Source organism: Manis pentadactyla, chromosome 11, assembly GCF_030020395.1.
Source record: "Manis pentadactyla isolate mManPen7 chromosome 11, mManPen7.hap1, whole genome shotgun sequence".
NCBI classification, from domain to species: Eukaryota; Metazoa; Chordata; class Mammalia; order Pholidota; family Manidae; genus Manis; species Manis pentadactyla.
The window spans coordinates 110,527,665-110,599,753 of record NC_080029.1 but is presented as its reverse complement, the minus strand read 5'-3'; the positions used below and the strand labels follow the sequence as shown (position 1 = coordinate 110,599,753).

The 72,089-nt window shown below is 41.2% G+C and overlaps 1 protein-coding gene and 1 long non-coding RNA gene across 2 annotated transcripts; both read left to right on the top strand.

Annotated features, from left to right (window-relative positions):
* Positions 1-6,154: 6,154 nt before the first annotated feature.
* On the top strand, positions 6,155-16,239 carry LOC130679427 (uncharacterized). Its single transcript, XR_008992370.1, has 3 exons — positions 6,155-6,373; positions 13,783-13,881; positions 16,198-16,239. It is a non-coding gene; the product is annotated as an uncharacterized LOC130679427 (long non-coding RNA).
* A 29,575-nt stretch (positions 16,240-45,814) lies between these two features.
* LOC118921343 (C2 calcium-dependent domain-containing protein 4A-like) lies at positions 45,815-47,654 on the top strand. Its single transcript, XM_036903050.2, has 2 exons — positions 45,815-46,225; positions 46,403-47,654. Exon 2 carries the CDS (start codon positions 46,443-46,445, stop codon positions 47,556-47,558), a length of 1,116 nt encoding a protein of 371 aa, XP_036758945.2. The 5' UTR covers positions 45,815-46,225; positions 46,403-46,442; the 3' UTR covers positions 47,559-47,654.
* The last annotated feature ends 24,435 nt before the right edge of the window (positions 47,655-72,089 follow it).

Below are 72,089 nucleotides of genomic sequence, written 5' to 3'. Positions count from 1 at the left end.
CTAGCCCTCTATACCCATTTTGTTAAGAATTTTGATCATCAATGGATGTTGAATTTTGTCGAATGCTTTTTCAGCATCGATGGAGATGAGATGATCATGTGGTTTTTGTTCTTTTTGTTGATGTTGTGGATGACATTGATGGATTTTCAAATGTTGTACCATCCTTGCATCCCTGAGATGAATCCCACTTGATCATTGTGTATGATCCTCTTGATGTATTTTTGAATTCAGTTTGCTAATATTTTCTTGAATATTCTTGCATCTATGTCCATCAGGGATAGTGGTCTGTAATTTTCTTTTTTTGGTGGGGTCTTTGGCTGTGTTTGGTATTAGAGTGATGCTGGCTTCATAGAATGAGTTTGGAAGTATTCCCTCCTCTTCTAATTTTTTTGGAAAACTTGAAGGAGAATGGGTATTATGTCTTCTCTATATGTCTGGTAAAATTCAGCTTTGAATCCATCTGGCTTGGGGGTTTTGTTCTTGGGTAGTTTTTTGATTACTGATTCAATTGCATTGCTGGTAATTCATCTGTTTAGATTTTCTGTTTCTTCCTTGGTCAGTCTTGGAAGGTTGTATTTTTCTAGGAAGTTTTCCATTTCTTCTAGGTTTTCCAGTTTGTTAGCATATAGATTTTCATAGTATTCTCTAAGAATTCTTTGTATTTCTGTGGGGTCCATCGTGATCTTTCCTTTCTCATTTCTGATTCTGTTTCAGTGTGTAGATTCTCTTTTTTCTTAATAAGTCTGGCTAGGGGGTTATCTATTTTGTTTATTCTCTCAAAGAACCAGCTCTTGGTTTCATTGATTTTTTTTCTATTCTTTTATTCTTCTCAATTTTATTTATTTCTTCTCTGATCTTTATTATGTCCCTCCTTCTGCTGACTTTGGGCCTCATTTGTTCTTCTTTCCAAATTTCAATAATTGTGACTTTAGGCTATTCATTTGGGATTGTTCTTCCTTCTTTAAATAGGCCTGGATTGCTATATACTTTCCTCTTAGAACTGCTTTCGCTGTGTCCCACAGAAGTTGGGGCTTTGTGCTGTTGTTGTCATTTGTCTCCACATATTGCTTGATATCTTGATCTCTATTTTAATTTGATCAGTGATCCATTGATTATTTAGGAGCATGTTGTTAAATCTCCATGTGTTTGTGAGCCTTTTTGTTTTCTTTGTACAATTTATTTCTAGTTTTATACCTTTGTGGTCTGAGAAGTTGGTTGGTAGAATTTCAATCTTTTTGAATTTACTGAGGTTCTTTTTGTGGCCTATATGTGGTCTATTCTGGAAAATGCTGCATGTGCACTTGAGAAGAATGTGTTTCCTTCTGCTTTTGGGTGTAGAGTTCTGTAGATGTCTGTTAGGTTCATCTGTTGTAGTGTGTTGTTCAGTGCCTCTGTGTCCTTACTTATTTTCTGTCTGGTGGATCTGTCCCTTGGAGTGAGTGGTGTGTTGAAGTCTCCTAAAATGAATGCATTGCATTCTATTTCCTCCTTTAATTCTGTTAGTATTTGTTTCATATATGTCGGTGCTCATGTGTTGGGTGAATACATATTTATAATGGTTATATCCTCTTGTTGGACTGTCCCCTTTATCATTATGTAATGTCCTTATCTCTTGTTACTTTCTATGTTTTGAAGTCTATTTTGTGTGATATAAGTACTGCAACACCTGTTTTTTCTCCCCATTGTTTGCATGAAATATCTTTTTCCATCCCTTCACTTTTTTTAAAATATTGATATCATTAATGTACAATTACTTGAACATTATGTTTACTAGACTCCCCACATTATCAAGTCCCCCTCACTTACCCCATTACAGTCACTGTCCCATCAGCGTAGTAAGATATAATAGAATCATTACTTGTCTTCTCTGTATATACTGCCTTTCCTGTGTCTCCCCCCTCTACATTATGTGTGCTAATCGTAATGCCCCATTTTCCCCCTTATCCCTCCCTTCCCACCCACCTCCCCAGTCCATTTCCCCTTGGTAATTGTTAGTCCATTCTTGGGTTCTGTGAGTCTGCTGCTGTTTTGTTCTTCAGTTTTTTTCTCTGTTCTTATACTCCACAGACGAGTGAAATCATTTGATACTTGTCTTTCTCTGCATCCCTTCAATTTTAATATGTGTATATCTTTGTGGTTGAGGTGAGTCTCTTGTAAGCAGCACATAGGTGGATATTGCTTTTTTATCCATTCTATTACTCTGTGTCTTTTGATTTGTGTATTCAGTCCATTTACATTTAGGGTTATTATCAATAGATATGTCCTTGTTGCCATTGCAGGCTTTGGATTCGTAGTTACCAAAGACTCAAGGGTAGCTTCTTCACTATCTAACCATCTAACTTAACTCTCTTATTAAGCTATTATAAACACAGTGTGATGATTCTTTATTTCTCTCCCTTCTTATTCTTCCTCCTCCATTCTTTATATGTTAGGTGTTTTTATTCTGTACTCTTTTGTGTTTCCTTTGACTGTTTTTGTGGATAGTTGACTTTATTTTTTACCTTTAGTTAGTATTTGGTTGGTCTTCTTTCTTTGCTGTGATTTTATTTTCTCTGGTGACATCTGTTTAGTCTTAGGAGTGCTCCCATCTAGAGCAGTCCCTCTAAAATACCCTGTAGAGGTGGTTTGTTGGAGGCAAATTCTCTCAACTTTTGCTTGTCTGGAAATTGTTTAATCCCTCCATCAAATTTAAATGATAATCGTGCTGGATATAGTATTCTTGATTCAAGGCCTTCTGTTTCATTGCATTAAATATACCATGCCATTCTCTTCTGGTTGGAAGGATTCTGTTGAGAAGTCTGATGATAGCCTGATGGGTTTTCCTTTGAAGGTGACCTTTTTTCTCTCTCTGGCTGCCTTTAATACTCTGTCCTTGTCCTTGATCTTTGTCATTTTAATTATTATGTGTCTTGGTGTTTTCCTCCTTGGATCCCTTGTGTTGGGAGATCTGTGGGCTTCCATGGTCTGAGAGACTATTTCCTTTCCCAGCTTGGGGAAGTTTTCAGCAATTATTTCTTCAAAGACACTTTCTATCCCTTTTACTCTCTTCTTCTTCTTCTGGTACCCCTATAATGCGAATATTGTCCCGCTTGGATTGGTCACACAGTTCTCTTAGTATTCTTTCATTCCTAGAGATCCTTTTATCTCTCTCAGCCTCAGCTTCTCTGTGTTCCTGTTCTCTGATTTCTATTCCTTTAACAGTCTCTTGCACCGCGTCCAGTCTGCTCTTAAGCCCTTCTATCAATTGTTTCATTTCTGTTATCTCCCTCCTGACTTCATCCCTTAGCTCTTGCATATTTCTCTGCAGGTCCATCAGCATGGTCATGACCTTTATTTTGAATTATTTTTCAGGAAGGTTGGTTATATCTATCTCACCAGGCCCTCTCTCTGGTGTTGTCTGAGTGATTTTTGACTGGACCTGATTCTTCTTCCTTTTCATGGTAATAGAAGTGGTCATAGGAGGTGGCACGTGTTTCAAAGTCCCTTCCTGCTTCTTTGTTGCCTTGCCCTTCTCCACTACCTGTGCCAGTTACCCACACCCAGGAGCAGACTCTGGGACAATCTCCTGAGCTGCCATGGCAGGGCTGCCTTCAGGCTAGCCTAGAGCACTGCGGGGAGTCGCCACGCTGGGTGTGTTCTCCTGCAAGAACGGCACCCCTTCATGCCTTCCAGACCTTGCTCTGGCTCCCACTGCCTGTCCCGGTTAGCTGTGTGCTGGGAGAAGACTCTTTGTGGTTGCTGTGGGCAGGGCCGCTTTCTGGCTGCTCACAGAAAGATGCAATCATAAAAAATTCTTTGGTGCTTTCCATATTTGTATTTAAGTGCAATACTCATCTTAATTTGATAAACAAAAATAACCAAAGTGCTCAAAGAAATCAAAGCACAGCTTAATGTTTGTGTTTTGAGCTGCAGGGTAAAAATTAGAGTAGTACAATATCCTGTGTGTAAATAGCCTTCTGAGTATTGTTAGAAATGGCATAAAACTAAATGTGATTTATTCCCAGAGGAATTAATGTTTAAACAAAAGAGTATTAACAAGAAGCTTACATGTCAGAACATGTACCAGGGAGTCACTCTGGGGGGGAGCCAATGAAATTGAGACATATGTAAAAAAAATGCCTAGTGTAGATATAATTCACTTAGGTGACGTCCAGGAAAGAATGTGAACCCCTGTAGTACTCAGCCAATGAGGAACCAGGGGAGGGACTCGCATGCTAAGGATTAAATTGCTTGTTGTAACTGCCCTGAGTGCACCTGCTCACCAGACACCAATCTTGCAAGACCATCATTAAAGCCTCGCTCCGCTGTTCTCTTTGACTAAGTTTGGACCACGAGTGTGTTTCTCACGAAAATCTGAGCCAGATTCCATTCAGACCTCAGGGACCTTGTAATATTTCTAGGTATAGAACTGAGGTAGAGCAGGGACATGGGACAAGCATCATAATTCATTTTTCCCACCTATGATGAAAAATGCCAAGATATAAACAGTATAGTAAGAACAGGAGGGACTCCCTCTTAGGGTTAAGATTCCATTTAAAAAGCAGGGAGTTAGGAGGTAAGATTACAACACACTTTATGGTAATTAGCCAACAACTGATCCTATCTTAAGGTAGGACAAGCAGTCCTAAATGGTATGTTTCCACTGCTTGAGGATAACCACTGCCTTGGAGAACAGGATCAATAAATTCCCTGTGTTACGTTTATCTTGCAGAATATCTAGAGGACTGACTATGGATGATGACATAATGTCTCTCACCAGACAGACATCATGAGACCACAAGTCAAGCCCACACCCCCTGGCCCTTTGCCCCATTCTTGAAATCCCTAAAAGACACAAACCCTAAGCCTGGAAGCGCACCTCCTCTCTGCGGTTGCCTGCACTACTCCTTCTTCGAGTGTGTGCTTTGCCTTAAATAGAGCCTTCGTGCTCCTCAACTTGCATTTTGTTTCCATTCTTTTCTAATCCTCTTGGGAGATTACCCTTTTCCTAGTAGTAAACATCTTTGTTACTTTGCTATTTCATTCAATTTTCCAGACTTAAGCACTAGTCTTCCAGACTTAAGCACTCGAGAGAAGACTACTTAAGACTACTTCCCTACTTCAGACAAGAAGGGAAGGGCTACCAAGATCTCTGATTTGGGTTCACAAGTTCCCATTACCTGGGTAACCTGGACGGGACTGTTCCTGTATGATCATGCTCTTTAATAGCCTGCTTGAAAATCTCCTTTCTTGGCTTTGGGAAGTTCTCAGAACATAATCTCACTCCATCCAGTTGTTGTGTGGCTCCCCCAGACCCTGGGGCAGTAGGGGCTTACTTCCCATGCTGTGCAGATTCAAGCGGACACTGGGCGCCAGGTGACCCTGGCTTCAGCAGTTGGCAGGGGATGGGGATCTGTCCTATGCAGGCCGGAGTTCAGTGAACTTCCCTTTCCTCTCTCTGTTCTTCCGTGCTCTCTGCTGTGTGTACGGCTGCTGCCATGCACTGCTGCTCTCGCCTTAACGATTATCTTCCTTACCTCCACTCCTCCGACCTGTTTGTGAATTCTTTCTCCTTCAGAGTCAAGAGCCCTTCCCGGTCCAGGCGAGGTTTCACCCAGTGCAGAGGGAGAGACACAGCGGCCTGGCAGCAGAATCACAGCACCATTATGGGAAAGGCGGTTTTCTTCTCTTTTTTTTAACTTTAAAGTTAAATCAGCTGGTGAAAAGAGGATTTTTTAAAATGTGTTTTTGTATAAACAAGCTTTTGCACGTCCTGTAGCTCCAGAAGCATAAACACAACTTGGGATTTGAGTCTGAATGATTCCTAATAGAAGCTGTGGTTTGAATTTGGCTGAAAATTCTCGATCTGATTTTCCAGAACAGCTGGATGACGGCTGCCCGTCAGCACTCGGGCCTGGCTTGGCAGACCCTGCCTCTGTGCCCCTCCTGCTTCCTCCCTTGGCTCAGGCCGCTGAAATGCCCGCGAGCCAACAGCTGTCGGAGGCAGGCAGAAAAGCCTGGCGGAGACAGGTGGCCCCACCTGTGCCTCAGCGGTGCCAGCTTCGACAACTGGGCACCGGCTGGGAGAAGGGCGGTGGGGCAGAGGGGCAAAAACAGGCGAGGGGGTGGCCGGTGGTGGATGGGAGTCAGAGGCAGGGGAGAGGAAGGAGGGGGGCAAAGCCTCTTCAGCTGTTCTCCGTGAGGGGCCTGGCTCCTCCGAAGGGTTTGCTGGAGTCACGCAGCACCGGGGGATCAGGAGGGTTCACACAGAAGTTCAAGTGGACAGCAATTCTCTTTTAAAAATACGGCCACCTAGGGAGTTTTCTCAAGTCCTCTGACCCTGCAGTCCCAAGCAGGGTTTGAAGCCTGATAACCGTGACCGACTGGACCAGAGGTAAACAGACCTCACACACTCTTCAGGCTTGGGGGGAGTTCTCTCTGGGGACTCCGCTCAGGGGGGCCGAACACCCCAGGGAGTTCTGTGTTCAGTCACGCCGAAGGCCTCGGGGGGAAACCACCATGGCCCTGAATTCGCTGTCCCTGGTGGTGAGGATGTCTCCTTTCCTCCTGGTGCAGGGAGGGCACCTTTCACGCGGGAGATTAAAGAAGGGTGCGGTCAGAGCCACCTTCCTTCTGCCCGTTTCTCAAACCCCTTCAGCTCAGGATACTCAATAGGCCAAGGGGCCATATTTTGAGATAGTGTGTTCTGAACCCCGTCACACCTCTCCCTGTCCTGCTTCTCCATCTCCTGACCAGTTTCCCCTGGAAACGCTTCATTGACAAATCATTTACACTGGAATTCTTCTCTGGTGTCTGCTTCTGGGGAGAACAACTTAAAATTGGTGGTTTTTAAAATCCAGGGGTCCCCAAAGGGAGCAGTGCCTTGATGAACAGCATCATCTTCATGCTTGAAGACATGAATGGACTGGCTCTGGTATTTAATTAGAGCAGTCCCATTAAACAGCCCCCCTCGGCAAAACTGAGCTTAATACAGGGGAGCTTCTGTGTTCCTTCACTCTCCTGAGAAAGTCCCACTGGGATGGCGCCCTAGCTCGGGAACAGCCAAAGGCTTCTCTGGACTTAGGGAGTGGAGACTAAAGGAGACCCTGCCGAGGCGGGCCGACACAGTGCAGGGTCCTGGCGCAGGGGGGAGCTCTGTCAGTTCTCAGGGGACCCCCAGGCTGGCTGGTCGGGGTTCTAGGCTATGATTTCAAAGCAAAAGCGCTGCCACATTTCTGGCAACTTTTTACCCTTTCCTCAATTCTCTATATAATGAGAATGCAAACTAGAATTTCGAGGCTGTATTATTTTTAATGATTTTAGCAATGTTTTCCACTATCCTAAAAGCATAGCCTATAGCAGTAATGAAAAAATCCTTTTAATGGTCTTTTTCTCTAGGCACACAGGTGTTTTGTTCTTAACAATATGATATTGCTCCATTATGTATTTTACAGTTATGTGTAAACTGGCACCAATTACTGAATAAAAAGGAAAATTATTTGATTTGAGCAGGGTGGGAAATGTAAACAACTTTTACCTTCAGGCACCAGTGAGAAAGTGTGTTAGAAATGGAAAAGTCTGAATAAATGGAATCAATTAACCTCTATGTTAAATAGTGTGGGATCAAAACACAAAGAATGTGTTATTAATAACTTAAGTAGTTAGGAGTGAATATATAGGGTTTTGTTTTTGAAATGTGAGGAAATGTAGTCTTAAGTCCATTTTAAAATCCTGTATGTACATGATTACTCATAGTTTTCTGCTCACGGAGAGGCTGGGAAAAGGTAAGCTTGTTAATTATACATGAAATCTTTTAAAAAACTATTTTGAAATTGTTGAGAAGTAGAGTACACAGATAATATATGATGCATATATACGGTTTGAAGAATAAAAATGAAACATATCCTTGTGTATCTGCAGTCAGCATTAGAAATAGAATATACTAGCACTTTTGAAAACCCTCTGAATCCTTCCCTTTCCCCATTTCATCCTTTCCTGTCCTTTAAGACATAACAGATATCCTAAAATAGGTATCAATCATGGCTTTTCTTTTCTTTATAGCCTTACACATAGGTACAGAGACATCGATAGTATATTGTTAAGCTTTGTATGTTGTAGACCTTTAAAATACATGGAATCACACTGCATGTGTCTTCCTGTTCCCAGTTTTTTTTTCTTCCAACATTGCTTTTGAGATGTGCTGGCTACAGCTCCCTCACTGTCATTGTGCTACATTATTCCATTGCAATTATACCACCATTTTTAAGCCATTCTAATCTTGAGAGGGTTTGGGTTGTTTCCAACTTTGTGAAATTACAAATTGGGCTTTATGAGTATTTTCCTGGAGCAGAGTTTTGAAGTTCCCTGGGGTAGGTATGTGGATCTTTAACTTTCTAGACAATGTGTGGGTTCCAGCCAGCTTGACTTCCATGGAACCCGGCTTCGCCTTGCCTCAGGCAAGGGGCACCACCTCTTACTTCCTGTCCCGGATGCTCGATTTGGAAATGTGGGAGAGTCAGCATCTTCTGGGGCTAGCCTGCGACTGGTGGTGGCTGAAGCCTGTGGATAAATGCCCTCCCTACCCCTTTCTCTTTACCATATACAGTTGGAGATGCATTTCATACAGCTTCTGAAATGAGGGTCCTGAGCACTTCTACGAGCAACACAGAATGCACCCTTACATCGCTCTCATTCCGCTCCTGCTTCGTTCTCTCTGCCATTCTTGCCCTCGGGGATTACACCCCCCAGTAGAATGGTTGGCTGTACTTTCCGGGAAGCCCAGACTATGATACTTTTATTCTATTAAAAACTGTTATGGCTATACATTTTCTTCTGATTACCCCATGAGTTGTACTTCAGCGTGTTTGATGTGCAAATTTTTTTCCAGGGGACCTGGGGAGTTCTAAGACTTTCCAAGTTTCCTCTGTTATTTTGTCATTGACCTCTGATTTATAAGTCTGTCTTTATAGTTTCAAACACATAGGTTTTAAAAGTTATCTTTTCGTTTTTAATCTCTTAGTTACACTGTGATTAAAGGATGTGTTTTATTAGGCACCGATTCTTGGAAATTTATCGAAGCTTGCTTTATGGCTTACTACATGATCACTTTTTATAAATGTTTTATTTGTGCTTTTAAAAAAGTCTGTATTTTCAAATTTGTTGTTACATGTAGAACATGCAATGTTCTATATTACTGTTCTCTCCAAATCTCCTATATACTTGCTCATTGCTTTTCTCTGTCTAATCTGTCAATTACCGAGAGAAGGACGCTAATATTTCCCACTATGATGGCAACTTTATCAATATCTCTTGGGCAGTCAAGTTTGGCTGTATATATATATTTGCTTTATGTAGTCAGCCAAGGTTAGTCAGGCCTAAAAATGTCGTTGAGGTCAAGAAAATAATTGCTTCAGCATTTCAAATTCTCTTAGGCTGTTTTAAAAGGAAAGAAAGGGGTATGCTTCAACTGAGCTAATTCTTTTTAAAGTAAGTAATGGGTGTCTAGGTAAGGGCAAAAAATGGTCTGTAATAAGTTGTTCTATATGAATATATGGGTTCTCCACATAACTGAGTTTCAGGCCAATTAAATATCTAAACTTTTTAAAGAACTGTTTTCTCTCCCCACTCTTTTATTTTGAAAATGTTCAAATCTATATAACTTTGAAAGAACAGTATAACGAAGGGCCATAAAACACATACACCCTTCTTCTAAGTTCACCAATTGTTAATGTTTTATCATATCTGCCTCCCCTTCACTCCATACATTTTTTTTCAGTTGAACTGTTGGAAAGTAAATTGCAGACATGTAATACTTCACCTCCATTTATTTTAGCATGGTTTCCCAAAAACAAAGATATTCTCTTAAAGAAGCACAATCCCATTATAACATCTAATGTGTAAGAATTTTAGATGCATCACATTTGGGGCAACACTTGGTATTTTTTAAATTTTAGCTTTCTAGTGGATTCTATCTTGTAGAATTTTATAGTAATGGGATGCCAAATTTACTTATGTGGTAAGACAGTGCCCACCACATCTCTCCACTGTAAATATTCATTTTTTCTTTGTCTTGGTAATTTTTAGGTGATACTTTGAGGTCTTTCACTCAACGGTTTTGGGATTTTTTGATGAAATTTTGATGGCATTTTTTTATGAATCAATTTTGACATTAGTGATTGCAAAATAATGAATTAAAGTTTTGTTTTTCCACATTTGTTAACCAATATTCTGTTGTAAAAAATGCTTTCCTTTTCTTCTCTCTCTCCGTCTCTGGTTTCGGTATCTACACAAATGGATTTTTTTTTTTACATAGTCCATTATAATCCATTACTGTCACTATTAATTTTGACGCTCAAATTGTCCTAGATTTGACCACAGGAGCCTTTTCAAGCTGGCTCCTGTGTCCTTCTGACATGTCTCCATCAGTCTTTGAGCACATCCTTGCTTTCCGGAATGATAAGCTTTTCCAGATTCATACTTTACGGAATCTGTGATTTCTCAAAGGAGCCCTGGTTTCCTTTATCAAGGAATAGTATTTAAAACAGAAACTCTGGGTATCCTAGCTACTGGGACGTCATTGTTTCCAAGCCCATTTAGTAGACAAACCCAGAATATATCTTGTATTTTAAAAATATTGAGTTTATATTGATACCTCCAATTCAAACCCAGTAGCATAGGGTCCTGTCTCACCTTTTCATATTTCAAACTCTCCCACAGTGAGAATCTTAGTTCCCAAAAATATCAGGATACTTACTTGTTTTTTTTCTACCCTACAAGTATACACACAATAGTTTCAGAATTATTTCACTGGTGGCTCTATGGACAGCACACCTACTGAGTAAATTCAAGATTTTTGCAGTTTTTTTGGTCCTCAGAATGTTTCACCTCAGTCAGATTATATTTTCAAAAATCACTTAAATTAGTTTTTTCTCTGGTGTGTTATGTCAACAATTTGATATGCAGTTAGATTGATTTGTGTGTTTAATTTTAGGGTTTTATTCATTCTTTTTAACTTTTGAATGTGAAAGTTATTTTCTTGGCTTACTAATGTAGGATTTATTTTGTTTTCCACAAGACACTTAATTTCTCATGATTACTTCAGAGGAACTTTCATCTGATAGAATTATCCCAATGAAACAATGTTGGGGTATGGGTCAGTCTAATTTTGGAGGAAGGTTTCTTGTGACAGCAATAGGACCCTGTGACATTATGAGAAGTTATCCACCCCCTGTCCCCCATTAGATGGCAGCTCCTTTGAAACAGAGACAATGTCTTGAATCCCCAGAACCTAGCAAATGATCAACACGTAAAAATTGTTTAATAAATCTCTATGGAATTTCTGGAAAGATGAACAGAGAGGTGAGTGGAAGAGAAGAATATCTCAGCAAGCTAAAATGATGGGCTAACATCAACTAAATTAATCAGGATTGAATGTTATAAAGGAAAAAACAATACATGTGCAAATGCTAGAATGCAGGTCCTGGCTTAAGAACAAGGTAAACAGAACTTAGAGATTTCATTGCTCAGGACATCAAAATCCTGATAAAATTTTAAACTTAATTAAAATAACATTTTAAAAATATTTATGCAATATCCAAAAAGTTCCACTGCCCATTTCCTTGGTCAGATGACCATCAGACGCTGCATCCAATTACAAGCTACACGCTTTTAAGCAGGACATTGATACAAAGCAAGGGTTTTTAGGAGCATGAGCAGAAGCCTGAGGGCTCTGAAGATGCCGAGGTACATCAAGGTGCCAAGCGGTGGAAGGTACTGGGGAAGCTTCCCTTGGAGAAGATTTTGAGATGAAGTAACAGCTCTTCAAATTTGTGGAAGACATGGAAAAGAGATCAGTCACTCTGTGGAGCTTCAAGCAGCAGAACTAAGACCAATTCATGTAAGGAAATACTTTAGGCCAGTATAAGAATATACAGTTTTATGGAGTCGAACAAGAAGGAAATGAATATATCAAACTGGTGAGCTCCAAAGATAGTGAGGTCCGTGGCGCGGTCAAAAGCGCCGGCGACCACCTCCCAGGAGTGTCAGAAGAGCGTGCCCTGCTTTGAGTTCTTCCAAATGCACTTGAAGGAACCGTCCAGCTGGAAGATCCATATGCCAGTCCTTTGGGCTAGTGTTGTCATTAAAAACCATTGTCGTTCTCTGATAATCAGATTTCTGTAAGACTGGAGGAATGTTTCCACATGTTAATAGGTATGATTGCTGTTATTATGTTGCCATGTGCCTCTAAACTGTTTATCAAATTTAGGTCACAAAATACCAATCCTTGAGATGCTTCATATAAAAAGGGCTTCCCGAGCAAATCAATTTTTTAAGTACTGCCTACTATACAGTGATAGATTCACAATCAATAGAAACATATTAGAGGATCTGAGAAGAAACTTAACTCAGCATTTCCAAAACTTAATTGCCAATGGACCCCCTACGTTTTTTCAACACAGTAAATTTCTTTTCTTTCCAGTTTCCTTGGTAACGCTGCCTGCTTTCCTTGTTTTTCTGTCTCCCCTCTGGGGTCATCCTTAATTAATGCTCTTTCTGCAAGACTGCAACCTCAAACACAATTTTTAAAATCAACCACAAGGTGGCTCTGCCTGTCTTACCAAACAAGGCTGTCGGCACTTCCCAACTTCTGCCACAGGAGGGCATCATACAGGAATAGCTTGACTGCGCTGCAAAGGTGGTCAGGACTGCGTTAACTCAAGTTAGAAATACTGTCACCTGCCTCAGGTGAAGTTCTCAGAGGAATGTTGTAGGAACGAGGGTTTTCTAGTTGTCCCTTCCAAGTTTCAGTTTTGAAGACAAACTTGCGTGGAGTTCATGAATGGGACTCTGTCAATGAAGCGAAACACCAGCAATCTGGGAAGAAACTTTTCCTGCCAAGTCATTGTCTCCAACGAAGCATAATTTCCTTTTAGACCTGTGAGAACAAAGGCATGTTGAAGCAGGAACCCAGAGCTGTTGGCACTGGGCTCTATTGCATCCTAACCTCCGGCTTAACCCTTTAGAAGGCTGATGAACTCGTTTCAATTAGCAGCAGCACGAGCAATTCAGTGGTGCTCCAATCTTGATTGCACCATTTTTGAGAAATTGATGTTTGCACATGTATGCGTTTTTAATGAATGGGAAAAATAATTACTGTCCTCAAGACTAAAAAAGATATATTTCTCACTGAATTGAAAGAGCTTGTATGAGCTGCGCTGGCGGTGGGTAAGAAGGGGTAATGATTTCCAAGCGCTCTCAGTATTCCAAGGTCTCAGTATCCTTGCGGTTTTGCCAGTTCAAAGAAGGCCTGTGTTCACAGGTGATACCTGTCAGATATCTTCAGGAAAATCTATCGCTTTATATCACCTTCCTCTGTGTTACCCACTCTGTTTTTCCTTTATAAGTCCTCTCACCTTTCGGATTTCATCCATTCATTCATTCACTCATTAAAAATATTTAGCACCAACTTTTTAAAAAATACACATGCCAAGTGCTATAGGGGATTCAGAGATGAATCTTTTGACATGGAGGTTGGAGGGGGTGATACAAATATATAACAAGTAGCAACTTCTGAGCCAAAGGTTTCAGAGGCAGAGAAGGTGTATGCTGAATATGGGACTTTCAGCCTAAAGATTCTAAACTGAGCACTGAATCCTAATGTGGACAATATCACTTTAAAATCCTCTCTAGGAGGGTTGTTTTGGTTATATGCTTAATCACCATTCATCCTTTTAAATGGTCTACATGTTCCCAGATACTTAGAAAGGGATGGAGGATCAGTGGTTGTGTTATGTTTATCTCCAGGGTTCCAAGAAGGCTGTTGCTGACAAAAGGGTAATGATGCCTAGAAGAGGAATCAGGGCATGTGACAGAAATGGAGGCAGCTATACTGGTTGACCAAAGGTATTTTCTAGATATTTCTTCCCAGCAGGATATGATATTTGACATACAAATATTTTGTCTTTTTCCAGGTGGCATTTTTTATTTCAATTTTTTTATTAGTAAAATTTTTAAAACTGTAAGAACAGTATAATGAGCATGTATTTCCTTAACATCAATATTCAACAGTTGCTAAATTTTGCCCTGTTTGCTCTACCTCTGTATGCGTTCCCAGAATTTCTTTTAAAGATGCTTCCCCTCAAACTAGGATCCAGTGAAACCTCATGCATTGTATTTTGTTGTTTTGTCTCTTTAGTCTTAGTTAAGAAGTCTCCCTCTTTAAAAAAAAAATACCATTGACCTTTTGAGGGGATCATACCGGTTGCTTTACAGATTGTGGAATGTCCCACATTCTAAATTCATCTGATGGTTTCCTCTTGATGTCTTGAAACTTGCACCACTATCCTCCTGTATTTCCTGGAAACTGCAAAGTTAGGTCTAAAGATGGCCCTGCATGCAATCCATTTGGCCTAAACTCTTTAAGAGTATGTCTTTAGTCCTTCAGTCTTCTTCCTGGTTAGCAGAGGGAATCTGCTATTTTGCCTACACCTTAAACACTTTCAGCCAATAGTGAAAACGCTGAACAAATGTTAGCAAGGATGTGTAGAAATGGGAAGCCTTACACATTGCTTGTGGGAATGCAGAATCATGCAGCCACTTTGGAAAACTGTTTGGCTGCTTCTTAAAAAGTTTAACACAAATTCACCATATAACCCAGAAGTTCCAATCATAAATATCTACCCAAGAGAAATAGAAACATGTGTCCACACAGAGACTTGCACATGAATGTCCATGGCTGCATTACTCATAATGGCCAGAGAGTAGAAGCATTCCAGAAGTTCATGTCCATTTTCTGATGAATGGATAAAAATTTGGTATGTCCAGACAATAAAATACTATTCAGTGACAAAAAAAGTTAATGAACTACTGTAGTTCCTCAAAAAATTAAAAATAGAACTACCATATGATCCAACAACCCCACTTCTGGGTATATTTCCAAAAGAAGGGAAAGCAGTCTTGAAGAAACATTTGTACACCCATGTTCATGCAGTACTATTCACAACAGTCAGAAGGTTGAAGCAACCCAAATGTCAGTTGATCAATTGATGGTATATATATATATATATACACCATCTGCCTAACATATATACATATGTATATATGTATATATGTTAGGCAGAAAAATAGATATGTAGATATGAGTGGGGTGAAAAGAGAATAAGGCCAGGAAAGCCCACTAAAAGACACTCAAAAAGTTAACCAGTTAAAATTAGAGACAGAAAAGACCCAGAGTCAATGAGTTAAAAATAGAAAGCTCAAAGCCCAGAAGTAACTTGGCCCAGAAGTTTGAATACTCCCCAGACAAAGAAAAGTGTCTCAGCATAGCCTATGCGTTATTGTGTCAATTAGATCATGCCATTTTAAGATTTACTTTAGCCTGCTAAAAGGCCCAGCTTATTTTTTTAACTTTACCCACCAAGCCCACTCATAAACAACTAGTAAAAATGGGAAGGATCCCATCTTAAAGAAAAGATTGCATTTTAAAACCCAATCAGTTGGAAAGTAAGTTTCTTAACATACTCGTTAGCAAATAAACAATAACCCAGCCCTTTGTCACATTCCTGAAAAATCCTTAAAAGAGGTGTGGGTAAAACTAATATTTCCAGAATATCTTGCTTGGCTTTAGTGCATCTGCATCCTCAGGTGTGGAGACAGGTGTGGCTTTAGTGCATCTGCATATCAATAGGCATTTCTCAGGGGTGGAGAGAAACTCAGCTCCGTATCAATGGATAATTACCTGTGCAAGGAGGGCTTAGCTGTACTTGAGAGGTGAAATATTTCATTCATATGTATGTATTACATATGGGTATATGTACATGTATACGTTAGCTAGATGTGTATATAGATAGTTCTACATAGACACATTTCATTCATATAAGTGCATATTTATAGACATACAGGATGGGGATGGAAATATGAGTCCTGGATGACAGATGATACTCCAGCTTTTCTGTTTGCATCTGAGAAACTGAGTTTGGGGGCTGGCTTCTGAGAGACCCAATCAGTTCCAAGCACCTTTGAATCTGAGCTGTGAAGTTTATTTATTCTCCTTAAGGAAAATATCTCCTCCAGCAGCTGTGGCCAAAGAAAAATGACATCATTACCTGGCAAAAGTGATTGCTCAGTACCATGCCTGCAGTATCTTTTCATTGAATGAATATTTGAACACTCTCCAGCCCATTCATACCCTTTGTTTCTTTCCATGTTCTCCAACTCTAGAGGAAGAAGATGAGTCACGGTATACTTCAAAGTGTGGCTTCCACACCAACCAGAGCCTCCAGCAGGGCCCACTCTGCCCTGGTCTCCCTCCTTGGTCCCGCATCACTTCTCCAGCAGCTGAGCTCAGGACAGCCCTCTCCACTGGCGCAGCAGGGCCCTGGCCTTCCTGGGCCAAGCCTTTGCCTTTAGTCATTCTCCTGAGAATTTATGCCACATTTCATGAGATAAGATTCCTCAGTAGCCTTTCTTCCTATGACCCTCTTAAGTATTTCAGACATTTACTCTCCCATATGAATTCTAAGATCATCTTATCTAATTTTTGAAATGACAAAAGGATTCATAAGGAGGTATTTTAAATCTCCCACCATAACTGTACTTTAAAAATGAAGTTTTCAAGAAATCCTCCCATTTGCAACTACATGGATGAATCTAGAGGGTATTATGCTCAGTGAAATAAGCCAGGCGGAGAAAGACAAATACCAAATGACTTCACTTATTTGTGGAGTATAAAAACAAAGCAAAACAGAAGGAACAAAATAGCAGTAGACACATGGACACCAAGAAGGGACTAGTGGTTACCAAGGGGGAGGGGTTGGGGTGGTGGGGTTGGAGGAAGGGGATAAAGGAGCACAATAATTTGCAATCACAATATAAGGGACAGTAGTACAGCATGGAGAATACAGTTAATGATTGTGTAACATCTTAACTATGTTGAAAGTGACTGCACTAGAGGGCAAGAGGATTTAATAACATGGATAACTGTTGAACTACTGTGTTGTATAATAGAAACCAACATAAGAGTGTATATCAATGACACTTTAATAAAAAAAAGTTCTCCTTGCCTGTTGAATATTTTTTTGCTTGATGAGCTTAGCTGCTATAATGTTAGGTGTTTATGAATTTTTGATAATTTATTCAACCTAGCTCATATTAATACTATTACTGCTTTCTTGTATATATATTTCATATTTGTATCTATACAATTGCATTTATATATTACTTTCAGGTTTTTTGGAAGCATTTTAAGTGTATTCTTCAACAGTGTATAATACAGTGTTTTTTAAACCAGTCACATGGTTTCTTTTAATAAGAAAGTTCAGCTCATTCACATTTCACAAGAATTGCTATATTGTTGTGGTCCTGTTATTCCTTTCATCCTACTTTATGTTGCCATTTAACTGTATCCCTTTTGTGTTTCCTTATTTTCCATGTATCCTCCCCTTTTCCCTTGTTAATTTAGAAATTGTTTTTTGATGCTTCTTGTCATTACCTCCCAGTTCCTGGCACTCATAATTAAATGCATGTTTCTTTAGTTGTAAATGAAAATTGTTTAAATATATTTTCATTCCCCCACAAATTCCACACAGGTCACAGAGACATGACCATACCCAGCTGCTCAGACACACCTGGCTAGTGGGGTAAGCAAGCAAAGTGGGCTTGGACCGGAGAGTGGGTCTCCAGGGGCCCCTCCCCATCAAGTCCCTGTCCCCACAGACAGTCTAGATCTGAAGGTTCCCAGTTACTGATGCCCCAGGACACTGGGGAGGACATAGAAGTGGGGCAGTGTGCTGACGGGAGGTTGAGCAGGTGCCACGTGCAAGCTGGATTGACTGGTTCCTCTCTTGGAAAAGCACAGTGAATCTCCCAGGCTCCTCTGCCCCCAAGCCATGGTCTGAATCTCCACTAACATTTTCCATACCAGTTCTCCACCCACTGCCCTACGCTGCCCATGCCTTTTCCTTTTTGTTAGAACCACACTTTGGGCAAGGACTGGAAGTATTAGGGGAGGTCCCCCAAAGAGCAGATAGATAGCCCCTGATCAGCGTGTCAAAGAGCTTGGTCTGTTCTTCCACATTCCCAGATTCGTCATGTCTTCTGCTCTCTTCAAACTGAAAATATTTTTGCTCTGTAGAAAATGAGGATATGGAAAACATTCACCTCATCACTCACAAATAACTACTAGCCCTATTGTGGCATCTGTCTATTCCTCCACTCTAGGAAAGAGTAAGTGTAAGAAACGAAGCATAATTATTGCCTTTGGGGAAAGGGGGGTTATAAAGCTATTATTATTTTTCTAAGAAATTTAAGTTGGGTCTGCTTAAGCCATTAAAGTGATCAGAAAGACTCAAGCATACTAACTTTCTAATCATAATTTAATATAGATGTTTAATAATTAAACCTATCATCAATGAGTACATGCTCAAGTAATAATGTTTTTTAAAATGGCAGTTTTTAATAAACCAAACACAAAGACAACACAGAGTGGTATTATTTCCCATGAACTTAATCAAGCCCTCTGGGACCTGGAGGACCAGCGTAAAGGATCTGTGGTAAGTGACTGAGACCTGGGGGAGGGTGGTGATACAGAAAATGCCATTAAGGCCCAGGAAGGGCCAGCAAGGTGGGAGTGACTGGGGAAGACACCCCAGAACCAGCGAGCAGTCTGGGGGAGGTGGCTGGCCTCCGGGGAGGAGAATGGCCACCCCTCCTCAGCAGACCCTCCTTGTCTTCCGATGAGGGCGAGCGCGCTGGCTGGGACAGCGGCAGGAAGAGGAACGGAAGGAGGGCCTCTGCGCAGATAAGAGGAGGAAAAGGGAGCGATCGTTTCCAGGGAGGAATGAGGGGCAAGAAATGGAGCCCCGTCCCCGTAATTCAGAAAAGTCTGAGGCTGTCCCACCAATTCAGACCAGGAAAACGAGGCTGGAGGGGCTGGTGAGAAAGGTTGGAGCTAATCTCCCGGCGCTCAGTGGGCCCACGCGGGGCCGAGCCGCTGTGCGGGGAGATCGGGAGGAAACCGCCGCCGGAAGCCACCGCACGGGGCACAGGGCCCGGGCTGCGCAGCACCGCGCAGCGCAGGGCGACGGCCGGCGTGAGGCCCCAGGGCTCGCGGCTCAAAAGCGTGAAGACACGCAAGCGCGGGAGGCGGAGCTACTGACGTTGCAGATGTCCAGCCTGCCATTGGCTGGGCCCCTGCCGAGAAGCCCCAGAAGGCTGGCATCCCTGGCCAATCGCCAGGAGACCCCCGCAGTCAGAGGCCTCAAGCTGCCGTTGGAAAGCATTGGTCTTTACCTTCCCCGCCACCCCACTTTGCCTCCTTCTGTTAGTCTCGCTGCTTGTCCCTGGGTGGCAGGACTCGAAGGTCGCCAGGCACCCTCACATGGTCTCAGGCCCACTGGGTGGCTCTGTAGGGTTGGAGACTACAAAACCAAAACTGTTGCTCAGGCCTTGAACTGTAACAGAGCCATATATTCTTGTGGTGACAGTAGTCTTAGGGAAAAAAAAATGTCTCTAAGATTATTAGATGAGATCTGCACAAGCCTTCTTAAACAATGCAACTGACCTGTGTGGTGGCCTTTGCAGGGACCTCTGGAAAATGTCAATGTTTTGGGAAGTGGGGAGGTTATACAGTGAATACTAAATTGGGTGCAATTTGTAGTTCACCCATAAATACTTTGAGTTGCCCACCAGGCGAATAACTTCTCTTTAGCCCAGACTGAGAATTTTTAGCCAGCTTTCCTGACTACCAGAGGGGAGCAGACATGCTTCCTGCTCATTGAGTGAACTCCTTGGGACCCTAGCCATCAATTTAGTGAAGCCTAAACCAATCAGGGTTCCACCCATTCAGCCTCTGCACCCAGTTCACAGATTCTTGTCACTACCAGACAAGCTTAGGTGGTTCTACTGTTCAGGACATACCTGTTTTCCTTCGGTTCCTTTCTTTTCCCTATCAAAGCTCTCTTACTCTCTCAACTCTTATGATACAACAGACCTCCTCAACCCCTTCTTACTAGATAGGAGGAAAACTAATTCTCAAAATGACTTTTAAATCACTTTGATGTCATTGCTGAAGTCCTTAACAGTTAAGTGAACTGTTAGGTTCAGGGGATTAAACAAAAATATTGCCTTAAGAGAGTTCACTGTGCTCGCTACTGTAGACATTCTGGCTTGTAAGGTCAAGTAGGGTGGATGAGCTGCATGAGGCTCTAGAGTTTGTCTGATAATGAGGCAAACACCTGTGGTGGTCCTAAGGTGGAACCCTGAAATGATATTAGACTGAATCTGGGTGTGGACTTACCACAATCCCTGGACATTGTGGAACTGGGGGGCGGGGGTGCTTTTCCTGAGTCCAGAACTGGGAAAGTGAAATAGATACCAACTAGGGTGGCGAGAAAGGCTGCCTTTAAGTTCTTGTAGTAGCGGCACTCTTAAAACCTATTTTAAAATATGTTAAGCCTGTATATGCATGTTCAGATCAATGGTAGTAATTAGAGACTTACCACCATTGCCAGAGACCCAAAGGAAAGAGGGTGGGACATCACCAGATAGTCATTCCTGACCTAGGTGACATGTGTAGTATTAAAAGAAAATTACTTCTTCCTTTCTTCTGAATTAGTACCCTGCCTCTGTAAGTAGCCCTGCAAGATAGAAACAACATTTCAGAGATAACAGCAGTCCAAATGTAGTTTTAAGGGCTGTTGAGAATTTGGGATCCAATCTTGAGACTGAAGACTCTTCAGTATTCAACTGGCAAGTGGTGGCAGGAGTCTTTGGTGGAGGATGGTGCCTGATATTCTTTCTTAGGCAGGTAGTCGCTGTAAATGGCACCTCCATGGCTTGCTTATTAGATCCTTTTCCTACCAGGAAGGGTATGAGGTGCACAGTGTCATTTATACCTGTGCATCCTAAAATGGAAGTCTTTTCAGTGATTTGTTTCTTTTATTGCTTAGCTCTCCCCTCCATTTTAGCATCACCTAAGTGCCTAAAGTTAGCATGAGCTGTTAGTTCCCACCCTGAAAACCTGCCCTCTGTGCTGCTAGACTAGGTGGTAAAGCTTGCTAGATTCTAATGGGAACCTGCATGATACCATAAGAATCCTGTTTTGTCCCTTTATTTGAAAGATCATCTGAAGAGACCAAAAACCTTTGAAACCCAGATTAGAACTGAGAAGGGGGAGGCATCAGCCTGTGGGAGATTGGATTTTGATCATAAAATGGGGTCATGGGGTAGAGCAAGGACTCTTCCCCACCTTTGGGGAGCAAGTTGTGGCTCTTGTCACTCAAAACAGGACCTGGAGTTTTATCTTTGGAGCGGCATGCTGAAAGACAAAGCACCAGTTGTTCCCAAGTTGGGTGAGGATACACGCCCTTCAAAGTGTCAGTTCCTAGGCTGATGGTGACTGAAAGAGCTTTGGGGCAACTGAAGAAGCCAAATAATAGGTTAGAAGATGAATGGAAATTTCTCAGCCTTTGGACCAAGGAAGACAAGGGGTAAAGGGAATAATTACTTCTATTTACTAGACCTTGTGGGCCTTGCCTTTGTGAAACTCTCTTCTTAGCTGTTGCCCCCACTTTCATTTGCCTGAGGTCTGTTCATACCGTGAAGAGAAAATAGATGAGGCATAGAAAGGGTGGCAAAACTAGAGTAAGCAAAGGAAAAACCAATACAACATTGTAGACAGAGAATAAAAATGTCATAGTAGTTACACTACAAGTCATAGAGAGAGAATAAGTAGGAGAAAAATCAATTTAGGTAAAGACCATATGAAAAAAAGATAAACGAACATTAGTACAGGGCAAAGGTTAAGAAGAGGGAGAAGACAGTTGCAGAAACTTGTGAGAAAACCAGAGACAAAACAGGAAAGACTAAACCTTCCTTCTCCACTTTCCTTCTTTTCTCCCTCTTCCTTACGAACACTGAATGCCTGCTCTTTACCAAGTCCTGGCTAGACGCTGAGGATAAAAGATGAACAAGACTCATTTCCTGCTGTAGAAGAGTTCGTTTGTAGTGGAGAGGGAATGTCACGGCTAAGTGAAAGGTATGGGGGTGAGAAATGGGTGTCCAAAGACAGCCTTATACAAAATGGAGACCCCCAGGATGGGTTCTGGAGTTCCCTTTGCAATTGCTGTTGGGCTAAGGGTGGAAGCCCAGCTGACATGTGTGGTCTAAGGATTCAGACCCTCCTCATGGCTTCTCTTTGGGTGATAACATGAGGGGTGGGGCGTTACAGGTCCTGGACAGGAGCCTGAAGTGAGTCAGGGATAGGCTGCTTTCTGTGGCCCAGGCGCCACCCCCACAGGCACAGCGGGAGGGGCAATGTTCCCACCTCTCCTTTCCCTGAAGTACCTCTGTGCTGCTGCGGGTGATCTGGCTGCAACGCACTTCGGGCTCTCTTGGTCAACACACCATGTGCAAAAGGGAGAAAGAGGAAGTTGTGAGGTAGTTAGAAAATACAAAACAAAGAAGAAACAGCTTTATCTCAAAATAACAACAACAAAAAAACTAAAGTAAGCATTTTGGTATCCAATTATGGGTCCCTGAAGTCCAGGAAGCCCAAAGACCAAAGAACAGATAACCCTCTTGCAGAAGAAACTAGCAGTGTTTAATGGTGGTTTGAGGGTCTTTGCTGAAGCTAGGGGAGGGAGCAAACAAAAAGCTCGTAGGTTTTCACCCCTTGATGAGGGAGCCTCTTGGGGAAGGTGCTTTTGTGCTGTTTTTTTTAAAAACTTCCATACCCTTTCAGATGCATGGTATAAAGAGTTCCAGAATGTGGGCCTTCTGAGGGAGTCAGAGTTTGTTATAAATCTAGGTTTGGATGTGAAAGCACGCATTGAAAAGCAGCTGAGTTTCCAGAGCTGTGGGGAACACGGTTTTTGGGTTAGAATTGAATCCTAACCTTTCCTACATGGTTTGTTTTGAATGTATTAGGTGTTTTTGAAGTTAATTGGGGGAGGGGCTTAAGGTTGCCTGGCCAGAGCCCTAAAGAACTTGGAACTAAGGCACCAGCTGGAAAGATACTCTAACCCACAGACACAAAACCAGGTGAAGGACAGTGACTGTGTTACTGTCATACTACCAAACATTTTGAAGAGAGGGTTGCTGAGGTCTGTAATGATGGACAGAGCTTTAAGTTGGATAAGTACTTTTACTAAAACAAGAACAGCACCACCATACTTTTCTCATTTGCCATGGGCTATTGAAAACTTTCAAAAAATTGCCACAGTCTTTGGATGGTTAATTAATACCTAGCTACATTCTGGATTATCAGGAATATGGCCAGGAGCTGTGTGGATATTCCAGAACCCCTGGTTTATGGATTGATTGGGGGTTTTCACCCTGCTTTTCTCTGCTGGAGGTGTTTCTCTATGGTCATTTAACAAATTTCCCAGCATCTTTATAGCAAGGTTTGGAAGTTTGTTTTCTGACTCTCATATTTCCCTCTTGGTGTGTGTACTGCTTTTTCTAGATATTTTTGGCTCTCTTTCCAACATTAACTAATGTTCTTTGGGAAAAGGCCAGATAATTCACAAAACAAAACAAAACCCCAAAACCCTTTTGTCTTACCACTTCTGGTCTCTGCTTTTGTTTCCCTTGCAATAGTGTTGAGTTTCTACACACAAAAGCCTGCAATTTTAATGCCATACTTCCTGGTATCCTTGCCTGAGCCGAATGCTTGGAGAATGCAGCTATAAATAGTGTGATGGGCTCCAATCCAAGTCCCTCAGTGTCTCCTCACATTTGTTTTAAAGAGAACTGCTTGTTGAAAGGGTTTGCCATTGAGTTTCCCCTGGGAGGCTAGCAAGGACCCTGTTCCAAAACTGAAAATATTAGATGTGAAGAAGTGTTGAATAAGAAAACAAAAAGCCTGTGCTCTGGTTCTGGTACTGCCCGTATTAGCTGTGTGAACTCCCACAAATCCCCAGATTTCTTGGGCTGTGGTTTCCTCATGGGTAAAATTGGAGTAATGATACCTACTTCACAGGGTTCTTATGAGGATTAAATGTACTCTATAAGTCTGCCATACTACAAAAATATTTGCAAATTTTTCTTATGATTTAACAGCCATTTAAAAATATTCCCTGGCCACATAGCAGACATGTTGACATTTCTATTTATCAGATCAACAGTTTTCATTGTCTTGCACTGCATATTTAAATTGTTGGAGCAAAATCTTATGTTTCTACATAAATATTTTTCTGTGTAGTGGGCCCAAAACTTTTTGTCAGTTTCCTAATTGTGGTCCATTACCCTAAAAAGTTAAAAACCAATGCTTCAGAGTTGAAAACTTGGATTTAGTAACAGGAATAACCTTATTGCTCCAGAAGGTCCCTCTTAACATGTCTGTAGTAGTACTTGCAATGTTTTTTAGATAGTGAAATTCTTAATGTGACCTGATGACTACACAAAACATTTGAAATTGGGACTGAAAATGTGTATATATGGTCATGGTCAATAGATTATGCAACTATGAAAGTGAGTGTAAAACAAATTATTAAATATATGGCCCTAGGAAAGCCATCTTACCTCATTGAGTCTGTTACATGATTTGTAAAGTGAGGGATTTGACCTAAAAGATTTTCAAAGTTCCTAGTTTGAATGCTCTAGGGAATTGGCAGGAAAGCTGGACTTGGACAGAGCCCTGTTGTAGAAAAATGAACCAGGCTTTGTGTAGGAGGAAAAACAGGAAGTGTCGGAGTGAGGAAGGATTGACTGAGCATTCAAAGAGCCCCAGTCTTGCTAAAGATGGGAAATGTGAGACTGCTTAGGGGAAGGCCGTGTGGACTTTTCTTAAGACCAAGTGGTGAATCAGAGGCTCAACCTCCACCCTTCAGACTCCGATTTACCAGAACAGTGTTACCAGCTGAGATGCTGTTTTTCCCAGGATTATGTCTCAGAGGTGATGAAGCCAGCAGACAAGAGTACGGAGCAACCAGCAAAGCTCTTAATGAGTGAAAATATAAAGGTCCTGCTACTCAGGAGGGACTCCAAGAGAGGACACCGTGAGGGCTGTGGTATCTGGGGCTTATATTGCCTCCTGAGAAGAAGTCCCACCCACTCCTGAACAAATAGAGAACTGAACTGATGACATCACCACCCACTCTTGATTGGCTGAAAGTTCAATATTTCATTTGCATAGGGCATAACCAATCAAAGCTGAGGTCAAGCTAACTAAGCGTTCTTTTGAATGGTTGAGTTGGATTGGAGCTTTTTGAAACTTTCAAGGGCTCTGAAACTTAGAAGGGCCCTGAAGCTTCTTGGAACTTACAAGGGCCTTAAAACTTACAGGGACCTTGAACTGTATCTGCCTGCGTCCCTCTATTACTTGCCTCAACAGAAGCTATCCCTCCCTGAAGGAACATACCATCTTCCCTGCTCTCACAGGACTTCATTTCCCATAGGAGGAAATGCCTGGAGTCTTCCCACTTCCCGTGTCCTGTGGTTTGGCTACTTTAGGAAAATATACTGCCCTACAGTGTCTCAAGACACAATAAGTCTTGGGATAGTGAAGCAGCTTGAAGGGTTAAGAGAACCTGATATCTCTATTTGTATCTTATTCTGCCTAACAAAAAGTTGGTCCTGATAGGGGCTTTTGAAATAACCTAGGGTCCAAATTTTACTCTGTTGTAAATTGCTGATAGCAAAAATACCCCACAGACAGCTGAGAAGGTGAAATGACAACAGATGTATTTAGCATTCTCTGAAATTCTGTAAACATTACCTAATACTATAAAAGAGTTTATCCAGGTTTAGGTTGATTTGCATGAATTGTAAACAGTTTGTGCTTTTCCATATAAACATCTCAGGAGGAGAAACTGTTGATTGCATCTTAATTTTGGACACTTAAAAGTCAAGAAACAAATTAACCAAAGATAAAGCAATATATATTATTAAGAGGGAACCATTACTCCTTATGAGCCTTTTCCCAAGTCACTGATTTTCTTCCTTGGGAATGGGTCAGAATCCTCCTGTCAAATGGTCAGTTCACATGAAGTCAACATCTAGTGCACAGGCACAAATGGATGGTCCCTGTACAGCACCTGTGACAGGCCTGAGGGCTCTTCCCAGAGAAATGTGGCATGGCTTTCTATTTTGAAGTGGTGTTTCCTTAACTTGCCCTGAGTTGATAGGTTTCAATTATGTAGATTGACATGTACATCGATAGTGTGGGTTGCATTTTGCCTTGCAGTGCCCAGAGTTCATTTGATGTGCTCATCTGTCAACTGCTGCCCTTTTCAGTGGTTAGCATATGGAAGCACCAAAAGAATGGTAAGGCTAGCAGGTGTCCTAAGAGGCAATTATTTTTTCATATTGCTTTTACTTTTGAAAGGTATGCCAGAGAATTTAGGTTTCATGCCAATTGTCTAAATCAGCACTGTATAAAAGAAACAGGAGAAATTATTTGTATTTTATTTTATTTTTTATTTTGGTATCATTAATCTACAATTACATGAGGAGCATTATGTTTACTAGACTCCTCCCATCACCAAGTCCCCCCCCCATAACCCATTACAGTCACTGTCCATCAGCGTAGTAAGATGCTGTAGAATCACTACTTGTCTTCTCTGTGTTGTACAGCCCTCCCTGAACACTCCCCACCCCACATTATAAATGCTAATCATAATGCCCCTTTTCTTCCCCCCACCCCCCCGATCCCTCCCTTCCCACCCATCCTCCCCAGTCCCTTTCCCTTTGGTAACTGTTAGTCCATTCTTGGGTTCTGTGAGTCTGCTGCTGTTTTGCTCCTTCAGTTTTTTTCTTTGTTCTTATACTCCACAGATGAGTAAAATCATTTGATACTTGTCTTTCTCTGCCTGGCTTATTTCACTGAGCATAATACCCTCTAGCTCCATCCATGTTGTTGCAAATGGTAGGATTTGTTTTCTTCTTATGGATGAATAATATTCCATTGTGTATATGTTCTACACTGTTCTTTACTCATTCATCTACTGATGGACACTTAGGTTGCTTCCATTTCTTGGCTATTGTAAATAGTGCTGCGATAAACATAGGGGTGCATATGTCTTTTTGAAACTGGGCTACTGCATTCTTAGGGTAAATTCCTAGGAGTGGAATTCCTGGGTCAAATGGTATTTATACTCTGAGCTCTTTGAGGAATCTCCATACTGCTTTCCACAATGGTTGAACTAATTTACATTCCCACCAGCAGTGTAGGAGGGTTCCTCTTTCTCCACAACCTTGCCAACATTTGTTGTTGTTTGTCTTTTGGATGGTGGCGATCCTTACTGGTGTGAGGTGGTATCTCATTGTGGTTTTAATTTGCATTTCTCTGATGAGTAGCGATGTGGAGCATCTTTTCATGTGTCTGTTGGGCATCTGAATTTCTTCTTTGGAGAAGTGTCTGTTCAGCTCCTCTGACCATTTTTTAATTGGATTATTTACTTTTTGTTTGTTGAGGTGCATGAGCTCTTTATACATTTTGGATACCAACCCTTTATCAGATCTGTCATTTATGAATATATTCCCCCATACTGTAGGATGCCTTTTTGTTCTATTGATGATGTCTTTTGCTGTACAGAAGCTTTTCAGCTTGATATAGTCCCACTTGTTCATTTTCGCTTTTGTTTTCCTTGCCCGGGGAGATATGTTCATGAAGAAATCGCTCATGTTTATGTCCAAGAGATTTTTGCCTATGTTTTTTTCTAAGAGTTTTATGGTTTCACAACTTACATTCAGGTCTTTGATCCATTTCGAATTTTCTTTTGTGTATAGGGTTAGACAATGATCCAGTTTCATTCTCTTATATGTAGCTGTCCAGTTTTGCCAACACCAGCTGTTGAAGAGGCTGTCATAGGAGAAATTATTTTTAATACTATGTTTTATTTTACCCAACATTCCAATGTATTATCCTTTCAAGATGTAATATTAAAAATTATTAATGAGATAGTTTTAAATACAAAATCTCTGAAGTCTTGTATTTTATATTTAAAGTACATCTCAGTTGGAACTACCCACATTTCAAGTGCTCAGTGGTCACCTGTGGCTAGGGGCCCCTGTTTTGAACATGGGTCCAGACCTCCTCCTTTTACCCAGACTTATCTTTTCTTAAATCTCCCAGGCTCTAAAGTGGCCACTGTTAGTAGACAAACTCCATTTGAAACTCCACTCATGATTTCTGCTGCTGGTGGTTAAGCCAATCACTACCTGATTGATGTAGCCACAGGGCTACTCCTCACAAGGTGTGTCTACTCTTTGGGAGGAAAAGAATTTTTTCTCTATTACAAAAGTAACGTATTTATTGGGTTGACCCAGAAAATAGATGAAAGCAAAAGGAGGAAGACTGGATAGTCTATAATCCATCAGTCCAGAAATAACTACTATATTTTAGTGACCATTTTTATAGATTTTTTTTCCTTATGTGTATCTTTCCCCAGAAATGGGATCATATGGTGCACGCTGTTTTATTCTCCTATAGTCTTCTACAGCTTCAATTTAATGATCTATCGAGTGGATAAGCCTCAGTTTATTTAACCAGTCTGCTGTGCCCACAGGTTACCAGACCTGAGAACCTTCCCCTAGAAGAGGCATGGCTGTCAGCTGGATATACCCTAAGAGCAGCTCCACAGTGTGGTGTTCCCTTGTCTCCTGTTGGGGAGGCATGAGTGCATTGTGATTAAATGAGGATGGGTGGATTATGTTGAGTGGTGGGATCTTTGGGATTAGGTATTTCTGCTAATGGAGCAGAGGATGCCAGCAGGTGCTCAGTGGCCATGGTATATATAGCACACATTAAACCCCACTTGCAGTGTCATCCCATGTCGGTCCAGAGTAAGAGAACTGTCATGGTAGAGGCTGCAGGGAGCTGCCCCTTCAGTTCCCGGGCACTCACTCTCTAGCTGTTGACAGGTCACAGCTGAATTCCTCTCCGGGAATTGCTTTAGCAAGAGGCACCCATCATGATGAAGGTCATGGCCCCTTCCCTGCCAGAGGTCTCATCCCATGACTGGTCAATGGGGGACCATAATTGCCTGACCCCTGACAACTCTTCAGGGCTCTCCCAGATCCAGAGCTTTGTGGAGTCTGCTGAGGCCTGTGCTGGGACTGTGTTGTGGCTCCTCTCTCTGTCCACAATCCTGCTCTCAGCTCTTCCCCTCCCCACAGGTGTACCTTCCAACAACCTCCCTACAACTCAGAGTCTGCTTCCCAGGGAAGCCCGTCTGTGACAGCCACTAAAACAAAGTTCACTTTTTTGGTCTAACAAAGAGTTTACATGTATGCTATGTCTTACAGAGACAATACAACTTAAATATTATTTATTTCTAATTACAATACTTACAGAAGTCTCTACAATACTGGCGTTGCTAGAAATTGTTATGGTTTGAATTGTGTCCTCCAAAAAGATAAGCCAAATCCCAGCACCTCAGCACATCACTATACTTGGAAGCTGGATCTTCACAGATGTCAGTAGTTGAGATGAGGTCACAGTGGAGTAGGTTAGGGCCTTCATCCGATATGACTCGAGTCCTTCTAAGAAGAGATGCAGACACAGGAGGGAAGAATGCTGTGTGATAGTGGAAGCAGGAATAAAAGTGCTACAGCTACAATCCAAGGAATTCCAAGGGCTGCTGGCAAACAACCAGGAGCTAGCAAGAGACAAGGAAGAATTTCAGAGGGTACATGGCCCTGCTGACACTTTCATTTTGGACTTTTAGCTTTCAGAGTAATGAAACAATAAATTTCTATTGTAAGCCACTCGACATGAGGTACTTGACTATGGGAGCCCTAGGAAACGAATACAGCCATTATCACAAAAATCTTAACTGGTGAAGCCAGAAATGGCTCTGGTTTTCTGTCTTACAGTCCAGAACTTGATGCAGGCCCTATTCCAAAAGTAGCCAGCTTCTAACTGCTTAGGGAGACCGTCTGTTTAGATTCTTTGGTGACAAGTATTATTGTGGCTCTGATAAGTAGCTGAGTACCACAAACATGATTTAGAAGCTGAGAGGTCCATTTCTAGCTCAGGGAAATTAGTGAGACTGAAAGAAAAGCTCACAGGGTGTGGGAACTAGAAGACACTGTGGATTTGGCTGGGGCCCAGGAGGGACTTCCTAACAGGACCCTATGTGGTTGCTCTGTGGAGTATATGGATTCTGAGAATGAAACTCTAGAAAGGAATTTGAAGTTTATTTTGTAACACTCAGTGTCTTGTTTCATGTGGTGGAAATCAAGATCTGGGAAGGTTCAGTGACTTGCACAGAGGCTCAGCTGGTAAATAGTGGGGCCACAACTGGGGCACCAAGCATCCTGAGATGCAGGCCAGTGCACTTTCCCCAGCTCTGGACTCCCTGGTAGGCCTGTTAAAACAGTGTGCAAAGTCAGGAAGCAATGCCAAGGAAGCTCTGCACTGAATGCTCAAAATCAGTAAGGTGAGCAGAATGGGCTTTGGGGACAGGCCCGTCAATTTGCTTGAGCCTCAAATAATTTCTGAAAGCCACTGCTAACATCATGTACAGACTTTAGGCTTTTTCATCAGTTAACATTTAGATCCTAGGTCAGTGGTTACAGACCAAGTAATTTCAGGAGGAATTATTTAAACTGTCTGAGTCTTAATGACCTAAGTGGGAATAAGCAAAATTTTTAACACATCAGAAGAAAATAGAGAAACTTCTCTTTTCAACCTTGGGGCAGCGAATTATTTCTTAAGCCAGTCACAGAGGAAAAATTTGGCACATCTGATATTAAAATTTAAAAACCTCTTTTTCTCAATAGATATCATAAAAATATGAAAAGGAAGTCACAGGGAGATGATATTTACAGCACTTTAAAAATGACCCAGAAGTAGTGTCTGATGTGTGTATATGTACATAAGAGAAGGAAACACAATAAAAGTCTAAAATATTCTTAAGAAAATTTTATAGAAGAAACCTGAATTTCTAAGTAACATGTGCAAAATTTGCTCAATTTCAGTTGTAAACAAAAGAATGGAAATGAGAGCCGAGACAGCTTACCGTCTTTAACTCACTGTAGTAGTTTGCTAGAGCTGCCATACCAAAATACCACAGACTGGGTGGCTTAAATCACAGAAATTTATTTCTGTACAGTTCTGGAGGCTAGAATCCAAGATCAAGGTGTTGGCAGGGTTGATTTCTTCTGTGGGTCTCTCTCCTTGGGTTTAGACAGCCCTCTTCCCCCTGTGTCTTCACATGGTAGCCCCTCTGTGCATGTCTGTGTCCTAATCAGGGCTCACCCCGACCACCTTGTTTAACCTCAAATACCTCTTTGAGACCTAACTCCAAATAACACTCACGTCCTGAGGTACCACAGGTTAGGACTTCACATGTGAATTTTGGGAGGACACAATTCAGCCCATATCACTCACCATATTAGCCATCTTTAAAAATCTGACAATACAAAATGATCAGACCAGCACTGGAAAAATTGGAAATGATGCCAACATCCATTGGCATAGAGAATCAGTATGTTTATACAATGGAATTCTATATATCAGTGAAAATGAATAAACTAAAGCTGGGGAAGTCAGGGAAGGCTTTCAGGTGGAGGCAATACTTGAACTGTCTTAAAGAGTGAAGAGAGGTTATGGAGGCAAGCGGGAGGCAAGCTTTCCAGGTAGGAGAGCATAAGCAAAGACATGAGGTGAGAGAATGTGGGCTTTTAGGAAGCAACAAGCACAGTAGCTGAAGTCAGGCATGGCGGGTAGAGCAGGAGATGAGGCTGGAGATAGGGGTAGACAGGGGCCAGATCGGGAGGATGCCTGTGTCCTAGGCAAAGGGGTTTTATCCTAAAGGCAATGGAGCATCACAGAAGGCTTGAAGATGGGGAGTGACACCATCAGGCTTGCTTTTTAGCTCTTGGGAGGAGTGGGGAAAGCAGGCTGCTTGGGGGTGAGAATGTGCACTGTCACAGCCCCGAGAGGGATGCACCAAGAGATTAAACTGAATCCATGAGCAAAGGGGGGCTGCAGAAAAATCCCTGGGAACAACAGCATTTCAAGATGGGCAAAAACAGAGGAGAGTAGCCAGAAGGAGATGATACATGCCAATTTGCTTAAAACTATGAGTTTCTTTTCACTTGCTTATGATGACTTGTGTCTGAGCTGCTTTAGCTGAGAAACAAACTTCACAGTGTATGTTATAAATACCCTGGGCCCTAATCAATGGAAAGCATTGTTTTGGGAAAGGAACATAAGCGGTGGAGTTAAGACCCGGGTTTGAGTAACCACTCAACCAAGTGCTAGTGCATCTTGAACAAAACACTGAGTCACAATTTCCTTGTTTGTAAAATGAGTATTGGCTAGACATGATTGTTGGGAAGATTAAATAAGTATGATGTTTGTGAAAATGACTACAAATACTGTTCACGTTGTACTGACACAAAAGAGACCAAAATCTGACATCAAAGGAGAAAGTCTAAGAAGCTGAATACTCTTTAGCCATGAATTAAATTAGAAATTTTCTGGAGAGAGAAACAAAATATAGGGAGTCTAGACATTTCTCCTCAGGAAAAAAAAATGGAGATTGATTTGATTCACCTTGATTTTCATTTGTTAGCTAATAACATTTAATTGTAGCAATATTAAATAGTCTGTAGTTCCTTCAGTGTGGACAAGGAACTAATTTGTTTTCTTAATGTTGTTCCATATGTTTTTCATAAGCTTTCAAAAGCTATACTTTTAAACATAAATATAGACTTAATGTGCTTTAGCAAAGAAAGCCATTTTCAAAATTTAGCATGGGAAACTTAATCCAAGGAAATTATTTTAGCAGTAATAACCAAACTCTATGAAGCCCTGTGTGTACCTTTGCATCCTATGTGCTATCTCTAATCCTCACAAAATGATGATGATAATAAACAGTTACTTTCACTTAACAGATAAGATTGGCACTCAGAGGGTCACACATATAGGAAATGGCAGAGCAGGATTGTGAACCCAAGTTTGAGACTTCAAAATTCACTGCCCTGCCTTATCTTCTTTCTGGAGGAAGGTCACACAAAAGGAGCACATGACCCATCCTGGGCAGTCATAGAGGGCTTTCAGGAGGAAGTGATGTTTAAATATAGTCCCAAAGGATGAATAAGTCTTGAAGGAAGATGAGGAGGGCAGAAAGACATACAAAAGGCATGGAAGTGAGGGAATATAATGCTTTCAGGGAATGGCAATTAAAGGATGGATGCACTTTATGATCTACAAAATACTTTCATGCACAAGTTCCCATTCTACAGGAAAGAATATCATCTATCCCATTTTACAGATGAAAACATGGCATATTGGAGGTGCAATTACTTGCTCAAGGACAGAGAAGAAATAAATCGCTGAACTAGAGCTCAAAGTCAGCTCTTCTGATGCCAGATTCTGGGCTTCTACAGTGTTGCGGCAGTTAAAAACTTCACTATGTATTTTCCATTCTACCTTCATTTCTGGGTTTATCTGATCTTCTTTAGTCTTATTTTCCTTCTATTTCAATTATTTCAGCTACTTTTTACTTTGTTTTTTTTTTTATCCTATTGTATATATTTTTGTAAGCTTGTTCAAACTAACTTCAATGAACCAGGGCAAAAATTGATAAAACTTTGATACCCATAAAAAAGAAATTGTTTTGATGTTTTATATTCCCTCCCAGTTCTGAGCCTTAGGACACATCTTTACCCAACTGTGCTGATAAGGAATATATAATTTTGCCTGCTGGTAGTTTCATTAAATGCTCCATCAGAAACATATTTCTGTGTCTACAGTCTTCTTGATGATTTTCATGACTATTTTTTCTGTAAAGGGGACATGGCTGACCCCCCCCACTGGACACTCAGACTGTTTCTTTGCTGGTTTTCCAAGGAGAGTAGACTATGAGGCTCCGGTAGGACTTGTCACGCTCCCAAGCATTCCCACTGAAGCCTCTTTGAGTACCTTCTCACCTTGTCCCCTGACTCCGGGGGCATAGGTGTTGATACACGTCAATTTGTGACCTCATTCGGGGTTCTTTATCAGTTAACTGCTTGTCTTTTTCATTTTCAACATGTCAGTCTCTAGGGATGATAAATTCCCTGGGTCTTTGTTATGTAAATCACCTCAAATCCTGTTTTGGAACAAAGTATGGTATAAAGAAAGAAAATGAACACACTTCCTGGGAGGACAAGGATTCTGTTTACAAATGATACAGCACTATTATGCAAAACTAATGCTTTCCTGCTTATGACATGTTTAATCCATTAGGTACTGGTATAAACAATAAGGCGTATAGTTTCAACTCAAGGCCTTGGAACAAGGGTCCCTTTTTCTTCTATCTAGCCACCTAGAGAGGCGATGAGTTCAGGAGAAACAGCTTAGCGCTCAGGATAGGAACCATGGGGATCTGGGTCTGAGTCACAGCTTGGCTCTTACAGGATTTGAGACTTTAGACAAGTTGATTCTCGTCTATGAGCCTACCTTCCTTAGATCCCTACCTTCTTTAGACAGTTGTTTAGGGATTAAATAAGACCCCATATATATTGAATGTTCTGTAAACGTTAATATTATTTTGGGATAGTTTCTTTGCTATAACAATGTCAAAGCTTTGAGTATAAGATGGTGGACCTTATGTGGTCATAAGGCACAAAATAAAACAACTGAAATGGTCAGTTTCCTGCTGATGGGTTGTTTTTGACTTTCTCCCAATGTGATTTCAGAATCAGGGGGGAAACCAGGCCTCTAACCGTAACTACAGACTGCAGCTATGGGTTTAGAAGAATGAATGACTGGATTGTATCCTTGGTTAAGTAATCTAATTTCCCTGTATCTTACTTTCTCTTCTGTAGAATACTAATTCATAGGAAGCTAATGGTTTTGGAAAGCCCTCTAGATGGAGAGTGAATTTGTACTCATGCTTATGTCACTCTATGAAAGTGGAGGCGCTGGTAGTGCAATTACTGAAATCCCATGTGCTGCTTTCAGGGGCATTTACCCATTGACAAAATGTTTGTGCGTTTATGTCACAAACACCCTTAGGGGAGTGAAAGCCACTTTCACTAGGGTCTAACTCAAAGTGAGCTGGCAAATCAGCACAACATAATGCAGGTGTGCTCTGCTTCTGAGAGGACCATTAGACCACGAATTTGCAGACAGGCCTGAATAATCAAAATGAAATGATCCAGTCAGAGACCCCCCCTAAGGACTCCTCTGCTTGCAGCTCTGGTTTCAGCAGGAATGGTTACTGTTCCCTGGCTGCATATTCATTAGTGCTTGTCCCCTCAGAAAAGCATGTACCCAAGGAAAACAGTGATCAATTAAGAAAGAAAGCATTAATTATTAACTCAAGGAAAACACTCACTTTCCTTGCCTTTAAGGATTTAGATATAATGCTACTTATTCCAAAGCAAAGTTAGTGGAAAATACTTAATAGTAGAATGAGTTGCTTTAAGAATTAACATTCTGGCTGTAAACTACAATATAAGCTACACACACAATGCGTGATACACAACAGACTCTGAATTATTTTGAACTGAGTGAATGGATGGAGAAGGAAAGAAGAGAAGGAAGGAAGGTAGGTAGGCAGGGAGGGGAGAATGAATTAGCAGAAAGAGAGGATTTGCTATCTGGGTTGTGATTCCCAGTTTGAATGACCCTATACCAGTCTCTTAACATGTGCCTCAATTTCTCATCTGGTAAAACAGAAGCAAATGTCCACCTCACTGCTTTGTTGTGAGAAAGAAATTTAATAATTTAGTGAGAGAGATACATGGTTAAAAGTACCTGACAGTCATAAGACCTGAATTGTAGATCAGGCTCTATTCAACAAAATATATTTCATCAAATATTTATTGAGCACTTATTATTTGTCTGACATTTTATGCCCACGTGCTGGAATTGGATAACAGATGAATCAGACAGCCAGGCTGATCCCTTATATAGGGCAACTGGGATTGAAGCAGACCCAGGCTCTGGATCATAGCACTTTTATTTCAAACATATTCATAGGAAGTCTCCCAGACTCCACTCTGAGTTGCCCCAGGAAGTCATAGCCTGCCAGGGGAGACAAACTGGTAAACCAAAAGCTCAAAAGCAGCATGCTAAATGCAGTAATGGTGGTACATAGAATGTATGTGGAGGACATGAGGAAGAGCTAATGAACTGCAGTAGGGGAATTAGGTAAAGGGTCCTGAAGGGATTGCGGTCTGGCTGAATTATGGAAAACATGCAGGAGCTCCTAGAGACAGAAGCAGTAAAGAGAGGGAGTTTCAGAAAACAGTAAAATATCATACGCAAAGCCAAATAAAAAAGAAATTCCTAGTTCCAGGTTCTGCCATTAACTAGCTTTGGTTAACCTTTGTGGAATTTCCTCAAGTCCCTCTGAGCTTCTGATTAGAAAATGAATGTCAGGGGAGGAAAAAGGCAACATAGATTTTTCTGTAAGGTGCTTTCTAATTGGATTCCTCCATGTTGGAGCATAAAGAAAAGCGGTAGTTTTGGAAACATCTTGCTTTTTAGGGCATGAACCCAAAGCCCCATCTTTTGTGACAATTAAGATGACAGGCAGAGCCTAGTCATTCAGAAAATTTTGCATACATTAATTCACCCACCGCACCAGGACTTACGGCATTGACTGTGCCAGATCCTGTGCTATTAAAAATGTTGTTGTCTGAAGAATCGAGGAGGAGGAATAAGAAGGGAGAGAAGAAAAGAATCTCCAGACAGTGTATATAACAGCTCAATAAGCGAGCTAAGTTAGGCAGTAAGACACTAAAGAGGCTAACCTTGAACCTTTGGTAACCACGAATTTAAACCCTGCAATGGCAATAAGTACATATCTTTCAATAGTCACCCTAAATGTTAATGGGCTGAATGCACAAAATCAAAAGACACAGAGTAATACAATGGATAAAAAAGCAAGACCCATCTATATGCTGCTTACAAGAAACTCACCTCAAACCCAAAGACATGGACAGACTAAAAGTCAAGGGATGGAAAAACATATTTCAAGCAAACAACAGCGAGAAGAAAGCAGGGGTTGCAGTACTAATATCATACAAAATGGACTTCAAAACAAAGAAAGTAACAAGAGATAAAGAAGGACACTACATAATGATAAAGGGCTCAGTCCAACAAGAGGATATAACCATTCTAAATATATATGCACCCAACACAGGAGAACCAGCATATGTGAAACAAATACTAACAGAACTAAAGGGGGAAATAGACTGCAATGCATTCATTCTAGGAGACTTCAACATACCACTCACCCCAAAGGATAGATCCACCGGGGAGAAAATAAGTAAGGACACGGAAGCACTGAACAACACAGTAGAGCAGATGGACCTAATAGACATCTATAGAACTCTACATCCAAAAGCAACAGGATATACATTCTTCTCAAGTGCACATGGAACATTCTCCAGAATAGACCACATACTAGGCCACAAAAAGAGCCTCAGAAAATTCCAAAAGATTGAAATCCTACCAACCAACTTTTCAGACCACAAAGGCATAAAACTAGAAATAAACTGTACAAAGAAAGCAAAGAGGCTCACAAACACATGGAGGCTTAACAACACGCTCCTAAATAATCAATGGATCAATGACCAAATCAAAATGGAGATCCAGCAATATATGGAAACAAATGACAACAACAACACTAAGCCCCAACTTCTGTGGGACACAGCAAAAGCAGCCTTAAGAGGAAAGTATATAGCAATCCAAGGATATTTAAAAAAGGAAGAACAATCCCAAATGAATGGTCTAATGTCACAATTATCGAAATTGGAAAAAGAAGAACAAATGAGGCCTAAGGTCAGCAGAAGGAGGGACATAATAAAGATCAGAGAAGAAATAAATAAAATTGAGAAGAATAAAACAATAGCAAAAATCAATGAAACCAAGAGCTGGTTCTTCGAGAAAATAAACAAAATAGATAAGCCTCTAGCCAGACTTATTAAGAGGAAAAGAGAGTCAACACAAATCAACAGTATCAGAAATGAGAAAGGAAAAATCACGACGGACCCCGCAGAAATACAAAGAATTGTTAGAGACTACTATGAAAACCTATATGCTAACAAGCTGGGAAACCTAGGAGAAATGGACAACTTCCTAGAAAAATACAACCTTCCAAGACTGACCCAAAAAGAAACAGAAAATCTAAACAGACCAATTACCAGCAACGAAATTGAAGCGGTAATCAAAAACTACCAAAGAACAAAACCCCCGGGCCAGATGGATTTACCTCGGAATTTTATCAGACATACAGGGAAGACATAATACCCATTCTCCTTAAAGTTTTCCAAGAAATGGAAGAGGAGGGGATACTCCCAAACTCATTCTATGAAGCTAACATCACCCTAATACCAAAACCAGGCAAAGACCCCACCAAAAAAGAAAACTACAGACCAATATCCCTGATGAATGTAGACGCAAAAATACTCAACAAAATTTTAGCAAACCGAATTCAAAAATACATCAAAACCATCGTACACCATGACCAAGTGGGATTCATCCCAGGGATGCAAGGATGGCACAACATTCGAAAGTCCATCAATATCATCCACCACATCAACAAAAAGAAAGACAAAAACCACATGATCATCTCCATAGATGCTGAAAAAGCATTTGACAAAGTTCAACATCCATTCATGATAAAAACTCTCAGCAAAATGGGAATAGAGGGCAAGTACCTCAACATAATAAAGGCCATCTATGATAAACCCACAGCCAACATTATATTGAACAGCGAGACGCTGAAAGCATTTCCTCTGAGATCGGGAACTAGACAGGGTTGCCCACTCTCCCCACTGTTATTTAACATTTTACTGGAGGTCCTAGCCACGGCAAACAGACAAAACAAAAAAATACAAGGAATCCAGATTGGGAAAGAAGAAGTTAAACTGTCACTATTTGCAGATGACATGATACTGTACATAAAAAACCCTAAAGACTCCACCCCAAAACTACTAGAACTGATAATGGAATACAGCAAAGTTGTAGGATACAAAATCAATACACAGAAATCTGTGGCTTTCCTATATACTAACAATGAACCAACAGAAAGAGAAATCAGGAAAACAACTCCATTCACAATTGCATCAAAAAAAATAAAATACCTATGAATAAACCTAACCAAAGAAGTGAAAGACTTATACTCTGAAAACTACAAGTCACTCTAAAGAGAAATTAAAGGGGACACTAACAGATGGAAACTCATCCCATGCTCATGGCTAGGAAGAATTAATATCGTCAAAATGGCCATCCTGCCCAAAGCAATATACAGATTTGATGCAATCCCTATGAAACTACCAGCAATATTCTTCAATGAACTGGAACAAATAATTCAAAAATTCATATGGAAACACCAAAGACCCCGAATAGCCAAAGCAATCCTGAGAAAGAAGAATAAAGTAGGGGGGATCTCACTCCCCAACTTCAAGCTCTACTATAAAGCCATAGTAATCAAGACAATTTGGTACTGGCACAAGAACAGAGCCACAGACCAATGGAACAGACTAGAGAATCCAGACATTAACCCAGACATATATGGTCAATTAATATTTGATAAAGGAGCCATGGACATACAATGGCGAAATGACAGTCTCTTCAACAGAATGTGCTGGCAAAACTGGGCAGCTACATGTAGGAGAATGAAACTGGACCATTGTCTAACACCATATACAAAAGTAAACTCAAAATGGATCAAAGACCTGAATGTAAGTCATGAAACCATTAAACTCTTGGAAGAAAACAGAGGCAAAAACCTCTTAGACATAAACATGAGTGACCTCTTCTTGAACATATCTCCCCGGGCAAGGAAAACAACAGCAAAAATGAACAAGTGGGACTATATTAAGCTGAAAAGCTTCTGTACAGCAAAAGACACCATCAATAGAACAAAAAGGAACCCTACAGTATGGGAGAATATCTTTGAAAATGACACATCCGATAAAGGCTTGACGTCCAGAATATATAAAGAGCTCACACGCCTCAACAAACAAAAAACAAATAACCCAATTAAAAAATGGGCAAAGGAACTGAACAGACAGTTCTCCAAAAAAGAAATACAGATGGCCAACAGACACATGAAAAGATGCTCCACATCGCTAATTATCAGAGAAATGCAAATTAAAACTACAATGAGGTATCACCTCACACCAGTAAGGATGGCTGCCATCCAAAAGACAGAAATAACAAATGTTGGCGAGGCTGTGGAGAAAGGGGAACCCTCCTACACTGCTGGTGGGAATGTAAACTTGTTCAAACATTGTGGAAAGCAGTATGGAGGTACATCAAAATGCTCAAAACAGACATACCATTTGACCCAGGAATTGCACTCCTAGGAATTTACCCTAAGAATGCAGCAATCAAGTATGAGAAAGACCAATGTACCCCTATGTTTATCGCAGCACTATTTACAATAGCCAAGAATTGGAAGCAACTTAAATGTCCATCGATAGATGAATGGATAAAGAAGAGGTGGTACATATACACAATGGAATACTACTCAGCCATAAGAAAAGGGCAAATCCAATCATTTGCAGCAACATGGATGGAGTTGGAAGGTATTATGCTCAGTGAAACAAGCCAAGCAGAGAAAGAGAAATACCAAATGATTTCACTCATCTGTGGAATATAAGAACAAAGGAAAAACTGAAGGAACAAAACAGCAACAGAATCACAGAACTCAAGAATGGACTAACAGGTACCAAACGGAAAGGGACTGGGGAGGATGGGTGGGTAGGGAGGGATAAGGGGGGGAGAAGTAGGGGGGTATTAAGATTAACATGCATGGGGGGGTAGGAGAAAAGGGAGGGCTGCACAACACAGAGAAGGCAAGTAGTGATTCTACAACATTTTGCTATGCTGATGGACAGTGACTGTAAAGGGGTTTATAGGGGAGACATGGTATAGGGGAGAGCCTAGTAAACAAAGTATTCGTCATGTAAGTGTAGATTAATGATTTAAAAAAAAGCAGTTCCTATGTGGTGACCTCTAATGAGTTCTACACAATGATATAAAGGGCATATAAAAGTGTAGGCAAAGGGTCTGTTTGTGTTTATACAGAGGATCAAAGCCTAATTTGGCTACCCCGAAAATGAACTAAGATACGATATGAAAAAGAACTTCCAACATCAGCACTCTCGGGAAGACTCATGACAGAAGATGATCAGCAAAAAAAAAAACCTCCAACGAAGATCCACGCACTGTCACAGGTGTAGACGCACTCATCCCACCAGTTCCTGGACTTGCCGTGGGAATGAGGAAGGAGATATCTAAGCTGGCCTGTGCATACAGTAAAACAAAAATTGGACTGGATCTATACTGTTGGAACTCAACCAAGAATTAGGAGAAGGGTAAATTGTAGCACTCTAAAATCTGATTACCACAGACTATTTATCATTAAAAGAACATATGGGGTATGAACAGTCCCCAGGAATGAGTTGTTCTAGTTTATCTGAATTCTCTCAGACTGTTTAAGTTCAGTCGGACAATATCCACCATATCATAGATAAGTTTTCACAAATGCCTAAGGTGCCTAACTGGTTTTCTTGGTTTCACTGGAGATGGCTGGTAATTACAGGTATGCTTTGGTTAGGTAACTATATTCCTATTATGTTAATGTGTGTGCACAATTTAATTAGTAGTTTAAAACCTATACATGCTGAAGTTACTGTACAAGAAGATATGTCAAAGAAATAATCAATCTTCCCATGTTTTCTTCTGCCTGCTACTTCTATAGCTTTTCTTCTTCCTTCCTAATACAACCCTTAAATAGAATTCGTGCCTCATATCAAATTTACCGAGTATCATAATTCTTCCAAGTGGTAAAGATACCTCAAGACAAATGCTGGGCATAGAAGCCACAGGGCATAAATATGCAAAGAAGTAAAAAGCTAACCTTTTCAAACAATAAGGCTTCTCTCTCACTTACCAACTTAACATTCCCCTGTATGGCCCCGGAAGATGACTGGTTAGCCAGAGACGGGTAAGATTCCTCAAGGGAGGAACAACCTAAGACAGGCACAGTCGCAGGGGGCCATCTGGTGAGAAAATGGGGAGCAGCAGAGGTGAGGCTTAGAACCTCCCCCCTCATGTTCTGAGAGAAATCTTCTGCATACATGGATGTTTATTGCCCTGGTCTAGCTTGGATTAACACATAGTCTACAGGCACACACCTGATCATCTACATTTGCTCTCTTTCAACACTAAACTCTGTTTTCTACCTTTATCTCGTATCTACCTACCACTTCAGCATTTTATTAAAAATAATAATAATAGAGAAATGTGGTATCCACATATAAATCAAGTTTAAAAATCAAATGAATATTCATATTTGAACTGACTGTGTATAGTTCATAATGCATGAACAAAACCGAAAGCTTCTGTGATGACTGCCCTTGCACTGTTCACCATGTAACTTATTCACTATGTAAGAATTTGTACTCCATGTAAGAATTTGTTCATTATGCATCAGAAGATTGGAGACTGACGAAAATTAGGCTTGGGGTGGATTAATGATTGTGCATTGAGTATTGACCCCCCTATACAGAAATTTATTGTGGTTAACAACTATTTGATCAATAAATATGAGAGATGCCCTCACAATATATATATATATATATATACATATATATATATATATAAACACACTTCCAATTGTAAAATAAATAAGTAACCGGGATGTAATGTATAGCATAAGGAATATAGTCAAAATATTGTAACAATTTGGTATGGTGATACCTGGTACCTAGAATTATCATGTATATAAATGTTGAATCACTGTGTTGTACACCTGAAACTAATGTAATGCAATACTGTTATCAACTACCCTTCAATAAAAAAAAAAAAAAAAAAAGAAATGGGCAGAGGAACTGAACAGACAGTTCTCCAAAAAAGAAATACAGATGGCCAACAGACACATGAAAAGATGCTCCACATCGCTAATTATCAGAGAAATGCAAATTAAAACTACAATGAGGTATCACCTCACACCAGTAAGGATGGCTGCCATCCAAAAGACAGACAACAACAAATGTTGGTGAGGCTGTGGAGAAAGGGGAACCCTCCTACACTGCTGGCGGGAATGTAAGTTAGTTCAACCATTGTGGAAAGCAGTATGGAGGTACATCAAAATGCTCAAAACAGACTTACCATTTGACCCAGGAATTGCACTCCTAGGAATTTACCCTAAGAATGCAGCAATCAAGTATGAGAAAGATCAGTGCACCCCTATGTTTATCGCAGCACTATTTACAATAGCCAAGAATTGGAAGCAACCTAAATGTCCATCGATAGATGAATGGATAAAGAAGAGGTGGTACATATACACAATGGAATACTACTCAGCCATAAGAAAAGGGCAAATCCTACCATTTGCAGCAACATGGATGGGGCTGGAGGGTATTATGCTCAGTGAAACAAGCCAAGCGGAGAAAGAGAAATACCAAATGATCTCACTCATATGTGGAGTATAAGAACAAAGGAAAAACTGAAGGAACAAAACAGCAGCAGAATCACAGAACTCAAGAATGGACTAACAGGTACCAAAGGGAAAGGGACTGGGGAGGATGGGTGGGTAGGGAGGGATAAGGGTGGGGAGGAAGAAGGGGGCTATTAAGATTAGCATGCATGGGGGGGGGTGGGAGAAAGGGGAGGGCTGTACAACACAGAGAAGGCAAGTAGTGATTCTACAACATTTGCTATGCTAATGGACAGTGACTGTAAAGGGGTTTATAGGGGGGACCTGGTATAGGGGAGAGCCTAGTAAACATAATATTCGTCATGTAAGTGTAGATTAGTGACACCAAAAAAAAAAAAAAAGGCAGTTCCTGTGTGGAGACCTCCAATGAGTTCTACACAAGGGTATAAAGGGCATATAAAAGTGTAGGCAAAGGGTCTGTTTGTGTTTATACAGAGGATCAAACCCTAATTGGGCTACCCCAAAAATGAACTAAGATACGATATGAGAAAGAACTTCCAACATCAGCACTCTCTGGAAGACTCATGCCAGAAGATGATCATCAAAAAAACCCCAACAAAAGTCCACACACTGCTACAGCTGTAGATGCACTCATCCCACCAGTTCCTGGACTTGCCATGGGAATGAAGAAGGAGATATCTAAGCAGGCCTGTGCATACAGTAAAACAACAAATTTGACTGGATCTATACTGTTGGAACTCAACCAAGAATTAGGAGAAGTGCAAACTGTAGCACTCCAAAATCTTACAACTACAGACTATTTACTGTTAAAAGAACATATGGGATGTGAACATTCCCCAGGAATGGGTTGTTTTAACTTGTCTGATTTCTCTCAGACTGTTCAAGTTCAGTTGGACAATATCCACCATATCATAGATAAGTTTTCACAAATGCCTAAGGTGCCTAACTGGTTTTCTTGGTTTCACTGGAGATGGCTGGTAATTACAGATGTGCTTTGGTTATGTAACTATACTCCTATTATGTTAACGTGTGTGCACAATTTAAGTAGTAGCTTAAAACCTATACATGCTGAAGTTACTGTACAAGAAGATATGTCAAAGAAATAATCAATCTTCCCATGTTTTCTTCTGCCTGCTACTTCTATAGCTTTTCTTCTTCCTTCCTAATTACAACCCTTAAATAGAATTCGTGCTTCATATCAAATTTACTGAGTATCATAATTTTTCCAAGTGGTAAAGATACCTCAAGACAAATGCTGGGCATAGAAGCTACAGGGCATAAATATGCAAAGAAGTAAAAATCTAACCTTTTCAAACAATAAGGCTTCTCTCTCACTTACCAACTTTACATTTCCCTGTATGGCCCCGGAAGATGACTGGTTAGCCAGAGATGGGTAAGATTCCTCAAGGGAGGAACAACCTAAGACAGGCACAGTCGCAGGGGGGTCATCAGGTGAGAAATTGGGGATCAACAGAGGTGAGGCTTAGAACCTCACCCCCCCCCCCCGTTCTGAGATAAATCTTCTGTATCTGTGGATGTTTTATTGCCCTTGTCTAGCTTGGATTAACACATAGTCTACAGGCACACACCTGATCATCTACATTTGCTCTCTTACAACTAAACTATGTTTTCTACCTTTATCTTGTATCTACCTACCACTTCAGCATTTTATTAAAAATAATAATAATAAAGAGAGAAATGTGGTATCCACATATAAATCAAGTATAAAAATCAAATGAGTATTCATATTTGAACTGACTGTTTATAGTTCATAATGCATGAGCAAAACCGAAAGTTTCTGTGATGACTGCCCTTGTACTGTTCACCATGTAACTTACTCACTATGTAAGAATTTGTTCTCCATGTAAGAACTTGTTTCATATGCTTCAGAAGATTGGAGACTGACGAAAATTAGTCTTGGGGTGGATTAATGATTGTGCATTGAGCATTGACCCCCCTATACAGAATTTTATTGTTGTTAACAACCATTTGATCAATAAATATGAGAGATGCCCTCACAAAAAACAAACAACAAAAAAAGTATACACTTCCAATTGTAAAATAAATAACTGGGATGTAATGTATAGCATAAGGAATATAGTCAAAATATTGTAACAACTTGGTATGGTGATAGCTGGTACCTAGAATTATCATGTATATAAATTTTGAATCACTGTGTTGTACACCTGAAACTAATGTAATGTAATACTGTGTGTCAACTACCCTTCAATAAAAAATAATTATCTAAAAAAAAAAAAAAAAAAAAAAAGAGGTGGTTGTCCTGCAGAGGGAGGCCCGTAAAGAAGTACCCGAGTACCATGGAAACCACATTGGTCTACACGTGGCAGATGCGTGGGGGCTGAAAAATAGAAGCCCCCAGGGCGTGTAGGTTACGTGCGGGGTGACAGGATTTAGCTCTTAGTAAAAAGGAACTTCCTGTTTCCTCATCCTGCTTCACCTTCTCCAAGAGGACGCCAACATTTTCAGCCGCCAATTCTCGCTTGGCGTCGGCGACAGCCTGGCGTCTTCTCTTCGCAGGAGACTTTCCGCAGGCCTGTATAAGGGGCTCCGTGCGCGCGCAGAGAAGATGCAGGTCCAGGGCTGACCAGAAGATGCCTGAGCCACCCGCGGCAGCTTCGCTCGCCCCCGAGCACCCCCTGCAGGCCACCCCGCCCCAACCCCGAGCGTCTGCGGGAAGAGGTGGCCCGAAAGGCGGGCTGTCCAGTGCCGCCAGGGGTTGGGCTGGCGGCAGGCTGGGCGGGACTCGGGCTACCGATATAAGAGAGGAGCGCCACTGCTTCGGCCACCGTGCTGAAGCCTGGACCGGGAGCAGCGGGCACTGAGCTTGCGGCTCATGACCCACAGAGACTGAAGAAGAGGGAAAGGTCTGATTTCTTCGTTTATTTACTACTAGCGAATGAAAGGCGGGGCGGGTTTGTGGGCATGCGAGAGCTCGGCTCGGACTGGCCAGGGTCGTAGGCCCGTTGGTAACCCGAGGGAGGGGTCCGGCCACGTCCCGAGGGGCCCAGGTATCCAAACTCAGCGGCTTCCCTCCCCCGCAGGAGCGCTTCTTCCCGCCAGTCCCAGCCCCAGCCTCGGAGGATGCGGCTCCTCGTGAAGCTCCGCGCCTCGGCCGCGGGCAGCGCTGCCCCGGAGCCTGCCTTCTCCAATGTGCTCACCCCGGCCCGCATCCCCGCGTTCTGCATCCCGCCGCGGCTGCCCGCGCCCTGCGCGCCGGAGTCCCCGCCCCCGGCCGCCGCTCTGCCCCGGCGGTGCGCGGCCGAGCCGGACCTGTGGCCCCGCGGGGCCAACGACAGCGCCGGGCGCACCGACTGGGACCCGCGCTCTCAGGCGGCGCTCTCGCTGCAGCACCTGCCCCGCGCGCGCACCGCCTACGGCTTCTGCGCGCTGCTCGAGAGCCCGCACACCCGCCGCAGGGAGTCGCTCTTCCTCGGGGACGCCCGCGGCGCCGCGCTCCTGGAGCCGTCCGCCGCCCGGCCCGCGCTCCGACCCCGAGCCCACACCTATGGCGGCGGCGGCGGCGCGAGGGGAGACGCCCCGCGTGCGCCCCCTGCCGGGGTTCCCTCCGCTCCCGGCGGGGCCCGTCAGCCCCGGGACTCGCGCGTCCCGCCGCCCCGCGGCCGCCGGCTCCTGCGCGCCCCTGACGGGCTGCTGCGGCGCGCGCTGCGGGCCCGCGGGAGCCGCGGCCTGGCCCCCGTCCGCTCAGTCTCCCGCGGGGACGAGGACCAGGAGCGCGGCGCCGGATCGAGGACCCCGGCCCGCGGCCCCTCCGCGTCTCCGCCGCCGCCCCCCGGCCCGCAGCCCGAGCGCCTGGAGGCCGAGGGCACCGTGGCTCTGGGGCGCGCCGGCGGCGCCCTGCGCCTGGCCGCCGAGTACAGTCGAGCCAACGGGCGCCTCCGCATCCGGCTGCTCCGCGCCGAGGGACAGGCGGGGGGAACCGCCGAGCCCCGCGCCGTCGGCTGCCGCCTGAGCTTCGTCCTGCAGCCGCCGGGCAAGACGCGCCAGCAGCGCGGCGCCGTGGTCCGGCGGAGCCGCGTGGCCGCCTTCGACCAGGACTTATGCCTGGACGGGCTGTCGGAGGACGAGGTGCGCCGCCTGGCCGTGCGCGTCAAGGCGGAGAACCAGGGCCGCGGCCTGGAGCGGGGCCGCCTGCGGGGCCAGGGCGAGCTGCTGCTGGGCCCGCTGCTGCCGCTCTGAGGGCCCAGGCCCTGCCCTTGGGACGCCTTCCGCCCCCTGGGGAGCTCTGGGACACGGCTGCTGCTTTGTACAAAATAAATGTTATTTATTCAGTTTTCTATAAGTGATCTTGCGTTATTGACATTTCAGTTCTTAGACGTCTTGCTTTTGTCATTGTTTATTGGTAGGGAAGGAAAAAATGACATCCTCCTCTGTTTACATCATTCAATCCCTTCTTCCAGACCAATTTTACATTCAAAGGCAAAAAGTGGTGGCTTGTGGTTAGAAGACAGACAGAAATTACACCCCATCTGTATTGTTTCTCCTACCCACTTTATACTGTGCTACACGTTTTATGTTTTTAAAATTATTCCTTCAGTTTCATGTGCAACGTTAAGATTGATACGGCCTTCCCTATTTGTTGTGGCATAGGTTCATATTCTCATTTGTGCATACACATCAGATTGACCTGTAATAAGGATACCTTGATGGAAAAAGAATTCCTTTTTCATTAAGAAAGGACAGGATTCTTATGAAAGTGAAGTCTTTGAAAATTGCTGAAGAAAAGGAAAACAAAGGAAGTGAAGGATCTTCTAATGTATGGCTATGTAGAGAAAAGGTATTGCTGGCATTCCCTATTCTTTCTCCAGAAAGAGCCCTGGGAAATTTGGCTATTTCAGGAGAGAAATCTTTCTTGCCTCTGTAAACAAGGTGATGTATTTTGTGGCATTATTTCTTCCAAGTTATGTATCTAAGTTAAATAGTACTTAATAGCTTTGCAGTAGGGTTTCACAGATGAGTTGAAACATAAACAATTATTTCAACACGAGTTCTAGGAGAGTGTTTCTAAATACAATTTATTTTTCATTTGTTGATTCAACAAATAGACCTGAGTCCACTGGAAACTGATTATACCCGAGAAAGTTTGTCCTTTACTATAAGGATCTATGATGTAGTGGAAAGTACAATGTGAGGTGGGGGGAGCAGGGGGAGAGAGACTCCAATCTTTCTTCGGCCATTTGCCACTTGTCTGAATTAGAGCAATTCAGTTCACCTCCCCAAACCTCATTTCACATAGTAAAGTGGGGGTATTATTATTACCTACCTCACGGGATTTTGTAAAGATATGCCTTAATATCCAAATAACCCTTAAATATATGTAAAATGTGATAGCATATCTGAAAAAGCTTGTGCTGTACTGATGTGCTCACTAATGTTCCAGGAAATGAACTTCACTTTTTTCTTTCCAATTATTTCTCCCTGGTCCTGGAGTGGAGCCTAGCAGAACAGATGGCTACCTGAGACTGTGGATTTAGGGTGACCAGAAGAGGGAATAGAAAACACTTCAAGATCCCTGAAGCGATTTCCCCATTGCTTTCCCCATAAGCAGGTTAGCACTTATTCAAAAGCCCTTCAGCATTGTTATTACCAAAATGAGGTCATGGGTGCAAATTTGTCCAGAATAAGTAAATTAAAATCCTGGATTTTAAATACAATTTTTAAATGGGTGAATTGGCCCTTAGAAAAAAATCTAATCAAACGACTTCTGAAATTGAGAAAATAACCACAGAGGTGCCTGGCCCCTAGCTAGTGACTGGTTGGGCTCAGAAAAGGACCAAGTTGTCCTGACTCCAGAGAACCGATCTACCCTCTGTTCTCTCATTTCAACAATTATTTGTTGAGGCCTTAATCTGAGACGGGCACAGTACTAAGCCCAGGAGATGCAGCTATGAACAAGACAGATGAGGTTCCTCTTCCCCCAGGACTTAGTTTTAGTGGGAATAACCAAACATTAGCCAAGTCTTGTTATTACAGGTTGTGGTGACGATTGTGAACACAACTCAGGAGGGTGATAGAGACACTGGCCGGTGGGAAGCTCTCAGAGATACAGTGGTCAGAAAGGACCCGAGGAAGGAATCATACACAAGAGGAACTTAATTTATCCAAATCACCATTTAATGTGTTCACATGACCCCTTAATACATCCAAACTAGAATTCTAGATTTTCCCCTCCCAAATTTCCTCCTCCCCTAATGTTCCTTTTTTTTTTTCAATAACGGACACCATCATTCTTCTTTTGTGCAAACCTAGAACCTGGAATCATCCAGAACTCCTCTCTCTAATGTGCCAGCCACTCTTTCAGATATAAATACCACCTCTTTAGAGCATCCTCCCCTGGCCACCCTATCTAAAAAACATCATTGCTACGGTCACTACTTTATTCTTCTTCATACCACTTACCACTACTGTTATATGCCTATTTTATAGTTTTATTTGTTTGTTTGGTCTTCCACTAGGATGTGTGCTTTATAGAGGTAGAAACTTTGTTTATTCATTGTTGTGTTTCCAGTACCTAGAACAGTGCTTGGCATATAGTGGACACAATACATACTGACTGAGTGTTGCTAACTATAGGAAGAGACGGAATAAATAGTGAAGTGTACAGAACCTAGGACCAATTATTATTTTTTTTTGGAAATACATAAACTTTATTAAAATAAAAATATAATGAACAGTTAAACATGAGGATAGGGTAGGGAAAATTAATATAAGGGGTAATTTGTTAATCTTTCACAGTAGATAAAATAATACTTTCTTAATTTGAAACATGGCATTTAAAAAATGACTACAGTTTATGAGTGTGTTCTATAATCTTTTCAATTTGCCTTGGAGGAATATTAAAGTAAATATGATCTATTAAGATGAAAAAATATTTATTTGAAATTTAACAGTTGATTTGGTTTCACTTGTGGGGTTTTTGTTCTTATTTAAAAATTACAGCAAAACTGAATTTGATGGTTTTGTATTTTTTTTATTAAGGTATTATTGATATACACTCTTATGAAGGTTTCACATGAAAAAACAATGTGGTTACTACATTCACCCATATTATCATGTCCCCCCATACCCCAATGCAGTCACTGTCCATCAGTATAGTAAGGTGCCACAGAGTCACTATTTGCCTTCTCTGTGCTACACTATCTTCCCCAGGTGTGCCAATCATAATACCCCTCAATCCCCTTATCCCTCTCTCCCCACCTGCCCTCCCCCACCACTCCACCTTGGTAACCATGAGTCCCTTCTTGGAGTCTGTGAGTCTGTTGCTGTTTTGTTCCTTCAGTTTTCCTTCATTGTTATACTCCACAGATGAGAGAAATCATTTGGTAGTTGTCTTTCTCTACCTGGCTTATTTCACTGAACATAATATCCTCCAGCTCCATCCATGTTGTTGCAAATGGTAGGATTTGTTTCTTTCTTATGGCTGAATAGTAATTCCATTGTGTATATGTACCACATCTTCTTGATCCATTCATCTACTGATGGACACTTGGGTTGCTTCCATATCTTTGCTATTCTAAACACTGCTGCAATAAACATATGGGTGCATATGTCTTTTTAAATATGAGAAATTATATTCTTTGGGTAAATTCCTAGGAGTGGAATTCCTGGGTCAAATGGTATTTCTATTTTTAGTTTTTTGAGGAACCTCCATATTGCTTTCCACAATGGTTGAACTAGCTTACATTCCCACTAGCAATGTACAAGGGTTCCCCTTTCTCTACATCCTTGCCAGCATTTGTTGTTCTTAGTCTCTTTGATACTGGCCATCCTAACTGGTGTGAGGTAATATCTAATTGTGGTTTAGATTTGCATTTCCCTGATAATTAGTGATGTGGAGCATCTTTTCATGTGCCTGTTGGCCATCTGAATTTCTTCTTTGGAGAATTGTCTGTTCATATCCTCTGCCCATTTTTTAATTGGGTTATTTGCTTTTTGGTTGTTGAGGGGTGTGAGTTCTTTATATATTTTGGATGTTAACCCCTAGTCAGATATGTTGTCTACAAATATATTCTCCCATACTGTAGAATGCCTTTTTGTTCTGTTGATGGTGTCCTTTGCTGCACAGAAGCTTTTTAGTTTGATGATGTCCCATGTGTTCATTTTTGCTATTGTTTCCCTTGCTCGAGAAGATGCGTTCATGAAAAAGTTGCTCATGTTTATATTTAGGAGATTTTTACCTAGTTGTCTTCTAAGAGTTTTATGGTTTCATGACTTACATTCAGGTCTTTGATCCATTTTGAGTTTACTTTTGTGTATGGGGTTAGACAATAATCCAGTTTCATTCTCTTGCATGTAGCTGTCCAGTTTTGCCAACACCAGATGTTTAAGAGGTTGTCATTTCCCCATTGTATGTCCGTGGTTCCTTTATCATATATTAATTGACCATATATGCTTGGGTTTATTTCTGAGCTCTCTAGTCTCTTCCATTGGTTATGGGTCTGTTCTTGTGCCAGTACCAAATTGTCTTGATTAGTGTGGCTCCACATGAATTTTAGCACTAGTTGCTCTAGTTCATTGGAGAATGCTGTTGGTATTTTGATAGGGACTGCATTGAATCTGTAGATTGCTTTAGGCAGGTTGGCCATTTTGACAATATTAATTCTTTCTATTCATGAGCACAGGATGTGTATCCATTTATTGGTATCTTCTTTAATTTTTCTCATGAGTGTCTTGTAGTTTTCAGAGTATAAGTCTTTCACTTCCTTCGTTAGGTTTATTCCTAAGTATTTTATTCTTTTTGATGCAATTGTAAATGGAATTGTTTTCCTGATTTCTCTTTCTGCTAGTTCATCATTAGTGTATAGGAATGCAACAGATTTCTGTACATTAATTTTGTATCCTGCAACTTTGCTGAATTCAGATATTTGATCTAGTAGTTTTGGAGTGGATTCTTTAGAGATTTTTATGTACAATATCATGTCATCTGCAAACAGGGACAGTTTAACTTTTTCCTTACCAATTTGGATGCCTTTTATTTCTTTGTGTTGTCTGATTGCCATGGCTAGGACCTCCAGAACTATGTGGAATAAAAGTGAGAGTGGGCATCCTTGTCTTGTTCCCTATCTTAAAGGAAAGGCTTTCAGTTTCTCACTGTCAAGTATGATGTTGGCTGTGGGTCTGTCCTATTCAGCCTTTATTATGTTGAGGTACTTGCCCTCTGTACGCATTTTGTAGAGAGTTTTTTTTATCATGAATGGATGTTGAATTTTGTCAAATGCTTTTTTGGCATATATGGAGATGACCATGTGGTTTTGTCCTTCTTTTTATTGATATGGTGGATGATGTTGATGGATTTTCTGATATTGTACCATCCTTGCATCCTTGGAATAAATCCTACTTGATCATCATGGATGATCTTTTTTGATGTATTTTTGAATTTGGTTTGCTAATATTTTGTTGAGTATTTTTGCATCTATGTTCATCAGGGATATTGGTCCATAATTGTCTTTTTTTTGTGGTGTTTTTGCCTGGTTTTGGTGTTAGGGTGATGCTGGCCTCATAGAATGAGTTTGGAAGTGTTCCCTCGTCTTCTACTTTTTGGAAAACTTTAAGGAGAATAGATATTATGTCTTCACTAAATGCTTGATAAAATTCAGCGGTGAAGCCACTTCAATCTAGGGGTTTGTTCTTAGGTAGTTTTTTTATTACCAATTTAATTTCATTGCTAGTAATTGGTCTCTTCAGATTTTCTTTTTCTTTCTGGGTCAGCCTTCAAAGGTTGTATTTTTCTAGAAAGTTGTCCATTTCTTCTAGGTTATCCAGTTTGTTAGCATATAATTTTTCATAGTACTCTCTAGTAATTCTTTGTATTTCTGTGGTGTCTGTGGTGATTTTTCCGTTCTCATTTTTTATTCTGTCTATGTGTGTGGACTCTCTTCTTTTCTTGATGAGTCTGGCTAGGGGTTTATCTATTTTGTTTACTTTCTTAAAGAACCAGCTCCTGCTTTCATTGATTCTTTCTATTGTTTTATTCTTCTCGATTTTATTGATTTCTGCTCTAATCTTTATTATGTCCCTCCTTGTACTGAGTTTGGGCCTCATTTGTTCTTGTTTTTCTAGTTTCCTTAATTGTGAGTTTAGACTGTTCATATGGGATTGTTCTTCTTTCCTGAGGTAGGCCTATATTGCAACATACTTCCCTCTGAGCATGGCTTTCACTGCATCCCACAGATTTTGCAGTGTTGAATTATTGTTGTCATTTGTGTCCATATATTGCTTGATCTCTGTTTTCATTTGGTCATTGATCCATTGGTTATTTAGGAGCATGTTGTGGAGCTTCCATGTGTCTGTGGGATATTTCATTTTCCTTGCATAATTAATTTCTAGTTTCACACCATTGTGGTCTGAGAAGCTGGTTGGTATGATTTCAATCTTTTTTAACTTACTGAGGCTCTTTTTTGTGGCCTAGTATATGATCTATTCTTGAAAATGTTCCATGTGCACTTGAGTAGAATGTGTATCCTGCTGCTTTTGGGTGGAGAGTTCTGTAGATGTCCATTAGGTCCATCTGTTCTAATGTGTTGTTCAATGCTTCTATGTCCTTACTCATTTTCTGTCTGGTTGATCTGTCCTGTGGAGTGAGTGGAGTGTTGAAGTCTCCTAGAGTGAATGCATTGCATTCTATTTCCCCTTTTAATTCTGTTAGTATTTGTTTCACAATTGTAGGTGCTCCTGTGTTGGTTGCATAGATATTTATAATGGTTATATCTTCTTGTTGGATTGACCCCTTTATCATTATGTAATGTCCTTCTTTGTCTCTTGTGACTTTCTTTGTTTTAAATTCTATTTTGTCTGATACAAGTACTGCAACTCCTGCTTTTTTCTCCCTATTAATTGCATGAAATATCTTTTTCCATCCCTTCACTTTTAGTCTGTGTATGTCTTTGGGTTTGAAGTGAGTCTCTTGTAGGCAGCATATAGTTGGGTCTTGTTTTTTTATCCATTCAGTGTCTCTGTCTTTTGATTGGTGCATTCAGAACATTTACCATTTAGGGTGATTATTGATAGGTATGTACTTATTGCCATTTCAGGCTTTATATTCATGGTTACTGAAGGTTCAAGGGTAACTTCCTTAGTATCTAATTTAACTCATTTACTATGCTATTACAAACACAATGTAAAGGTTCTTTTTCTTTTTTCCTCCTTTTTCTTCCTCCTCCATTATTTATATGTTAGGTATCATATTCTGTACTCTTTGTCTATCCCTTGACTGACTTTGGGGATAGTTGATTTCATTTTGCATTTGCTTAGTAATTAACTTCTACTTTTTTTCCTGTAGTTTTATTACCTCTGGTGACAGCTATTGAACCTTATGAACACTTCAATCTATAGCAGTCCCTCCAAAATACACTGTAGAGGCTGTTTGTGGGAGGTAAATTATCTCAGCTTTTGCTTATCTGGAAATTGTTTAATCCCTCCTTCAAATTTAAATGATAATATTTCTCGGTAGAGTATTCTTGGTTCCAGGCCCTTCTGCTTCATGGCATTAACTACATCATGCCACTCCCTTCTGACCTGTGAAGTTTCTGCTGAGAAGTCTGATGATAGCCTGATGGGTTTACCTTTGTATGTGATCTTTTTTCTCTCTCTGGCTGCTTTTAATAGTGTGTCCTTATCCTCAATCTTTGCCATTTTAATTATTATATGTCTTGATGTTGTCTTCCTTGGGTCCCTTGTGTTGGAAGATCTGTGCACCTCCATGGCCTGAGAGACTATCTCCTTCCCCAGATTGGGGAAGTTTTCAGCAATTACTTCCTCAAAGACACTTTCTATCCCCTTTTCTCTATTCTTCTTCTTCTGATACCCCTATAATATGAATATTGTTCCGTTTGGATTTGTAGGACCAATTCTTGAGAAAAACCAACATTTAGAAATTCAATAGAGGAGTATAAAGTGTAGGAGAAAGAGAAACAGCAGACAGTGATACAGGCGAAAGATCAGGGGAGTGTGGAGTCATGGAAGCCAGGATAGGGAAGATTCCAAGAAGGAGGGGATGTTCAACCCATTTAAATTCTGCAGGGAAGTCAAGAAAAATGAGAACAAAGATATGCCCATTGGTATTGGCAAGGTGAATCTCAGCAATGAACTTGACAAAAGCAGTTTGATGAGAGTAGTGATGTCATGAGCCAGACTAGAATGTGTTAAAACATGAATGGGAGGTAAGAAAGGACAGACAGAAAGTTCTGGAAAAGGGGAGGAGAGAAAAAAGGCTGTAGCTGGAAGGCAATACAGAGTTGAAGAAGATTTATTTTGTTTTAATATGAAAAATCTAGCATATGTTTGGAATACCCAGAATAGAGAGAGACATTGATAGTGAAGAGAAAGAAAACCAGTAATCACTGTGGGAACAGTCTTTGGAAAACCAAGAGGGGATCCAGAACATCTGTTGGCAGAAACAGTGATCAAGAACCCATGCTCCTGATCCATATCTTTTCCATATCCCTACTCTGCCATCTGCAACACCATTCCATCAAGAGGCAGGTCATACTTGTAACCTTAGGATGCTGGTCATGGCCAGCTGAGACTACCCCATGATTTCTTATATAGAGACAATGCTTGAGAGAAGGCCTTGCTTCTACAAGCCCTCCCATAAGATTGAGGAAGAACTTCCCGAGAAACTTCTCAGTACATTTTTATTGGCCCAAACTGGGTTGCAATCCCAATTATGACCCATTCCCTGCAAGGGGCAGAGTGTTAAGAGTGATAGGGCCTCTCTGCAGCTGAGGGTGAGATCAGCGTCTCCTGGGGCAGATGCTTCTTCCTGTTAGGAAGTAAGAAAGAAAAAATAATGTGGAGTTCAGAAAGCAGAAAGTTGAAGGCCAGAAATACCTAGCTTCACATCTAGACTCTTCTACCAGGTAGTTGTGTGACCGTGGGGCAAATGCTTAACTTCTTTGAATCTCAGTTTTTTTCTAAAATATTGGGTGTGAAGATGGCAGGGACTAAATGAGATAATTCCATTTAGTCACAGCAAGATTCATATTAACGGGTGGGCCTCCTTTTGTTTTCTGGTGTGATTTGAAAATTCCCTCTTTAGCTCATGCAGATGAATATAATTTTGCTGAATGACTTTGCGCACATCTTGTCCTAGTCTCCAGTCTGTACAAAGGGCAGTCTATGGGAACATGTCTGGGTGACTGCACTAAATGACACAAACACAAAGAATCACATGTTTCCATTCCACTGGTTGTACATTTCAGACTCCATCTGCTATGTTCCAGAGAGAGGAGAAACAGCTCAGCTGATCTGTGCTTGTAAAATCTAACCATTGCTACAAACAGTTTTATCATTTATAAATGACAAGGCCTTGATAAGATACCTTCATGTGACCAGACACTAGTATTTATCCTGACAGGGAAAACCCACATTTTATTTTATTTGACAAAAAGAATAATATTTACTTTCCAGACTGATAACAATTTCTGATTTAGAAATGTCTCCTGTTTCCACCCAACAAGAGACAAGTGCCTCATTTGTCTGAACTGTCCGTGCACCTCCTAGTCGCCTGGACCAGAGCCACCATGTCATCCTCCTTTACTCAATCTGCTCTGCCACTGTCCTCTTCACCATTATCAAAGTTTTTTTTTTTTTTAGATAATTATTTTTTATTGAAGGGTAGTTGACGCACAGTATTACATTACATTAGTTTCAAGTGTACAACACAGTGATAAAACATTTATATACATAATTCTAGGTTCCAGCTATCACCCTACCAAGCTGTTACAATATTTTGACTATATTCCTTATGCTATACATTACATCCCAGTTATTTATTTTACAATTGGAAGTGTATACTTTTTTGTTGTTGTTTGTTTGTTTTTTGTGAGGGCATCTCTCATATTTATTGATCAAATGGTTGTTAACAACAATAAAATTCTGTATAGGGAGTCAATGCTCAATGCACAATCATTAATCCACCCCAAGCCTAATTTTCGTCAGTCTCCAATCTTCTGAAGCATATGAAACAAGTTCTTACATGGAGAACAAATTCTTACATAGTGAGTAAGTTACATGGTGAACAGTACAAGGGCAGTCATCACAGAAACTTTCGGTTTTGCTCGTGCATTATGAACTATAAACAGTCAGTTCAAATATGAATACTCATTTGATTTTTATACTTGATTTATATGTGGATACCACATTTCTCTCTTTATTATTATTATTTTTAATAAAATGCTGAAGTGGTAGGTAGATACAAGATAAAGGTAGAAAACATAGTTTAGTGTTGTAAGAGAGCAAATGTAGATGATCAGGTGTGTGCCTGTAGATTATGTGTTAATCCAAGCTAGACAAGGGCAATAAAACATCCACGGATGCAGAAGATTTCTCTCAGAACATGAGGGGGGAGGTTCTAAGCCTCACCTCTGCTGCTCCCCATTTTCTCACCAGATGGCCCCCTGCGACTGTGCCTGTCTTAGGTTGTTCCTCCCTTGAGGAATCTTACCCGTCTCTGGCTAACCAGTCATCTTCCGGGACCATACAGGGAAATGTAAAGTTGGTAAGTGAGAGAGAAGCCTTATTGTTTGAAAAGGTTAGATTTTTACTTCTTTGCATATTTATGCCCTGTAGCTTCTATGCCCAGCATTTGTCTTGAGGTATCTTTACCACTTGGAAAAATTATGATACTCAGTAAATTTGATATGAAGCACGAATTCTATTTAAGGGTTGTAATTAGGTAGGAAGAAGAAAAGCTATAGAAGTAGCAGGCAGAAGAAAACATGGGAAGATTGATTATTTCTTTGACATATCTTCTTGTAGAGTAACTTCAGCATGTATAGGTTTTAAACTACTACTTAAATTGTGCACACACATTAACATAATAGGAGTATAGTTACATAACCAAAGCATATCTGTAATTACCAGCCATCTCCAGTGAAACCAAGAAAACCAGTTAGGCACCTTAGGCATTTGTGAAAACTTATCTATGATATGGTGGATATTGTCCAACTGAACTTGAACAGTCTGAGAGAATTCAGATAAATTAAAACAACCCATTCCTGGGGACTGTTCACATCCCTTATGTTCTTTTAACAGTAAATAGTCTGTAGTTGTAAGATTTTGGAGCGCTACAATTTGCACTTCTCCTAATTCTTGGTTGAGTTCCAACAGTATAGATCCAGTCAAATTTGTTGTTTTACTGTATGCACAGGCCAGCTTAGATATCTCCTTCATTCCCATGGCAAGTCCAGGAGCTGGTGGGATGAGTGCATCTACACCTGTGACAGTGCGTGGATCTTTGTTGGGGTTTTTTGATGATCATCTTCTGGCATGAGTCTTCCAGAGAGAGCAGATGTTGGAAGTTCTTTTTCATATCGTATCTTAGTTCATTTTCGGGGTAGCCCAATTAGGCTTTGATCTTCTGTATAACCACAAACAGACCCTTTGCCTACACTTTTATATGCCCTTTATACCCTTGTGTAGAACTCATTGGAGGTTACCACACAGGAACTGCCCTTTTTTGTTTGTTTGTTTTGTTTTGTTTTGTTTTTGGTATCACTAATCTACACTTACATGATGAATATTATGTTTACTAGGCTCTCCCCTATACCAGGTCTCCCCTATAAACCCCTTTACAGTCACTGTCCATCAGCATAGCAAAATGTTGTAGAATCACTACTTGCATTCTCTGTGTTGTACAGCCCTCCCTTTTCTCCTACCCCCCCATGCATGTTAATCTTAATACTCCCCTACTTCTCCCCCCCCTTATCCCTCCCTACCCACCCATCCTCCCCAGTCCCTTTCCCTTTGGTACCTGTTAGTCCATTCTTGAGTTCTGTGATTCTGCTGCTGTTTCGTTCCTTCAGTTTTTCCTTTGTTCTTATATTCCACAGATAAGTGAAATCATTTGGTATTTCTCTTTCTCCGCTTGGCTTGTTTCACTGAGCATAATACCCTCCAGCTCCATCCATGTTGCTGCAAATGATTGGATTTGCCCTTTTCTTATGGCTGAGTAGTATTCCATTGTGTATATGTACCACCTCTTCTTTATCCATTCATCTATCGATGGACATTTAGGTTGCTTCCAATTCTTGGCTATTGTAAATAGTGCTGCGATAAACATAGGGGTGCACTGATCTTTCTCATACTTGATTGCTGCATTCTTAGGGTAAATTCCTAGGAGTGCAATTCCTGGGTCAAATGGTAAGTCTGTTTTGAGCATTTTGATGTACCTCCATACTGCTTTCCACAATGGTTGAACTAACTTACATTCCCACCAGCAGTGTAGGAGGGTTCCCCTTTCTCCACAGCCTTGCCAACATTTGTTGTTGTTTGTCTTTTGGATGGCAGCCATCCTTACTGGTGTGAGGTGATACCTCATTGTAGTTTTAATTTGCATTTCTCTGATAATTAGCGATGTGGAGCATCTTTTCATGTGTCTGTTGGCCATCTGTATTTCTTTTTTGGAGAACTGTTCAGTTCCTCTGCCCATTTTTTAATTGGGTTATTTGTTTTTTGTTTGTTGAGGCGTGTGAGCTCTTTATATATTCTGGACATCAAGCCTTTATCGGATGTGTCATTTTCAAATATATTCTCCCATACTGTAGGGATCCTTTTTGTTCTATTGATGGTGTCTTTTGCTGTACAGAAGCTTTTCAGCTTAATATAGTCCCACTTGTTCATTTTTGCTGTTGTTTTCCTTGCCCGGGGAGATATGTTCAAGAAGAGGTCACTCATGTTTATGTCTAAGAGGTTTTTGCCTATGTTTTCTTCCAAGAGTTTAATGGTTTCATGACTTACATTCAGGTCTTTGATCCATTTTGAGTTTACTTTTGTATATGGGGTTAGACAATGGTCCAGTTTCATTCTCCTACATGTAGCTGTCCAGTTTTGCCAGCACCACCTGTTGAAGAGACTGTCATTTCGCCATTGTATGTCCATGGCTCCTTTATCAAATATTAATTGACCATATATGTCTGGGTTAATGTCTGGATTCTCTAGTCTGTTCCATTGGTCTGTGGCTCTGCTCTTGTGCCAGTACCAAACTGTCTTGATTACTATGGCTTTATAGTAGAGCTTGAAGTTGGGGAGTGAGATGCCCCCTACTTTATTCTTCTTTCTCAGGATTGCTTTGGCTATTCGGGGTCTTTGGTGTTTCCATATGAATTTTTGAATTATTTGTTCCAGTTCATTGAAGAATGTTGCTGGTAGTTTCATAGGGATTGCATCAAATCTGTATATTGCTTTGGGCAGGATGGCCATTTTGACGATATTAATTCTTCCTAGCCATGAGCATGGGATGAGTTTCCATCTGTTAGTGTCCCCTTTAATTTCTCTTAAGAGTGACTTGTAGTTTTCAGAGTATAAGTCTTTCACTTCTTTGGTTAGGTTTATTCCTAGGTATTTTTTTTTTTTGATGCAATTGTGAATGGAGTTGTTTTCCTGATTTCTCTTTCTGTTGGTTCATTGTTAGTATATAGGAAAGCCACAGATTTCTGTGTGTTGATTTTGTATCCTGCAACTTTGCTGTATTCTGATATCAGTTCTAATAGTTTTGGGGTGGAGTCTTTAGGGTTTTTTATGTACAGTATCATGTCATCTGCAAATAGTGACAGTTTAACTTCTTCTTTACCAATCTGGATTCCTTGTATTTCTTTGTTTTGTCTGATTGCCGTGGCTCGGACCTCCAGTACTATGTTAAATAACAGTGAAGAGAGTGGGCATCCCTGTCTAGTTCCCAATCTCAGAGGAAATGCTTTCAGCTTCTCACTGTTCAATATAATGTTGGCTGTGGGTTTATCATAGATGGCCTTTATTATGTTGAGGTACTTGCCCTCTATTCCCATTTTACTGAGAGTTTTTATCATGAATGGATGTTGAACTTTGTCAAATGCTTTTTCAGCATCTATGGAGATGATCATGTGGTTTTTGTCTTTCTTTTTGTTGATGTGGTGGATGATGTTGATGGACTTTCGAATGTTGTACCATCCTTGCATCCCTGGGATGAATCCCACTTGGTCATGGTGTATGATTCTTTTGATGTATTTTTGAATTCGGTTTGCTAATATTTTTTTGAGTATCTTTGCATCTACGTTCATCAGGGATATTGGTCTGTAGTTTTCTTTTTTGGTGGGGTCTTTGCCTGGTTTTGGTATTAGGGTGATGTTAGCTTCATAGAATGAGTTTGGGAGTATCTCCTCCTCCTCTATTTTTTGGAAAACTTTAAGGAGAATGGGTATTATGTCTTCCCTGTATGTCTGATAAAATTCCGAGGTAAATCCATCTGGCCTGGGGGTTTTGTTCTTTGGTAGTTTTTTGATTACCGCTTCAATTTCGTTGCTGGTAATTGGTCTGTTTAGATTTTCTGTTTCTTCCTGCAAAGTTTTTATTTTTAAATAATCTGAGGTTTATAGGACAATTGCCAAAGCAATACAAAGAATTCCCATATACCTTTGACTCAGGTTCTCCAAATGTTAACATTTTACCTTATTTGTTTATATCATTATCATTTCATGTATCTATCATCTATCTATCTATCTATCTATCTATCTATCTATCTATCTATTTATCTATCTATCTATCTATTTTTTCCTGAAATATTTGGAAATATAAATTGTAGTCATGTGCCCTTTATCTCCAGATACTCAGTGTGTATTTTCTAAAAATAAAGATATTCTCTCCTGTAATTCCCTCATAAAAATCAGGGACTTAATATCAATTCAATACTATTAGATAATCTGATAATCTATAGATTTTATTTAAATTTTTGTAATTGGCCAAATATGTGTGTGTGTTTTGTTTAGGAAAAGACAGTCCTGGGCCACAAGTTGTATTCAACAGGCATACCTCTTTAATTTTTTTAAATCTCAGGCTTTGATGATCTTGACAGTTTTTATAAATAAGGTATTTTTTTAAATATAATATCTTCCCCAGTTTAGGGTATCTGATACTCCCTTGTGATTAGATCCAGGTTAGACATTTCTGGCAGAAATATCATGGATATTATGTGTCTTCTCAGTGCATCGTATCAGAGGCACACAATACCAATTTGTCTCATTACTAGTGACGTTAACTTTGATTACCTGGTGAAAGCAATATTGTTTACCAGTTTTCTTCACTGTCAAGTTTCATTTTCTCCTTTGTAGTGAATAAATCTCTTATGAGAGATACTTTGAGATTGTGTGAATATCCTGTTTCTCATCATCATTTTACTTCCTAGATTTTAGCATCATTTGATAATTCTTGCCTGAAACATTTATTACTACAGAGATTGCCAAGTGGTAATTATAGAATTTCATCATATTTAAAAAATATCTGTTAGTTGAAATTCTACCATAAGGAAGAACTTTGCCTTTTACCTTCATTTGTTTATTTATATCTGTATGGACTCATAGGTTTTTATTTTATTATATGTGTTATAATCCATTGTGATTATTATTAATTGTGGTTCTCAAAAATGTCCCAGCTTTGACTGGAGTGAGCCTCTTTAAGCTGGCTCTTGCATCCTTGTGATATCTTCACTGGACACTCATTTACTTTTTGGATCTAAAATTTACTCCAGGCTCATATTGCACTTCTAGTAACCCAGCCCTGGAATCAACCATTTCTCAAAGCATCTTAGGTCCTTATATAGATGGAAGGTATTTAAAAACCAAGTTCTGAGTGCTAAGTGTGGCTCAATACTACTGGGGTGTCATTGTTTCTAAGCCTTCTCAGCAGACAGAGCTAAAACACACAGACACACCCTCTTTTCATCTATATTTACATATCTACCTTTGAAAAAATGAGTTTAAACAGAGCTGTCATCAGATTTAATTTCTTAACACTCTGCTTTTATCATAAACAAAATCCTCCAATTCCTATACCTTCCCCAGAACTCTTAGCATTAAAACTTAAGAACCAATGTAGTCTGTTCCCAGTCCAACTCCTCCAGCTTTATCCACTGGAATGCCTCTTACCCAGTGTTCCTGTGCCACAAATATAGCATTCATTTGCTGAACCATGAATGTGTCTGTTTACTGTACCTTAACAGATTTATGCTGTTTTGAGTTTTATATCATGAACATAAAATGAAACACTATTTAAGATATTAGTAATGATTCATCAAATTGTAGAGCTGCTAAAAGAAATGGTTAATAAATGCAACTATTTGATGTAAATAGCTTATACGCAAGAACAGATAGCTGGGGAGTAGAGGTGGTCATATATGGAAAGCAGTTTTCTCCTGATTGGAGTAAACACACTAGAAAAATGTGCCATTTGTGGAACTGTGAGACCTTTGTTAAAGCTGTTATCCCTTTGCTATGCTCTCAGTGTGTGGATGGGTTGCAAGGCACAACTGGTTCTTGGGAAAGGATGGTGGTGCAGGTCTCAGTCATGTGAGTGTTCCTGCCTTTGGGAGAATAGAATGTGTGCTCTCTAAGCTGTTTGCATCAGTACCTCGGGCACAGAGCAGGGTGGGAAGCAATGCCAGGAGAAGAGAGGCTGTTGCTAGAAAAAACCCCTGAGCCAGGGGAGGGGCAGCTTTTCATTTGTAGAGAGATGTGATTTAGAGATAAGAGACCACTCACCCCTTTGGGGCGTCCTGTGCTGTATCCCTCCTCAGAGCGAGGGGAGAAGAATCAGTGATGGGGAACTTGTACACCGGCATGAGCTAGTTTCCCCCCCAACATCTTAGTAAGGAAGGCTTGGACTCTGTCCCATGTGGCCAAGGCCAAAGCTTTTGCTTCTAGAAGTGAGGTACTCCGAGAAAAGGGAAAAAAGCAGGGCCAGAGTACCCATCAGATTCCCAGTGAGAGCCACCCTTGGCTTCAGGGGATGAGGCCTACAGCTTACCTTTCTTCCCTATGCCAAGCAGGAGCCGGTATGGAGGCTTTGCCAAATGAAGGCCTTCTGTGGCAGGCACCTTTGGGGATGGACCACGGGCTTCCCGGTGAGCCAGACAAGGAAGCGGAGGTGCAGCTGATGGGTGCAGCCCATACCAAGAGCTGCTTAGCAGCAAAAACAGACAGGGGCAAGGGAGGTGAGGGGGTTGGCCAAGGAGTGCGTGGTGCAAGTGGACAGGAAAGTGAAAAAAGGGCTGATGAGCAGAATAAAGGAGCCCTGGAGTGGCTCTTGGTACAACTGCCAATCAGTGGGATGGGAATAGACAAAGAACAGGAAGGAAAATACAGTGTAATCAGGTAGGAAGGTCAGGACTCTGTGGAGATGGACAATTACTGACACTGCTTTAGGATGTTTGATCTGGGTGGGATGCTGCAATTTTTAAAAGTATTAGTTATAAACTCATTCTGAGTACAAGGCATTGTTCTAAGTGCTTTAAATTTATGAAAATTTTCATCCTCATGGCAACCTATTATTATTCCCGCTATGCAGAGGAGCAAACCGATAGACAGTGAAACCTAGTAAGTTGCCCAAGGTCACATGCCTAGAAAGCTTGGATCTGAACCCAGGCAGGCTGGCATGAGAGGTCAAGCTCTTAATACTAGTTTGTCTCTGTAGAAGACTCCAGACAGGAAGGCAGGAGGAAGGAACAAGTGGGGAGTTGAGGGACTGTGGATGGTAAAAGAGAGGATTTGAAAACAAACTTCACATGTTTTACAAATTTTTTCCAGGCATAAGCCTGAAAATATAAATCTCACACAAATCAAGGCTTAGACAGAATGTCCTGATGCAGTCTGCCCGGAGGTACCTTGTGCTAAACACCAGGAATCAAATGTGTGCCCATCTTCCAGAATTTTTTCGGAAGATAGATATCTTAAGGACACTTAATAAAATAAAAAGTAGCTACATTCTTTGAAAGGGGCAAAAATAATTAGTAAAGCAACTAATGAGCAGAAGCAGGGGATTAAAAACTTCTAAGAGACGTGGCGGGAACACCTGATACGGTTTTAGGTCCATGTAGATCACGTGACAGGAAACTCCAAACAGCCTGATCAGTTCTGTTCTTTGTCTTTCCATTCACTGTAATGTGGTCATGGTCACAATGTTATTTTTGTTCCAAATGAACAGAAATCCAGAAAGGCAAAAGATTAGGTAAGAAAAAGAGGAGAGAAGGTGGAGGGAAGAGAGGAGAAGAGAGGAGGGTGTTCTGATGCTCTCAGCTCACCACAAAGTGGAAGTCAGGACTATATTGTCCTTTTACTACAGGCCTCTACTGGTTTCCTCTGGTTTATGGAACATTAAAGAAGGTTTATGAAGCACTTACTCTGTGCTGCCTTCAAGGAACTTGTAATATTGTGCAATAGAAGACATGCATACAGGGCAAGACCAACTGGAAGATGTCCAACAGAGGCAGAGGCAAAGATGAAGGGCTGATTAGACCTGACTCCCCTCAGGGCAGGCTGACAGCTGCTCTTCTGCTTTTTCGCTGTTGACTTCCCAAATGAGAGCACAGCAACTGGGACTCCCTCAATGGAGCAAGAAGCCAATCTCCCTAATTCCTCCAGCTTACAGTATACACTTAGACACTCTTCAATGTGAAGTCAAGGTTTTTGTTTAAAGGAACACCCTAAGAATTTCTACTTACAATTTTGCTTTTCTTTTTATGGATTTCCCTACTATTTGTAGGGAGGCAGAGTGATGTCAGACCATCTGAGTTTCATTAAGCAATTTACTTAAGATTTCAGTCTCCGTTTTCTCATTTGTGAAGCGGGCTAATAATAACAACAACAATACCCACCAAATTTAGCATGGCACTAAGAATTAGAGATAGTACGGGCAAAGACTCTGGCATAGCGTGTCGCATATAGTAAGGACTCACTAAAGGAAAACTATTTATGCTTAAAAGAGGTCATTTCAGTACTGTTATTACCCTGGTAAACAACCCCCAGCGCAATCCTGGGAATTTGTACTTCTTTGTGGATAAAATGAAGGTTCCTGTGGCCATGATTCTCACCTGGCCCTGGTTGGCTAACTCACTGCACACATGTGGGCAATGCATCGTTATTAACTCTATAAAGAGCCCTGCCCAGTGCTCTGGGAGAAATGGTGGCACAGCCGCAAGGCTGCAGGAGAGCAGAGCAGAGACTGGAGTGGTGGTGGTGCCGAAGACAGAGACTGAGATGGCTGTGTGGATAGAGAGGCAGGCAGAGACCAGCTTGCTACATGCAGACTTGCTTTGAGTGGATGGGATTCTAGTGATTAACCTGCCACCGTGGGAAATAAAGTTAGGTATAACCCTTTCACCCCAAGAACGTTCTACTGTCATTTCTTTGGTCCAATTGAATCCATAGTGAACTTGCCCAGGGCTGAAACCCACTGGCAAGGCACTCTCACATCGTACAAATTGCTCAGAACTTACAGAGCTTTCAGGCATGTCCTGTTTGGGGCAAAGTTTCAAATTTCATGGGTTGTTTGGATGCAAGACTCAAAATAAGCTCAGTTTTCATTGTGAAATGAGAGCCTGTTTATTTATGTCTTGACACATTAGAATCTAATTTCCATGAGATCAGGATTCATGTCCTGTCTTGCTTATTACTATACACCAGTACTATATCCCCAGTACCTAGAATAGTACTTGGTACATAGTAGGCACTTAATAAATATTTCCTGGTGAATAAATGTACGGTCAGCTTATTCTCAGTAAACTACTTAAGGAAGCAGGGAAACATGTGTCTAGACATCCTCTCTTTTCAGATCTCTGACAGCACTGATAGCCACACTAGATGTGAGTGCTGAATGCCTTGTCTTGGGGCCTGCGTGGAGGAGAGCAGCAGCTGAGGGAAGAGTGCCAGCCTGGGGACCCGGGAAAGCTCCTGTGATGTGTCCCAAGGGGCACAAGAAAGTGTCATAGAATTCCTCATGGCACCCAAACAGGGGCTCAGAAGCGGCTGAAGGAGAGCCTGCTGACCCACCCGGAAGGGTCTGTTATTGGAATCAGGAAGAAGGAGAGTGATGGGGTGGGGGGGGGCAGTGCCCAGAGGCCATGTGAGGCATGATCATCTCCAGTTGATGGGGACCAGGAGCAAATGACAACCACTAAGCCACTGCTCAGCAAAGCCAGCAGCCCCTGACAATGGCTCTTGCTGTAGACACCTCCCCACTGGAAAGAGGGATAAAGATAAAGAAAGGTGGAAAATCTTGAACTCAGTTAAACTCTGAATTCACCATGTTTAAGTCTGGAATTACTGAGTTACCCTAAATCCAACATGCATATACATACACTTCATGGAGGACTCCTACTAGATAAAAAGCTTGTATGATTTCTAATGTCAAGTGTTCAAAATCATTTGAATAAAAAAACAAACATGAGTAATGAAACAAAAATCTTAGAACAGGTACTCTCTAAAAACCTTGTGGATTGATTTGGTCTGTCAGGTGCCAAGGTTAATTTGAAAACAATTTATCAGAAATGAACTGTTTGTTGGAATTATAAGCAGGTTGAACTATAGTCTGAGTGAGAAGTTTCCAGGGAAGCAGGTGGTAGACATGAAACCCTAAGGTTTGGTTGCACAAGCCTGCCTGGCTTTGCCTTCAGTGGGGTATCATGACTTCGGGGGCAAAGACATGCAGCTGCTGCGGATGTCTTTTAAGCAGCTTTATGATGCTCACATGGGTAACGTGGGACCCTTGCGTCTCAAAAGCCACTGTACTTTATCATTTTGTTGCCTTTGCTTTTCCACAAGAGCACCACAAGTTGTGATTGCAGGTAGAACATGTTGACTGGGAATCTGGGTTCGGGGACACACCAAAGCTCTGACAAGATCATGGTTCACTTTTGAAATTGTCCTGTCCTTAGAAAGTAGAAAAAACCTGAAGAAATTGTTTAGATTCACCCCTGCATCAATTTATTTTACTGTTTGTAGTCTCCATGTTATTGCTATAATAATACCTATCTATGCCCAAGGTGGCAATGTGGAATGAGCCCCAGCCAGGATTCAAGAGGTCTAATCTTTTCACTGGAAAGCCACTTACCTGAGCCTCAGTCTACCAACTGTAAAATAAGAGAGTAACAGTGCTCTCAACATGCTGTGAGAATTGGATGAGAGAAAGTAATTAAAGATATTTCTTAAATATTCCAAGGGCCAAAACCATTTAAGAGGAAGAGTTATAATTATTTATTTCCCTTGCTATGGAAAGACATGGATTTGGAGGACGGAGATCGTGAACAAAAACACTGATGTCTTAAATCTATTTCACATGTTTGGTGTTTCTCTTTTATATCAAATAGTAGGGTCCTCTGAGGTCAAGTTTTAAAAGGTAAAGAAAGACATCAATGAAATATCCAATAAACTGTGAGGAGAACCTAGTCTCCAGATAAGATATTTACATTTCCACTGGAGATTAATGGGCACGTGTCTTAACAGAAAAAAAGCCTTCCAGGTCTTGATAATAGGCTCCTTGAACCATGTTTCTTAACCAACTATATTTCTGCTTGCAGAGAAACAAGGTGTTTGCTGCTACTGGCTACTATTTTTTGCTAATTACCTTGATATTCCTATTACAATTCTACATCTTTTCAATATGTCATAAATAGTATCTTTACAGGATATTTTGACCCACAAAAGTTTCAAAAACTCCTGATGACATAGCTGTGCAGCCAGGGTTAACTGTGTGGACCTGGACTGAAGTGAGGCTCTGTTCTGGCAAAGGTACTACACGGGCTTCATCACAAGTTATCAAAATGCTAAATAGAGTGAAAGAAGATGTCTACTAATTCAAATTAAAATAGTTCTTAATCAGTTGGGTTAACCTGAATGAGAAAATTATTTCAGTGTGACACCAGGGGAAGAGCTGATAAAAGCACCAGGGATCCTAGTAAAAGATTTTGATAATTAAGATAGCAATAATGGGAATGGTGCCTAGTAGAAAAGCTTAAGAAATGGAGTAAGTTTTGGGGGTCTCAGTTTTAAATAATATGCTTTTATCTGTACTATTTTATCAAAAGTAATTTACTGAGATTATTTTAATTTGAAGACTATGCTAATGTTTCAGAAAGTTCAGAAACCAAGAGAAGAGATCAGCTACAGTTTTACCACCTTGCCACAAGTTAGAATCTTTTCATATTCACTTCCAGCTTTGGGAATACTTTGCTTACTTTTCAAAATTACAGTTGTACCCTTTGGACATTATTATACATTTCCATGTTGTTACAGTCTTCAGAATTATAGTTTCAACGGGCATATTTTGTTCTTTTTTTCTTTCTTCACTAGTTTCTTCCCCTTGTCCCATAAACATATTCAGATTTCTTCATCATTAAAAAGTCTTCCTTAGTTCTTATTTTACATAGAAAGATTCAATATACACTGCCAATGAAAAAAAGTAAAGCTTAGGGAAAAAATGTATATGGAATGTTGTTTGCCCCTTAGAAGTGAGACATTCTCTTTGTAGCAAGTATTGATTTTTAGATTCCTCTGGTTAGAAAGGGATATAATTCTACCAACAGCAAAGCTTTTGTGCTCTTTTTAGCCTCTATGAGTTAATTAACTCTGCAAATGTCTAGGGTATGCTAATATTGTGCACTTTCATTTCTGTATCCTATGAGTACATAAACTTAGACCAATATTTCTTGAACAAAAAAGCAGACGTGAGCCAGGTATTTTAGTGAGGTACCACCACTATTTAGATAAATTATCATCAGTACTTGATAAAATCAACTTTTCTGGACATTTTCCCAACTCCAGCACCCACCCCTCCTGACACCCACCTCTTTAGAGCAGCTGAAGAAGGCCTTGCTCTCTCTTGCCTTCCCCTCTTTTTAGAAACACGTTTCAGCACTCTGAGCAGTGCCTGGCACATAGTAACTATTCAACAAATGTATCAAGTAAATGAATGAAACGTTTGAATTCTTAGGGAGCACTTACTGAGATGCTATATAAAATGTTTCATATCAGACCTCCTTTAAGTTATATAATCTTACAAGGTAGATATCATTATCCCCATTTTACAGAGAAAAAAAGGAAGACTCAGAGAATAAAGTGACTTTTTTCAAGCTCACTTATCCACTTGTGGCAGGCTGAATAATGGCCCCCCCACACACCTGAGATATCCACAGCCTAATTCCCAGAACCTACAAACATGTTACCTTCTATGGCAAAAGGAACTTTGCACACCTGTTACATTAAGGATATTGAGATGGGAAGATGATCCTGGATATCTGGTTGGGGGGATCATGTAATCACAAGAGTCCTTTTAAGAAGGAGGCAGGACTGTCACCTAGATAGAATAGGCAATGTGGCTATGGAACCACAGGGAGAACCAGGGGTGCAATTTGAGACCATGAGCCAAGGATTGTGGGCAGCCTCGAGAAGCTGAAAAGAATAAGGAATGGATTCTCCTCTAGAGTGTCCAGAAGGACACAGCTTCTAACCTCCAGAATGTTAAGAGAATACACGTGTGCTGTTTGAAGCCACTACGGTTGGTCATTTGCTGCAGCAGCAATAGGAACTAATATGCCACTGTAGCTGCTCATTGCAAGGGCAGGACTCACAGGAACAATCTTACCGAAACTTCGTCTTTTACCTCTGCTGCCCCTGCACTCACGCTGTGGGGCTGTTTCTTTCCTGGCCCTAACATCTCGTGCAGGTGCCGTAACTTCTCCCAGTCACATTTGTCCTCCAAATGGCCTCAGATCAATAGTCAAAATGTCCAGTGCTATGTGATTTAAGCTTTTAAAGACACACAGACCATAAATTTCACACAGCAAGCTTCTCCCTTTCTCCAGCAAGGACCCACTGTGCGACCTGGAGGGCAGCAGTGGCGAGAAGAAGGGAAGGCAAAGGATGGGAAGCATCTTATTTGACCAGCATTTACCTGATTTTAGTTTCCTCCAACCTAGCACATGTTTAAGGATGATTTTCTCTTTTGTGGATTTCTTGGAGATGCTCTTCCAGGCTGAAGATCCTTTTCCTGCCATTCCCTTGCTTCATGGTGGACATGTTATCTTCTGGCTGGCAACTTAGCTGCCACCCTGTGTCTCTTGATGCAACTTCAGTTCTTCCCAGGCGACCCCCTGGGGCAGAACCGCAAGGTGACCGGGACAGCTCTTTCGGCCAGGCCCCCATTTGGTCCTAGGCAAACACCAACACAGCCCTGGGCCCGCAGGATGCAGTTGCACCCTAATTAGGACAGTCCACTCTGCTGCCCAGGCTGCGTCGGCCAACCTTTCCTTGTTAGCTGTGTCCCCCACAAATGAAGCCCAGACTTGAGGGAGAACTCCCCCAACACACACACACACACACACACACACACACACACACATGTGCACACCCCTTCCTCTTCAGAGGGAGGGCTGGGCCTCACAGAACTGGCAGTTCTCCAAAGAGGTGCCCCAATCTCCAACTTCCCTCCAGCTCTCTGACTTCAGTTTTAGGTTTGCAAGTGGTAACAGGCTTTCAGCCACCTCCTTTGAAAGCCAAATTGACACTGTGCCCTGCTGCCATTTTAAGTAACTATATATCATTTCTTCACAACCAGGGAAGGGAGAAAAACCCAAACCAGTTAGCACTGGGAGGTAAACCAGAAATAACAAGCTCACCATGTCTTGCTCTGCTCCTCTAAATAAATGAAGCCTTGATCTTCTCCAGGAGAGACAAGATTCCAGCCTCTGTGAGCCCTTCTTCTCCCAGTGGGATAAGGGCTGTCGTTTGATTCTTACCTGCCTCTAACAAAAAGCTAACCCTGACTTTTACAGGGCTGACATTGGACCATATGTTAGGACTTTTGAGGGTGGGATAATCATACAAGAAAGTCGCTGCTCTTCTACCACGACAGGATAATGTGAACTAAGTAACCCTGCCAGTACTGAGGGGTTTTTTTTCCTTTAAATACCTC

Coding starts and splice junctions, on each gene's coding strand:
- LOC118921343 (XM_036903050.2), top strand. CDS start 46,443: ATGCGGCTCCTCGTGAAGCTCCGCGCCTCGGCCGCGGGCAGCGCTGCC.